Below are 63,541 nucleotides of genomic sequence, written 5' to 3' on the forward strand. Positions count from 1 at the left end.
TGCGGTTAGCAGAGGCAGAGGGGAGACTTGGCTTGTTCGCCTTGTCAGCTGCTGCTTTTAATCGAACTATCCTCTGAATAGTATCCAGATTGTGTCTGTGCTTGTTCATCCAACGCTTTCATGTGTTGACGGCTTTCAGCGCTGGAGGAAAATCTCCTTGATACTCTCAATACTTTTTCAACCTATGCTGAAAATGTGGGGCACAGATGGTCAGTGTTGGCTTCGAACCCACACTTCGAATATAAAAAGGCTCTTTGAGCATTTGAATGCTACGATCATCCAGAAGTTTGATTGAAATTCAAGTGGAACTGAGCATGATGTCTAAGTATACAGTAAATTAATTTAAACAGCCAGGGGACTAAATCTAAGTGTTGTTTCTTTCTTTTCATCATGGTTGTTTGTTTGGTGGAATCAAACGGTGGAAGCACAAGATTTAAGTGCCGGCGGCAAAGTGTACTTTAGATCTTCATGAGCATCAACAAGCAAGAAAATTGCCATTGCATGCAGTGATTTATTAGATTCATTAATTTATGTTGATTTGCTTAATCACTTTCAGAGCGTGTCAGGCCCAGATCTCATCGATGTTTACAGCCCTGGCACTCAGTGGGGCGAGGTGTTATGATCCTGATATCAGTTAATTAAACTGAACATGTAATGGAGTTAAATTGACTACCAGAAAAAAACACTCCAATCAACGTTTTATCAGCAGCAAATTGGAAAGCATCTTGAATTGATCCAAGGGAGCTTTTGACTGTTTTTAGTGTCAGTGGGTGTGAGCAAAGACATGAGGTTGAAACAAAGAATCCCATTCATACTGATGGAATTCATTCCTCGTTTGAATCCTGATGCATTTAATCCTTCTCTCCTCTCATCAGTTTTCTTTTTCAAGCCATATGAATCAGTGTAGCAGCTGGAACAAGATGCTCTTCTAACACTTCATGCTGGGTACAAAGAATCAAGGGTATTTTTAACTAGGAGCTGTGTGTCAGTTGCCAGGCACTGAGGGGCTTGTGTGAAGTCTTGTACCTGGAGGGGGTCAGGGTTGGATGATCTGTTTGGCAAAAAAACAGTGGAGGAACAGTCAAAAAGGAATATTGTTTTTTTTTTTTTTCCAGCAACGTTGTGGAACTCACACTTAGAAATGTATCACAGACATGCCTCCAGAGCCTTTTGTTTGCTGTTGCCACGAGGAGTTTGGACCTCTCGACAACAACTCAACAGGAGCTCTGAAATGATGAATAATTAATGGTTCCTGGTATGTTTTGCTTTATCGGTCTAAAAGCTTGGCGGAATTCATGCGAAACAATCACATCATAAATTCATCTTCTGAATATTTGGCTAATTCATATGAGTTGATTAGTATTATTTTCTCAGGAAACCCAAAAAATCTGTTATCATTTTCCTCTGGAGGATTGCTTCTTTTTTTTTCTTTTTTTTCCTCACACAGTTAAAAAAAAAAAAAAGTATCAACCTTCACTCACAGTGGATTCTGCTCTCAGTCAGAGCCAGTACACTATGTTTTCAGCTTTATCCGCCCACCTCTGCTGGCTACTCACAGCTTGATCACGGTGCTTTAATCTCATTAACGGTTATCATTGGCTGCAAATCACATAGACTTCAAGACAGATAATGTGGTTTAACACACGTTGAATGGTAGCAACTTCTCTCATCTCTGACTATTGTAACTGCTGTCTTAGCTAAGCAGTAAGTCCAAATCTTTGTTGCCTCTTTACTGGTTCGTAAACTGTGAAATTTGGTGTGTGCCACGACTTTAATACCAATATGTTGTATGTGGATCTTTAAGTGTCCACACATGCGAGCAGCATTTGGAAGGTCCAGATTTGGGTATTTAATCAAATAAGAACTTTTATATCGAATAAAAAGCATTTTATATCACTGAGGTTCATAGATGTTTAGTTTGAATTTGGTCTAAAAATGAAGTTTTGTAGCCTTCCAGGCAGAATCTATGTTCACCAGTTTTAGCCAAGATTATTGTGCAATATGAATATGCCTTCCTCATGTCAGACTCAAACCCAGGCTCCTTGTAACCCACTGAGCTACAAAGCCACAGAAAAACAGGAGGCTATGCAACATTTTCCGTTCCAGCTGAGTTCTTATTTCTAAATGAAGCCCAATCATTACATTTATTTTATACAATGATGTATAAAAACTGCTCTGTTTACGATGTCTGGAGGCATTATCTTGTCAACACAGTGTAAAGTTCCATTTTGTAACTGGCATGACAAATTAAATACGGTGAAATGATGTCTTTCTGTTTCTGTCTGCAAGACACCAATATAATTTCTCTTTAAACTCCCAGCTGAAAAAAGATATTTGAGGCTGAAAAGTGGGTGAAAAGAATGGTCAGCTATGTGGTTGAGATGCCGTGCCACACCAAATGATTACTGTTTCTTTACATTTTGTATTCAGCTGTTTCCTTATTTAAAATTCACATTACATTACAACTAGGATCTGCTTATAAGCTGATACTCCCCACCATCTAGTGCAGAAATGAAGAAACGGTGAAAGATCCAAAAAGAAGTTGCCCTTATTCAGGCTCTTATGATTACCATGACCTGGATGACATCAACATCTCCGACTTGTTCCAGTACTGTTGATGAGAAAACATCGTTTATTAGCATCTGCTGCAAACTTAGAGCTACACAGCTAAATTATTTCCCTCTCAGATCAATAGAGTACTCTGGTTCCAAGTGACATGGTTGCCAAATACTTTCTACTTTCCTCGTACCATGGCTCTTTCAGCCGCTCATATCCTCTGTACTCTGTCACTGTACTTAAACCAGCAGGCATTTTATCCAAAGCCTGTCTCAATCGCAATAAGACCTCAGAAAATTGTGTCAAATGTTAAAAAAGGGCAGAATATGTTATCTTTAAGTACTAATAAGACCTAAACTGCTTTGGCTAAAAGTGGTGTAATGAGGACTAAATGGCGGTTATGACTTTATGATTCCCTTTTCCTTGAGCTCCACCAGCAGGTTTACAAGTTAAAGTTGGTAATACGTTCAGTTTTTTCAAAATTAGCTACAACGAACTAAAATAGTGATAATGGCAAACATTATACCTGCACGCATTATATGTTACCATGCCTGGTTATATCTTGTTATTTGGTACTTGTTAAGATATAAAATATCCACACTACTCATGTGTAAATCTCAAAGAGGCCTATCTTTTGCACATTATGAAGACATCAGCTGTCAAAGCTGTTTAAAAACAGCCTGACCCTAGGTGATGCTCTTTGTGTGTGGCTCTGTGAATGAGAGAACTGTCTGTTGCCTGAGAGGCTCTTCAGTCATTTTCTAAAACATATTTGTGAGTGATGCTACAAAGAGCATGAACCAAAGTACACACTCCTAGAAGTGCTAAAGCGCCACATCGTGACCCCTGAGAGGCTGTTGATCACGTTTCGTAACAATCTCATCTTTTTAGTCCTGGATGGTGGAACGGCTCAAGTAGTTGCTCTGTCATTCACTAACAACCACTTGAACCTCGCAACCAAGGAGACCCAGGTACTCCCCAAATCCCAATTAATGAGAGAATAGCTTGAAGAGAGTGTTCTTGACTCTGGCTGTGACAGCTTAATTGTAATTTTGGTGAGGCCCCTCTGGCAACAATCTTCTCTACTTGACAGCTCTGTGCTCCTGATTTAACTGAAAGCCCTCTTTTGCATATTCATCTAGTTGCAACAAAACAGTGTAGTGGGAGAACATATTTCCACTTAGGAGATACGTGCAGGCCTTTCAGTTGTGTATTTGGAGGCAAGGAGCCAGTTTGTACCTACTCTGTACTCTCACAGTGGGTGATTAGAACAAATGTTGATCATAAACACATCCATACAGATGACTGTGGGAAATATGTTACTACATTTAAAAGGTCAGAAAACATTTGTGCACATGCACCTCAGCCCTGAAAGTTTCCACATGAGTTCTATGAATGAGTGGCTACAAATGAGAGCACAAAACATTCACTATGACTGTCTGGTGTAGATTATCCAGGCAGCTAGCTTGTATAAGTCCATGTGTGAATTCAGCAGATTAGCATTTTTCTCTCCCTACACTCCATGTATTGTACACATCCCTAAATTCTTATGGAAATTCTCTCAGAATTTGCTACAGAACTACTGAACATTCAAAGGAAAAGGGACACTTTATACTTACTTACTTACTTACTTTATACTTTATACTGTGCAAAACAGAGGCCTTAATTTTATTTTGTCGACAGAGGCGTCATGGACTACTTTCGGCTCGGTGGAAAACCTGGGCTGGAAACTTGTTTCAGGACCAGAGAAATCAGTAATCAAGCTCTTATTTGGAGGAAATGGACCCTATGTACGTCAAATGAAAGATGTTGATTGGCACCTTTGACAGCTGTAAATTACACTTCTGTGATGGCAGCGTTGATGAAGAAAGGTTTTATTGCCCTCATTTGGAGATCTTTTCCTGAGATGTCCATGCAAAACTACATTCTTCACACATTACAAAGGCAGGGCTGAGGAAGAGGCGGGTTGACAATGAAGACAAATGACGACAACCGGTCTGCTCCACACCCTAAAATGTGTCTGTACGAAGAATCTTTTAACACTGTGAGAAGAAATGGAAACATTACAAAGATATAAAAGCTTTACTTATTGTTTGGTATGGGTTGCAGACCTGAAATAAGAACAAAATGGATGTTTATTAACAAACTAAATCAAATGGAGGAGAAAAACATGAAATATCTTGGAAATAACTTAAGACAGCACTTTAGGTGCTTTGGAACTTTATTCTTTTGAAGGATTTGAACTTTATTCTTCTTCTATTTTAATTCTGCAGTGACCCTCAGCAGTCAAAATGGACAGTTTTTACATTTCATTGTAGCTCAAAAACTAAAGAATAGGATTCTTGATTAAGATTGATGCAGGATTAAAGATTAAAATCCAAAGAAAGTTGAAAATCATGTCAATTAGAATATTGTACAGCTTGGATTTGATAGGGTTCTTAACATCTTCACATACACCAGGCTGCTATATTCAAACCATAAATAATCTAGTTTGCATGAAATATGTTGAAAATTAATAATTTATTATATTTTAGACCATAAAATGGAGTAGCATCACGTCGACTTACGGGTTAAGAATTGTAAAAATTCATTAATATTTTTTATGTATGATAAGGACTGAAACTGGTTAAAAAAATTATTTAAGAAATTGAAATAACATTTTTATAGCTAATATTTTTTTACAGGAGCACATTTTTGTGCAAAGGGACATTACCAAAACAATGTTGAAGGTGCATGAAAGGGTTAAAAGTTCTATAATATAACATAATATTTTGAATTTATTAAAACTTGTTGTTGAACTTTGTCCGGATGATTAAAAGTGTCTTTCAGCATTGAAAAACTGCCCTCTCATCACAACATTTGTGATGGTATTACTATAATAAAACAACAAATACAGCTTTAAACTTTGCTATAAATCTAAATTCAAAACAAAATTAACACACTGCTGTTTATGCAAAGTATGAAATTGTGTCATTAATAAAATCCCTTCAAAGCTGTGTATGTTTTTTTGGAGACATTAATGAATAACGCCCGTTACTCATTAATATCTTGTTCAACACATATATTGTTCATATTAGATCATAACCACAGAATATGCAGTGTTTGAGTTATGGTGACATTATGAACAAAGAGCAAAAGGAAATGCAAAGTAGTGTTTATATTTGGTCAGTCAAAACTTGTCTAATGAGTTTGTTAAAAACTTTCAACACTTGATGATATAAACAGAAAAAAAAAACTTTTTCTGCCAATAATTCTGTAGTAGTTTCTTAGTAGTTAAGGATAAAGGGGATCAGTCATGTGATTTGCTGATACATGATCCACTCAAGAAGGACTTCTTCTATCTACCACTGGTTATTCTAACTCTGTCTTATCTTATAAGTTGATTTATCAGTGGAAAGTTTAGAAAATTCATCAACTACAAGCTGAAGAGCGTGATGACTATTAATCATCAGCTCATACAAACACTGATCATCATTCTCACTACATGTGGTATCGTTGAGTCAGATCACTATCTACAATTCCTCTAATGTGAGTAAGAAAAAGAAGGGAAACAACAAAGTTAAATAAAACAAGTTTTAACTTTGAATTAAAAAGTTTTAAGGGAGATCTGCAGACTTTTGCTGGGAAACTTGTTCCACGGGGGAGAATCTTGTTGCAGAAGGCTGTGCCTCCAGCTGTTTGAAGTGAATGAGTAATTACACTTCCTGCTTAAATAGGATTTAAGTATGTTTACATGGAGTATATAAATCAGTGACTGTATTAAGGTGGTATATTTCTTTGTGAGAATATCTTCAAGGAATTCATGCCCTCATTGTGAGCCTGTTGTAATGTAAATATAGCTTTTAGTTTACCTAAACGCAGTGTACGATGGGACACTGCTGCTGGGTGTTTAATGTGCATTATGAGCGATAAAGAGTACATTTTGCACAGTGGCAGCCTCCTTTTTTCTTTTGAGTTATACAAAGCTGATTCCACAAAAAGTTGGGACACTGTGTTAAATGTAAGGTTTCATTTTCAAATATGCAAAATCCCATGAACCAATATTGTATTCACAAATGATAGAAAGCGAATCAAATGTTGAAAGTGAGACGTTTTACTGTTTTATGACAAATAATAACTCATCTTGAGTTTGTTGGGACCAACGTGTCAACAAAGTTAGGACAGGTCCATGTTCCCCACTGTGTAGCATCTCCTCTTCTTTTAACAACTGTCCATAAACACCTGGAAGCTGAGGAAACCAGCTGTTGGGCCTTTGGAAGAGGAATGTTTTCCCATTCTTGTCTGATAGAGGATTCTAGCTGTCCAGGGTCCTCTGTGTTGAACTTTGGGTTTCATGAGGCACCTCTGTCCCTCTACTCTTTTAGTCAGGAAGATGTAGTGTCCATGATTTCCAATACGATACGTTTTCCCACTTTGTCCCAGTCCATTTTAAATGAGCTTTGGCCCTGAGAAGACGGCAGTGTTTCTGGATCATGTTCACATATGGCTTCTACTTTACATGACAGTGCTTTAACCATCTGTGGGTGTGTTCACAGGCAATGATTTGTGGAAGTGTTCCTGAACCCATGCAGTGATTTCCAGGATGGAATCAGTTCTGTTTCTTAATGCTGTGTATGAAGATTAAGGGCACCCAAAACTGATTTTCAGCCTTGTCGCTTGCACACAAATCTTTAGATTCTCTGAATCTTTTGATAGTATTAAAAAGTATCAGTCTTCACAGTTTTACATTGAGGAACATTTTTTTTCCACAATTTATAGACAGTTTTGGCAGATTGATGAACCTCTACCCATCTTTACTTCTGAGGGACTCTGCCTCCCTAAGGTGCTCTTTTTTTTTGTCATGTAATCGACCTCTTGACAATTAGCCTAATTAGCTGTTTTCTTTGAGTTTCCAGCCTTTTGTTACCCCTGTCCAAACTTTTTTGAGACTTGTTGCTGCCATCAAATTAAAGACAAGCTCTTTAACATCATTCTTGACATCGTAAAACGTCTTAATTTTGATCTGTTTTCTGAGTTCTGCTGTGAATAAGATATTGTTTTATAATTAGCAAGTCATTGCCTTCTGTTATTTACATTTTACACAGCGTAAAAAAAACAGGTTGAATATCTGTGCACAGCTTAGCTAAGGAAAGATTTAGCTCTTGGCCACAGTTCAGTAATGTTTCTTAAATACTTGTTTTTTTTATTGTGCTGAATAAATCTCTATTCACCATCACTGTGTCAGGTTATACCCATGAAATACAAAAATACAAGTATCCCTGACCTCAGATCAACATAGACGAACCATTACCATCCGAGGCAGCAAGGTGCATTAACAGCATGTTCTTTCTTTAATGGAGAGCTCTGTATCTCATCCAGTTCCTCTCATTAACATAATATTAGCATTGAAAAGACTTGAAGTAAGTGCATTTTTCTGCATCAATAATGCAAGCTAAAGACATGTCGAGCAGCTCGTCCTCCCCGAGGTAAATGTTTCTAAAAGCCTTTCTTGGGAGAGTGCAGTGAAGTGGACAACAAAGCAGAATAAAAGGTTATTTTGTTGAAACAGGCAGAACGGTGACAAATTATGAACAACTCATTACGCTGACGTGGCACAAAGCAGCGAAACACAGTCAAACATGGGTGATGGATCTCCCGGGGAATGTTGGAAGGTGCTAATAACTCTGCCGATGACAAAATGAATCACATTAAATTTCCCCAAAGAACAAAACCTCATTAATACTTCAGTCTTTTTCAAGTCATGGGATATTTTTTCATGATTTTTCTGCTCTGTGAGATTCAGTATCTAACAAGTTTATGAAAACATTTTAATAGAAAATGGCTATTTGTACTTGAATAATGAATCATAAACAGCTAATTGCAGCTTAGATTATATTTATCGGCCAAATTTGTTAGAGATTTCATGCTTAAATAGGACAAGCTTTTTACACAGGACATAATTGTTTGTGTTCAAACATAACATCTATCATGTGGTGACATGTCAGCTGATTTTGATATCTTCAGACTGCAGGCAAATCAGATTTTTTTGTGGGCTGTTTTCTCCATGATGTCCTCCAAAGCTCTCTGCTGCTGTATTAGCAGCACTGGTGTGTTCCTGTGTAACGTTGGAAGAGACACAGAAGACATTTTGAGTAACCAGAGTGTCCAGTCTGAGACACATTGCTAAAAATTGCATAATTTTTCACATAACCTTCAAATGTGTTTGAAATCTGCATGTTTTAAAATCCACTGAGACACAATAACAACGGTGGATATGCTAAGAGAAAAAAATTAATTTGTGTCAACAATCTGAAGAATTAAAACACAAAAAATCTGTTTTATTGTTGAGTAGTTCTGACTAGAGGCTAACTTAAAACATGTTAACTTGTAAATTCAACTTAAACTGTGCTAAATCGAGTTTCTCAGAGTTCTTGTACTAAGTGTTGATCCAAAAGAAATTCCAGTATAGCAATAGTTGTATTCAAGGACAAGCTTTGACATTTGTATCAATGTGTGGAGCTTGAACCACAGCAGACTATTAGCTGAGCTTAGCATGAAGACTGGAAAAGGGGAAAAACTTCTTCTTTCAAAAGAGCTAAAGAAGTTCTTATAAAGCTCAAAAAGTTTTATATGGTTCAAAAACAGTTGAAACATGCTGTCTTGTTGTCTGGGCCACACACTCTATAATTGATACTCTAGAGAGGCTAAACCTGCATTTACGGATAATGATTGTTTTGTTATTTGTGTGTAAAAAAAAAATACAGGTTCAACATCAGTTTTAGATGTTGACAGTAACTGGTGACGGCTGGTTGGAAATGCAGAAGAAGGGAAGGTGAAAGCAGATGAAATAAGTCTGGTTGTAAGTGTTTCCTCAGTTTCAGATAGAGGATAGTGACTGTTGAGGTCAGATTATGTACAACTGAGCCACGGATACAGCAGCACAGTAATATGTGCGGTTTTGTTTTGACACCAAAATCTCAAGCAGACACATTTACAGTGATGAGGGAAGGAAGACGCCCTGCCAAAAAACAGTTAAAATGATACCATGAAAAAGTGGTAACACAAGTCCCCATTCGTCGCAGAGCTTAATGCGCTGCCTCTCAGTTTCCTCCTGTCTGGCTGTGGAGTGAGACGCTGTAACCCTCCTCTGGTCTCTTGGATGTAGTTATCAGCTGTTTAGATGGAGTGGTGTTGAAGAGGAGCTCTGTGTGGGCCAGCACATGCTTCCCTGGTGGCATCATCAAATCCCTGTGGCTGGGCTCCCCACTCTGCTTGATATCCCTTGTCAGCAACTGCTTTGGGTTCAGTTCTGGCCACTGGTATCCTAATCAGTCACTATTATGGGCTAAACAGTTACACCGGCCCTGAGGACAGCTGCCGGGCATGTTTGGATGTGTTTGGATACACGCCTGGATTGCAATGGCCTGCCAGCATGGGGGCAGCATAGTTTGTTAGACCTTTGATAAACAGACACACGTGTACAAACACACACATTAAATATCTTGTTCTTGGAGATATTAGGAAACCCAGAATTAATTCAAAATGGTTTATTTTTTTGGCTGTGGGACTTAAACCTTTCTTGTAGCTCCACGCTCGTGTGTTTTTGGGTTTGTTTGTTTAACTGCGCGACCACATTGACTTTAATATACTCAACATAAGTTAAATAGCTACCAACCAACAACATCTCAGAAATGATGATATTTCTTACTCAACATCCAGCAGATGTTTAGTAATGAACATCCACCCAAAATGAAGGGCTAACTGTAACCAACTGTTGTTTAAAATGAACTAATTCAGAGCCAAAGCAACTGAAAACATAAATAGCTACTGGGAGTTATTGAACTTAAATCTCACAATGGAAAGGATGGCATCAAACAAGGCCAGTTGAGTCATCTAACAGTCACAATAACTACAAATAAGCACAAGATGCGTCATGCCGACGGCGTACCTATGCTGTAGCCTGATGTGCACCTCCAAAAAAATCCTAACTATCCACAAGGGCTGTGATTGGTCCGCTCAGAAGGTAGCTGTTTTTTCCGGTCTTAATGGCTGTATACGGCGAAGAAGCGTGTTAAATCGGCCCGTTGACATTCGAAAGTATCGAAAGTGTGTTTGTTCATCCAGGTCCCTCAGTGGGTGAACCAGTGTTGTAAATTCACCCGTTCCCAGCCTCGACCGGTTTAGTGGTCGTACAGACACCCTCCACAAACGTCTTCTCTGTCGCCTGCACTTCAACATTTGCAATATAAGCATTTGTTCTTCAATATTGATGAGCTCCAACTGCAAATACAGCTGCTCCACCTCGGTTGCCATTGTTTACTGTTATTAACTGTGAACGGAAGAAAAAGCAAGGATTCGGCTATAACCCCTGAAACCACAGCCACACCCCCCTAGTGGCATTGGTGAATTGCAGAGCAACGCGTTCCCTCGACCCAGAACTTCGAATGTTCAATGACGGCGTCACGTCCTACACTGTCGACATGACGGAGAAGCATAAACTAGGCTTAACACAGAACCATAACATCACTAATCCTCTCTGTCATGTCATTGGACACATTTGTGTATTTTAATGAGCTTTCAAACACATACAGAGATGGTAATCATATAAGACACACCCTGGTCTTCTGATGGTGCACCAAAGAGTCCAATAAAAGGACAGCGATCAATAGTTAGACCTGAAATTGCTGACTATAGTTCAAATATTGAGGACCAGAATGCAGAAGAGAGGTGAGGGATAATCATTTGTTTGTAATTTGTTTTCCCAAATATCACTACATCCTGTAAACTGGACCTTTTCAGTCTCTGGGGTTAACTTGTTTATCAATTAGTTATCACCAAACAAATGCCTAATGTTAGAAACCTTTCTATCATAATGCTGCTGGATAAGGTAAACAGACCAACAACCAATCAGAGCAACAACACTCGAGTCATGTGACTCTGCAGTCTAATTGTATCAGTTCCACCTCATATTAGGTAAAAAGGTTGGATTTGGCAGATTAGTCCCAGCCAAATTAAGATCTGTTTAAAACCGGAAGAATGACCAGATGTATTCTGCCGGAACAGAGGTTTTCAAAGTGGGAGGCAGGCCTCTCCAGGGGACTTCACATGGTTTTAGGTGAGGTTCTGAGAATGGAAGTGAAGAAATATAATAGTTATTGAACTGCGTAGAGATTAGGTGAAGAGACGTTTCATAGAACCAGTTTCCCCAAAAAGACACAAGAAAACAGTCCAAACAAACCAGAAAGTCACACAAAACAATCACCAACAGACTAAATGGCCACAAAGACATGCAGCAGTAAGTCTGTAAAATATAAAATAACAAAGATACTTAAGGTGACTACGTATAAAGTGACATAAAACAGCCAAAAACAACTGGCAAAATGACCACCAAGAGGTGTAAAACAACTGCTAAGACACTAAATGACAGACACAAATGCCAGCAAAGAGATAAAAGAAGACCACAAAGACCACAAAGGAAACAAATAAAACCCACTAACAGACTCAGAATGACTGTTTTTCATGACTTACAAAGTTAGTTTTTTGTGCGTTCTAGATTTAAGTCAGTTATATTTAGCTTTGGCTTACTTGAGTGTCTCTGAGCTCTATTAAAATAATTATGAACATCCTATAAGCATCCAGGGATTGAGCCAAGTTAAAGGGATGTCTTATACCCTGCTTAGTCTGAAGAGACACCCACAGTCTTTGACTAGTCAGAAGTAGAGCAAATTAAAGCCAATATTAGCTCACTTTTAGCTCAATGTTTGGTCTCTACAAATAACATGAGCTGAAACTCCTCACGGCTGGTAACTTAACATGATAACAATTTTTACCACATTGCTCAACCATAGTATTTGGATACGTGAGCTTTTTCCTCTAAATGTGAGACAGGAAGTGATAGGCAGAGTGCCTGCCTCAGTGATAAGTGGTCTACTGCAGAGCTGTGAGTGTGGAGAAACCAGATAGCAGGATGGCAGCACTCAGCACGATGGAGGTGAGGGACAAAGGGAGGGAGGGCATAACACCGACGACAGCATTACTTTTAAGTGGACTGCTTGAAGATTTTAACACGAGATGGTGTTTGGCTGTGTGCGGTGTGTTAATGACACATGAAGCAGAAGTGGTGCAGAGGAAATTTAACCAGACCAGTGAATGAAGGTGAAACTCCATCACTGAGTCCCAGGCTGCTTTTTGTGCTCTGAGCTTGTTTCAGATGCACTGAAGTGTCTGAGAAGGCGTGAACGAGATCTGGTACTGAGGCAGAGTTTTTCACTTACAAAGTTTCAGCTCATGCGGCATCTTTAAAACCACTTTGCTTTAATGTGTCTTCAGAAACATCCTGTCTTGCTTCGTCAATATACATCATATTATGTCAGCCTTATCTAGACATCAAAGACTTCAAAGTTTTTGTCTGTCATTAAAGCTTTTGGGACAGGTTCAATTTTTTTTTCTGTTTTTTTTTTTTTTTTCTAGATGTTTGACCGTTCAGAGCCACTGTACACCCAAACGTCATTATCCAAAGTGGCATCTGACAAACTGATTTCTCTGTAAAAGAACCTCATGAAAAAAAACAGTAATTTTCTTTTTTCTACTTCTTGCCTCATACTGCAAATTTACGCACCGGACTCAGTTTGCAGGCTTTTTGTTTAATGACGGATTAAAAAAACAGGCCTTAATTCCAGACCTCAGAATCAACTCATACCTGCACTAATCATGAACAATTCAGAGGTCTAGCCACTTAATATTTCTCTGAATTGTGTACAAATCTTGAGCATCAGGCTCTGAACACAAATTAAATCAGAACGTTTGCTAAGGAATCTGTTATTAGAGATTAGCAAATATTTTATCAAATATAAAGGTAATATCAGACTGAAACAGCCAATCAGTTTGAATAAGAAGCTTAAAGAATGCAGAATCCACCTGGGGTAGTGTAACTTTGGTGTGATTCAGTCAGTAATACCGTATTTCCCTGTCCACAGTCCTTGAATACTGCATGATAGATTCTGAATTTATCGCAGTGGGTGGAGCAGGGTAATTAGAGCTATTGATCTGGCTAAATGATAGTCTTCGCCCAGCGCTGAAGGGCATGTGCTCAGCAAGCCCCGGTGTTATCTGATGACCCATGAAATCAATGGCCTGGCTGCAGCCTCCCAGGTGATTTACCTCATTCCATTCATCTCAGAGCTGAGTGGCTTCATGTGAACGAAAACAGCGTGCAGGCACTGTGCACAATCTATTGCGTGCTCCCTGTAAGCATGCATAAATTTGGCACTGTTCCCTCTGAGGTATACGTGAGTGCAAACATCTCATCTTGCCTACAGTCCTAAGGCACCGCCTGTAGGAGCTTGTTCCCTTGGAAACCACATTTTGCTCTGGTCCATAATGAACTCAGTACTTTAGTTGCCTGCCGAGCAACTGATGGGGAAAAAAAAGATCATTACACAGAGGAGACATTTGAAATGTCACTAAGATGTCAGGCTGCTTTCACTGACTGTACATCCCCCTTTTTCTCTGTCCTAATTGGAGGTTTACTCTGTAACAACAACCACCGGCTCTGTGCAACCTGACGTCTGCTAATGAGGAGTTTGCTGTGTTACAGCCAAACCTTTGTTTGATCTATCATCTTATGGTGAGATTTTCTGAGAATGTAACCACCAAGTGAATCAGAGACTCTGCAAGGACATTTATTATGGACAATTATCTATTGCAGAAATTTAATTAGATAATGAGAAAATATCTATATTCACATGAAACTAAGCTTCTCAGACTTGAACTAACACACCCAGTTAATGTGTTTGGAGGTTGAATCACTCGGTTCATCTCTAAGTTTATATTAATTAGAGCAGTGATTCTTTGCTTAGTCGGGCCGACTGTGTTCTTTCAGGTTGCAGACGTTGGTTAGGGCCAAAACAGCTAACATGGTTCCTCATACTAGCTGTATTACCAGAATACACATGGTGCGTGTTTTTTTTAATCTAGTTTGTGTTTACCTGTGTCACAGAGGTGAGTCCAGATGTTTGCTTTTTAAACAGTTTGTAATTGTAGCTGGTGAGATCCGTCTTCCTCCGCTACATCACAGTAATGTAATGTTTAACGTGCTCTGCTGTTGCTGGAAAATCTCCATTTATTATTGATTTTCTAGGAATATGTGTAGGCTTCAAATTCTCTTTTATGTTTGGTCATAATTAATGCATCTCTAAATAAATACACCCAATAAAGGTGCTGTTATTCACATGTTTTTGTTTCTTTTTGGCAGACGGATAAAATGCGTCAGAAATTGTGACTTAAAAAGCAGATTGTCATTTCCATAAAACCCAGAGTTTAGAACTCATCTCACAAAGTCTATTTTAGTTTTAAGTGCTAGACTGCTCCTTAGAGGAGAAGAAATGCTGAATGCTGAGACAAGATTTTATTTCAAATTAAATTCTCACCATCATTGAAGACAGTTTTCTAATCATGATTGAGAACAGGCGCTAACTAGCTAACTTAAGCTCTGACACACTGGTAGAAATAATCTTAGGTTGCTTTCACACCAGAGCTGTTTGGTCTGCTTTAAACAGGCCAGAGTTAATTTCCTGGGATAGTCTGCTTTGTTTGGGCCGGTGTGAAAGCTCATCAGAAATCGGGTGCGGACCAAACAAGCTAACTCTGGTCCACCTGAAAACGTGGGTCTCGGTTTGTATGCAGTTTAAAATGCAAAAGGACTATCCGTGAATGAATCTTTAGGTCTAAAGAAGCTTGTTGGATAGCTCGCTGCTGGTCTATCCTGGAGTGAAAGCTGCCTTAGAGTTTAAATCTCTCTGGGTGCCAATTTATTCATTTTCTCTCTAATATTGTACAAAACAAAAGTAATACACCAAAAAAAAGATGACAACATTGTTCCATAATATTTTATCAGTTCAGTCAAACACGACCACACGTGTTCAAACATAACATCCTCACCATGATTCCTCATCTGTTGGTAAAAGCGGAGAAGGCCCTATTACAGGATGACAGCATAAGGTCACTTTGTTGACCTGCTTTTTCAGCAGCAGCCACTTGGATGGTAATCACAAAAAATAACACCAGCCCACTAAAGAGCCTTACTCTGGGCCGGCCTGTAGACCCGGTCAAAATGAGCGCTGACTAAATGAGCTTATTAGACCCACAGCACCAGAGGCAGAGCCATTCTAAATTCATCAAGCAGGGAGGAGAAGACTCAGTCGTGTTTTAGACATCAACAAATGAGTCGCAGCAAACACTCCAAGCTCTTCATACTACACTACTACAGCTAACCAGTGTTTACGAAACCCCACAGTAAACTGCTCGAGTTGTGGTTTGATGCTATCAAATCCGTCTGGTGTTTTAGCTATTATTAAACACAGTATTATTGAAGTACTTTTTAGGCAATTATTACTGAACTGTGTGACATCAGATATATAAAGACATATAAAGTACTGTACTGTACTGTATGCTCTGAGTGTGAATGACTCCAAGCTCCTTTAAAGACCAGAACAGAAGTAAAATTGGTCCATTTATACTTTGATGAGCCTCCTTTGTCTTCACTCTCAACAATTTGTCTTGATATGCAACTGTGTTTTCAAAAGCTTACTCGTCACAGCTTTTTGGACGGCAAATGATCATTTAGGACTTTAAAGCAAGAAATATTCCCCCGGATTAGTTTAAAAATCAGTTCTGTGTTATCTTATTTTGTTGGTAAGTGAAATTCACCAAAGGGAATATACTGCACCTTAGAAGCTAACAAAAAGACGGCCCTCACCTTTTTTGATCAGACACTGCTCATGTCTCTGTTTGTCTATTTTGATAAACCCCTTTCATCTTGTTTGCATTGATTACAGGCTGACGAATCACAGTGATAAACTTAAGGGCTCTATTCATGTCTGCTGCCCCCGCAAAACACACTGGGTCCATTGTGGTGAGGAATGTCTCCTTTCAGGGCTTGAACTCGCCTGTGAAAGCATGTCAATAATCCTGAGTCAGTGGGTGCTTCATAGTGTTGCCGTGACCATCCCACCGAGCACAGCACAGTGGAAATAGGCCCCACTTTTGTGCTCCTCGAAGGCAAAGTGACTGGGATGGTTGAAAGAGGGGGCAGCTGAAAGGTTGAAGTAATTAATATCATAGATGCCAGAATATTAACAGCTCTACAATAATGAGGTCACCCCCAAAAATCTCCAAAACGGCTTTATTGCTTTGCACAGCTCCTGCTCGTTTTCACACTTCAGCTCTCCGGAAGGGGAGCGAACATGATTAGTCTCTTCAGGAAGTATCAGGATCCTTGTTCTGTATACAGCAGGAGCAGAAACGAGCATCGATTTACTGTAGAAACTGTGGCTTTGATTATTTGTTTGAGCAGAGGATGTGATATCATAATCAGAATAAATGAGATTTGAGCTTTTAGTGGCCACTAAAGCAATTAAAAACAAACTTCACTTATATTTATTTTAGGTTTGGTTTGGGTTTGCGGGTGCTGAAGAAATCCAGTGGCAAAGCTCATGTGGAGATGAGAGTGGAAGGAGCCAATCATTGCACTGTAAAGAATTAAAACCACCTCTGCAAATAGCCTCAGTATTTGAGCAGAACCTCAGAGTGGGAGTTTCACAGTGTCTGGGTTTCCAGTGCAAATAAACAGTGCAGAGGTCTACAAGCCTCCCCCCCATTCTCTCAGCGGTGAAGCCCCCCTTCTTTGTTGCTGCTTAATCTAGGCGACTCTCTATTGAGTGGGATGAAAAGCGAATCTTTGTGCGAGTGTTTGTGGGTGACGCATCCACAGCCCTCTATATGTCAGATGAAGCCGGACGATAGTGTCTGTTTGTGTGCGGTTCTTGAATCCGAGTCCTGGGCCTGTGGAGACCACCGCTGTGTTTGCCAGTTCCCAGATAACCCACATCCTTACACTGGGCCTACACATACCAACCCCAGGAAGCCCAGCGGAAAGCAAACTGACAAACATCTACACGGCTGACCAACAGTTCTGCTTAAATCAACAGTATGTGCCCACTTGAGTACAGATATGATGAATGGAGCATGATGTTAATAGGCTAGGAGTTGATTTTGAACAACTCTTCTAGGAGTATTTTCTTCAGATTTGTATGTTAATAACATGTCGGAGTCTTTACTGTGAAGGTAATGATGCCGCAGCCTGCACCTGCAGTATTATCTATTCTTTTTCAGCTAGAGCTTCAGGTCATCCAGCTCTGCTTGGATTCTTCTTGGGTCTTTTTCAAGTGTTATCCATATCCATACCAGGGTGAGGAAGTCCATTAGACCCTTTAAGAACTTTATTACACTACAAAAACATGTTTGAGTGATTGCATTACATGATAAATGTTTCTCGTCTGCATTAAATTTGTAATAAAGTATAAAGTAATAAAGTTTGTAAATACTGAAACCTGGATTCTTCTAATCCGAAGCCTCGCTGTTGTAATAGTTGGAGCCAGGTGGTCCCTCTTGTCTTTAATCTGGAGGATTTCCTAAAATGAACGTTAGGTTTTGATCCATCTGACCACAGAACAGTTTTCTACTTTGAATCCATTTCAAACAAGCTTTGGCCCAGAGGAGACGGCAGTGTTTCTGGATCATGTTCATAAATGGCTTCTTCTCTGCATCATAGAACTTTGAGCTGCATCTGTGGATGTTACGGTGAACTGTGTTCACATACTATGATTTCTGGAAGTGTTCCTGAGTCCATGCAGGATTGGATGACTGTTTTTGAAGCCGTGCTGCCTTAGGGCCTGAAGATCATGTAGATGTCTCCAGATTCTCTGAATCTATTCTATTTCTATATTATGTGCTGTACAAAGACTGTAAAAGTTCCATGTTTGAAAGGTAGATTGTTTCTAAACATGAGACAAACTTCCTCAAACCATCTCACTGGTTTCTCTGGTCTCATTTTCATGTAGAGGAGTTTGAAATTGCGCCTTGGTATGTGATAAAATGTTCACCTGTTCATTACACATAATCACACCTGGATATTTATTCATCTCAAGCTCACAGTAATCTACAGCAGAGTACAGGACTGTAGACACCTCGCAGAATAGCTACAGGCCGCTAAGTCTTTGGAATGTGCGAGGAAACCGGTGGAAAAAGACCCAACAAGCATGCAGAAGGAGTGAGGTGAAGAGAACCTGTGGGCTACTGGTATATCAACCACAGAGGAAATAACTAAAATGACTGATAATTAGATTTTCCCCATAACTCAGTTATGGACTTGACATTTTATTAAAACATATGAAGGATATTAAAGATTGGACTAAGTCACCATATCATAGTTCAGATTATGTAATTAATTTTGTGAAACCCCGTTGATGAGATTTTGTCCCAGCACAGCCTCATTTTTAAATCCAAAGGTGTTGTTCTTCTGGATCATACCAGATAATGAAGTTATCTGCTACAGCATTCCAGCTACACCTAAAGATTCAGTCATCAATAAAAAATACTACGTCTTGAAAGAGAAGCCAAGAAAACAAAAGCAGTTAGCAAAGTTGCCCTTTTTTTTTAGGTGGTTGATTGATGCACAACATCAACTCAACCCGAGTGAAAATATTCCTCCTTAAAATCTCTCTGAATCTGTTAAGTGGTTTAATGAAAACAGGCGGAAGTGACGCCTCACTGCAGAGTGAAGCGTTGAATTTCAAAATGCAGTGAGACTATTATGTTTCTTCACGTGAACTGAGTTTAGATAAAGTCAATTTTAGATGAAAATAACTCTAATTTTCTTAAAAGTGACAGCAATGAGGATGTCCTTGACACATGAACACGTTTATTAAAGAGTATTAAAGAGTATTAAAGAGTGGTGACAACAGTCAGCCACCGACTCGATCTGAAAGGCACTGAAGAGTCATGTTGACCTGTGGTACGTTGTCACTGATGGCTCCATGTCTTGGGTTGCATTAATCTGACTGGTGTGAGGTCAACAGATGCTTCACTCAGTCACCAGTGAAGTATTTATTTAAAGTTTTCCATCTATGGAGGACTTGGGCGGTGCTTTTAAGTCTGAAATTTGCTTACACAAAAACTTGTTTCATATGACAGCATGAGGCGTCGATGCGAACCAGTAACTCTTACAAGCGACTGACGCCTACCAAAGCTTCCTTCGGAGGCGTGGGTGTTTTCCACACCTCCTTTAACGTCGGAGTGTCACGATTACAACTACTGGAACAATTCATCATTAGAAGTTTTGTGTGAAACCTCTCTTTAAAGTCTCCCAGCGAGTGTGGCACTCAGTGACATGTCCTCAGTACATGAGTTATTATCCCAACTGATGTCGCCACATCTGCGGGAGGGATGCATTTGTTGCTAAGCAACAGCTAAAGCGCACAGCGTGCTAACTGCGGTTCAAATTTGATGCTGACTTTCAGGCTTAAAATATAAAAAATGTTACAAAGTTGAGTTTTGGTCTGAGAAGTAGAAGCACTTCAATCTGTTTTCTTTTCTAATAACTACACTTCTTGATCACTGCAAAGTAATACTGAGAAATAATTCCCATTTAGTTACTTCTGATTTATTGATTTTACACATTTCACTGTAGAATATAAACTATAATTTGTACTATAATGTTTAAAACCATCTAAATGTGGGAGTGCATGTATTTGAACTTAAAAAAAGCAATATCAAAATGACTCTTTATTCAAAACAAAAAAACAGTGCCTTAATAAACCAGTAAAACCAGAAATGTCCATAAAAATCTGGGTTGCCTGGAAAAACAAAACAAAGACAGACAAAGAGATAAAAACATGCATAAATCTAAACGTGAAGAGCCTAAATGGACATGCAGAAAAACAAATTCATTTTTAGAGAAAAATGAAGGCAGAAACAGGAGTGAGACGTTTGAGTGAGGTAAAAGCCTTGTTTTGCAGTAAATGTTTTCATAGAAGGGTTGAAGAGTGGGGGATCAAACTGATATTTAGCCCCTACTGACTTTTTTTTTCCTGCTTTTGTTTTATGCAGGGCTCTTTTTACCACATGGTAGTGACAGATTGTTTGAGCTGAAAGGAAAAGCCATTCGAAGCTAATTAAGCAGCCATTCCAGGCACTGTTCGCAGGCAGGAGGGAGAGTAGCACAGGCATTTGTCAGCGCCGTACCCAACGTGGGTTTAATTGACAACCAGGACTCCTGACAGACAGCTCTTCCAGCGCACAGCCAATCGTAAGCCGCGCAGGAAGACAGCTACGACACCATTGGATAGGAAGCGCTGCGATGGGAGGGGAGAGTACCCACGTGGGGCGGTCATAGTGAGAAACACGTGATAGGCTGAGGCGTAGACGTGTTCAAACCTACTTGGTGCTGTTGGTAGAAAAGCTTGTATATGCTTGAGGTCTCGTTAGAAATAGGTCGATCAATTCAAGTCACTCAAAAGATGCTCTGCTGTAGATTAAGCCGTGTTCGCATCCTCTGCGTGTTTCCAGTTTTGAATTAATGTTAGTGCGTTGTGTTTTTCTTGGTTTAGTAATGAGAACTACATTTATCTTCGCACCTCTGTTTCCGATTTAATGCAGACAGTGTTGTCTTCTTGTTTCAAGTTTAAACTCGTTGAGTCACTGTAGCTTCACATATAATTATTAACACTATCTAATGTTTTTAACAAAATAAATAGAAACGCTGCTCTTGAAAGTGCGGTTATTTTCGTGTTTACAACTCAAGTGTGCATCAAAATGTCCACCGTTTGAAGTGATAAAAGACATTGGTGTATACTCCACTGTTATGTAAAACGCTGAAAGCGGGCTGCGACGCACGGACATAAAAAAATATTACCTTTGTTTTGAACAAGTTGTTGAACGCACAGAAATGTCACTTAACATCCAAAATGGCGAACATATGATGTCACGTATTGCAGGCCAATCAGAACGCCATCTTTCCTGGAAACCCCACGTGGGGGAATCGTGCCGTGATTGGTCCTTTGTGCCAAACTCCTCTGGAGAATCGGATTGGTTAGAGCGGGGCCCTCTCTCGACAGTCGGGTCCTCGTGTCAGCGCACAGTCTGTGTGTGGTACAGCGCGCGGCTGAGCAACTAGGTGCCCAACTGCAGCCTGGCGGTGCATTTCTCAACGGTCGACATTTTTAACAAAAATACCCGGTTTAGTTGTCAGATTATAATATCGGGAATGCAGGAACAATTGTGGATCGCTGCTGGATCTAATATAGGCTGTGTTTGAAGTTGTCTGCGGTCAACAACCCGCTCTAGTCGAGGGGTTTCCAGCGTCCAACCGGACAGAGCGACGCTCTCCGCCGCGGAATCACCGGGCTGAAAGGACTCTCAAGGGGCCAAAGAAGAAGAAGGAGAAGTGTACTAAAAAAAGGGACGAAGACAGACATTTTCCACTCGCTTCAGTCCGCGTTGACGGCTACAAGTGAAGGATATTAAACCGTGAGTGGATACTATTTCTTACCTGTGCAGAGGAGGGGAGGAATCAGTCGAGACAAAGGTAAAAGGGCTACATGAAGAGAGCCGCTAACAAGGCGGGTGGTGGTGGTGGTGCGGCTTTATGGGAGCCGACTTTGAAATCAGCAGCAGCTTCTTGTTTTCTGATCCTCCCGGACCACCAAAACACGGTTGCGTGTGTTCTTGTGTCTTTATGGAAGCCAGCTCGTTAATTTATGAGAAAAACAAGTCATCGTGCCGCTGCTGCTGTGCTCAGAAGTAAAAACTTTAGGATTTATTTCGCACATGAGATCCAGCACAATTTAATTGTTCTCCTCATTGTAATGCACATCAAAGCGTCAGATAGAGAGTTTAATATAACTTGGGAATTATGTGAATTTCTTAGAGGGGAAAAACGCAGAGATTGAAAGCGATTTTTTCATTTTACGTAACAGACGGCAGGTCTGATCGTTTAAGTTAATAAAGCCCTGTATCGTGTCGGTTTGTGTGGTGTAGATCTGATCCAGTTCCTCGGCGGTGCTCCGTTTTATTCCTGTTTAGGTGCAAGAAAAGCTGAGGGGGAGAAACATCCAGCGGTAGAGCTCTGAGAGTACGCCTCGCAGCCGAGAAAAAGGCTTTGTCCGCCGCCATCCTGCGAAGGCAGGGGAGGGGGTGGCGGTGATTTACCGCACCTTCACTGGGATTACAAACGGAAAGGGGCGAAAAAACATCGATTCCCTTGAGTAAAAGATTCAACATGTATCCACAAGGCCGGCATCCGGTAAGTAGCTGTCTTTGTCACTGTTTGTTAATTGATGCAAATTCACCACCCTTCAAAAAAATAGCTTAATTAGCTCAGAATGGAGCTGCTGATCCACACCTTCCTGTTTATGGTCTGCATCGGTACTGCTGAGGGCTTTCACTCTCACGGTGTGTATTAGCAAAAACTAAAAACAGGTTTTGTGTGTAACATAACGCAGATCATCAAGTGCTTCCTGTTTCTGAATGCAATTAGTTGTAGTTACATATTTACAACACCTCTCATTATCCACTGCATATCACCTAACGCTACTTTATGGGTGGATTTGGATTCGGTCCGCCTTTGTTACTGCTTGCGTTGATGGGTGAAAGCAGCCTTCTTCTCTGCGGCTCAGGGGACATGAGAGGACAAACCACGATGAGATAGGGGGAAAAGCAGGGGGGAGATATGATGATGTTATTCACACCTGTGGTATTTCCATGTTGCACTTTTCAGGCACCACACCAGCCGGGGCAGCCCGGCTTCAAGTTCACAGTGGCAGAGTCCTGCGATAGGATCAAAGATGAATTTCAGTTCCTGCAGGCCCAGTATCACAGGTAACAACTGGTCTGCTGTAAACTGCACGGGCTTCCTGGCACTGATAATAAGAGGAAGCTGCTTCTGTTTTGTCCTGTTACAACTTCTCATAGCAGGTTGACACTTTTAGTCACAAAATCTGATATGTTGTGTCACCTTTTTAAAATTATCATTGGTTATGTGTTGTGCAGTCAAAGTGTTGGCTTCTCAGTGTGTCTGACAGTCATGAACTTTCATTACAGATTGTTATTTTTTCTCTTTTCTCTCTTCTCCTCAAGTCTTAAAGTGGAGTATGACAAACTGGCCAATGAAAAGACAGAGATGCAGCGCCACTATGTCATGGTAAGTGCAGTAACTGCAAAGCAGATTTAGCGCCGTCTCCTCCCTTTAGCCTCAGGTGAGCAATCACAGGTGGTGTAATCGGGCGTTTTTCAACGACTCGACTCAGGTCTGTATTCATTGGAGAAGAAGGTTCAGGGTGGGGGCAGTTGAAACTTTAGCAGGGGTCAAATGTCTAGCTATTGATTGTGGGGTGTGACGACGACCCCCCAACACCCAACACCCCCCAACATGACCCACTGGGAGTTAATCACTGCTCTGTCGGCTTTGTGCATGAATCAGAGGGTTTCCTGTTTCTTCTTTGACTCACAAAGTGAACCGTGGGGGTCTCGCATCTACCCCTCTCTCGGGCGGGGGGTGGGGGGCTCTGACAATGACTTGCTAGGGCCAAATATTTAATAATCACATATTGTAAGAGCTATGCAACAGTTATCGTAACAGACTTATCCAGCTCAACACGTTTTATCTTCTGTGTATGACAGACAGAGCTGGCTCTTATTTTAGAGTATGGTTCATTGTGTTATTGTTTTTCATTCAGAAAGCCTAAAAATTTGCTCCTTATGGCAGCTCACATGTGAAGCTTTGTTTTTTATGGTTTTAAACTACTTTTTTTTTGTTTGTTTGTGTCGATCAACAAAGAAGTTGGTATTTAAAGTTGTCTCAGGGATTTTCTGACATGTCATAGACAGAAACGTACTTATAAATTACCTTCTATTCTATTAAAGATCAGCAAGTAATATGAAATGATTGCATAACTGTACAGCTCACTGAAAATTAGACCACATTCTGGCAGTTTCCTTTGTTCCACATCGTATTTAAACCACATTTAAGAACTAAGGTTGGTACCTGACTTCTATTAAAGTGCTGTAACAGGTTAAAAGAGACATTGATTCAGTTCTAAAATTAATTGGTACTACGTTCAGTTTCGAGTTCCCTGAAGACAAATAAATCTGTCTAAATACATCCTAACTTAAAGAATCTAAAAAATATTATTTTCCTTCCTAGGAAACTGGCTTTAGTTTTGATCTGTTGGTGGACCCAGTTTTTGCAATCATTAACAGATAATCGTGTGTGTTCTTGGTTTTTGAGGTCAGAGATGTTGTTTGTGCCAACCAGAAGTAAACAAGTCTGTCTCTCTGCGGCAGCAAAAGAACAAGAAGTTGTCAACTTTTTTTTTTAGTGGTTCAACCACTTTCTGCAGCATGCTTTCAGATTCTATTTGATTTTTTTTATTGTTTCATATCAGTAAACTGCTGTTTTTCTCACCAAACAATGTGCTTCAATAAAGAAAAACAGAATCTCACAGAATATCATGAGAGATAAATAACAGCTTTGATGTTTTGTTTTTTTTTAAATCTTTTGTCTCCTCTACTTACAGTACTATGAGATGTCCTACGGGCTCAACATAGAGATGCACAAACAGGTATGTAGCCATATCAGTGACGGTCTGTGTACAGTCAAAATATTTGTGTTTTTACACCCCCAAGTGTTTGCGGAGCATGAAAACACGCATACCCGACCTTCGCTTCCACCCATATCCCTTAAAGCCTTTAGAAGACACACACATACTGGCTTCCTGTAGTGAAAATGCTGACAGGCTAAACAACGCTGAGGGCACGCTGCCTGATGGGGATGGTTTGATAAGATTAACATGAAGTATTTGGCAGACAGTCTGAGAGGAGGATGTGTTTTAGAGTAGTTTGTCCTTCTGAGTGTGTGTTTGTGCAAATGCATGCCCGTGCTGTTCTGTCTGCATCCTGTGTGCCAGGCAGGCTAAAAGCTCGTTAGTTCAGCTGCCACCCTGCACTGGCACTGACGACATGTGATGTAGCAGTGGAGTCGACTTCCACAAACGAACGGGGTGAAAATACAAACAGCTTCTTCTGCACTCCAAAAAATAAAGAGCCTTTTCAGTGATGGGAGGTGGGTGGCAGATGCTTTAGAATCTTCTTAACCTTAGAAATAGTGGCTTACATTTCCCAGCAACCTTCTTGGTTAGTTTAGTCTGTTTTTATGCAAATTGTTGGAGGCAGGTTGGTCAAAACAAACAAACAAATGCACCCTGCTAAAGAGATCGGATATTCCTTCAACTGAAAGCAAGCGATGCTGCATGTCCAACATGTTGGAGATGTGCGTTTTGCTTTGATGTTGACTCGTTTTGTTTTCGTTGTCTTTAAACATGAGTTGATGGAAATGAGGAAATATAGAAAGAATATTTTGATCAAACATCTCCATCTTTAAGCATCAGACAAACTTCAGATTAATTATAAAAACAGCTTGTAGCTGCATCACAGGGTTTGTAGATCCATTTAAAAATATAATCACATATTTCTCATATATACTCATATCACATGACGACATGAGTATTTAGCATCTCATCTCAAGAGTCTGCACACAGGATCAACAGATGGATATCATCTGGTTGGTAGATAACCTTTAGGTTGGTTAGGATTACACTTCTGCTGATCCACTCCAGTCCTGAATCAAAAGTGATTCCCCTCTAAAGGTCAAAGAGCACCTTTAAACTCTACAGATGAACTGTTTTTCTGTGTGTGTCAACCCACATCAGCATGTTTTATTCTGTTTTCTCCATTTTGTACTTCAGACCTGCCTTCTGTTTCCTTCAGTCAGCTTTTGTTCCTCATTTCTCCCTCTCCACCTCCTCTTTGTGCCCTCCTGTCTTTTTATTGCCTCCCCTTCCTGCCTCTGCCCCACCACCCCAGCGATGTGATGTGAATGATGGCCCTTGTGTCATTAGTTGTGCGATATGATGTATGAGAGTGGGAGGCGGAGAGCGGTAGGGTGGAGGCTTCATGGCCCTCAGATCCAGAAGGTTAATGGCATCAGTGGGAGGGTCGGCCGGTTAGAGCAGCAGCACTCTGTGCAATCCATCAGGTGCAGACGATTGGTGTGTGCGTGCTAACTAGGTGTATTTTCTGTTTATTAAGGAGCCAAACCTGCCCGCCCCCTCCCTCCACGTTGTTGAGCGTCTTCTGTCAGGCACTTATCAACAATAAGGAGGTTGAAGCAGTATAAGGTGGGGGTGGATGCTGATGGCGGTGGACAAAACAAGTAGTGAGAAAAGGTAGATGGAGTCTGGAGAGGAGAGGTTTCGGGGTAAACGGGTTAATCAACTTGTCCCGTGCATCTCTTTTGTTTGTCAATAAGCGCAGTGGAGAGCTCTCTGAATAATGCATGACTCCTGCCACCCTCCAGTCTCTCCTCCGCCTGGCGAACAAGTGTTTGTGATGACATCAGAGAGAGGTAAACAGACGGCCCTTAGCTGTCCTTGTTATCGGTATGAAAGGAGGGATGCAGGCGGATGGGTGAGCAGGTTACTTTGCTTGTGTTTGCTTGACGATTTACTGCAGGGTGAAACGGACGTTTTAAATTCACTGGACTAAGAAAGGAAGGAATTAGACGTGAACATACGCACATGTGCACATACAGGTGTCCATTACACCCTTTTCTTGTCACACAAACAGTGTAAGTCAAGTTGCATCTGAGCGGTTGCTATGAAAGGGATCAGCTCGGCTGCTGGGAGGTAATTTGTTTTGACAGTGTCTCTTATGGTGGCGAAGAGCGCAGGGTTGGAGGTAATCACCCTCGCTTGCTGTCAATAAGTGATTTTAATTAGTGCAGCTCATTAGGCTGCCTCAGCATTGTGCCCTGCTGACTGTGGTGTAGGTGTGGTGGGGCTTGCTTTGTTTCCACCAGCTCTGTATTTCACCCGGTTGGTTTATCTTTTGTGTGCCTGCCTACATTTTGATTTCAGCTTTCTATTTAAGTAAATCACAAGCACCACAAGGAGAACATTATAGATCGATCCAAAGATTTAACTGTGAAGGGATCCGATGCTGTTTTCTGATATATTTCCACCCCAGGTAGCCATTTTGTGAATGTGCAGTGTGTATATAGTTCCTGACTTGTTGAATGAGAAAACGGAGAAAGTGGTTTATCAAGGAGAGCTACGTCTATTTCCTGGAGGAAGAGGGTGCAAAGAGGAGCTAAGGGAAGGAGAAACAGAGCTTGTGCAAATGAATAATTTAAACAGGATTCCTGGAATTGTTTGCCAAAGGGATGATGGTCGATCTGTGTCAAAGCCTAAACAAACCGACTAGAAGAACCCACGCATACACACGGATTCTCTCTGGGGAGGCTGATGAGGTTACTGCAGGCTGTGAGACATGCTTCATTTTGATAGCCAGGCCACAGGAGTCTGTGATTGGTGCGTTGTTACACAGTTATTGTTTGGGTGTTTTGTGTCTTTAACCAGCTGTTGGTGAGACTTAACTTGTTTGTACACATGGGCTGCTGCATAACTCAAAATGAGGAGTATGGAAAATATCTATGTGTTGACTCGAGGCCCAACAAAATCAGATGTAATGTGTTGGAAAATAGCCCATTTCCATATGTTTCCCTGCTGAGAAGGATGCTGCCTCCTTTTTGTGCAGAATATCCCTCATGCATTTGTAATGAACAAGATACCTCTAAGTGCCTCTTTTTTCGTCGGCTCTGGCTGAGAAGATAATTCCCAAACAGCCATCTTTGTGCACCCCCCTCCTCCCCCATCATATGCCACTTGTTTTCCTCGCCAATTGAATCCTCGTCAGACTCTGCGCTCCACTCGGGGGCTAATGCCTGGAGCGACAAACAGCCAAATGGCTTTCAACGCACCATTGACAGAGGGATGCAGTGGAGAGAGCCTCTCCAAGCTGTGGTGCTACTAGACAAACGCTGAGTACCTGTAATTGTGGAGCTGCAGTGAAAAAGCTCCTGTTGGCTCAAAGGCTTCTGTTTTCAGCAGCTTTAAGTGACAATAAACTCTTTCTGGCAGTAAAAGCACTGTGGAAAAAAGTTCCTCCAGAGTAAAGTGGGAGTCGTTCTGAGTGCTGTGAGTCACTGGATGTGTAATCAGCATTTCCTCTTCAAAATGGCTGTCAAAAATGTGCTTTTATACGTCATGTGTCTTTTTGCCCTTCCTAAACAAGTGTGAGCTCTGTCTGAACAAAGTGCGGTGACTCAGTTAGAAAAGGAAGAAGCAGCTGTAGCTGATAACGGTAGCTGTTCAGCTGAGGTGTTTGCAGTGTGTTTCAGAGGTTGACGTGAGTCACTTCTGGCTTCGTGTTCTCCTAAAACTGTAGCTTAGACATGACATTACAATAAATGACCACTCTAAGCAAAACAAAAATGGATGCAAAGGAAGCCTGTTCTATTTATTTCTGTTTATTTCCTGGCTCCAAAGTACCATTTCAACTTGGGTATTAAATTCACATAAAGTCAAGGGTTCAGGAGCATTTAACTTTAAAAAAAACAGCCCTCTTATCACCTGCTGCTGCTCCGGTTTGAGAGAAACCTTTTTTTTTTTTAGCACAACACACTGAACAATTGAGGAAAAGACAGTGAACAGTGGACATGAATTCCTTGAATGTTTCTGGCCTCAAATGGCAGCTCTGAAGTGGTGATTTGCTGTGAACAAATTTATGCTTTCTGTGAGACACAGACTGATATAGTCTCTGTAATAGTGGAGCATCAGCATGCCCCTCGCAGCCATTTCCAGGGATGTGGTGTGACACTGAAACCCTCTTACCCAACTGATGTCATTGTTTACAGCCCTCGCTAATGATGATGCTTTATGAGTCCCCAAAGAGCCCCTCTGCCCCTTCTCTAGATCAGCTTGCACCCCCCCCCCCCCCCCTCACAGCCCCTCCCCACCTCTCCACTCCCAGTTATCCCTCATTAGTTTCCCGTGCTGATCAGATCGACAGGCCGAAAATTCAATTTAATGACCTGCCTCTGTGCTGCGCCTAATATGATTTTACAGGCTGCTCTGGTCAGAGCCCCGATTTACATAACGATAAGCCGTGCCAGATAGCGTTGCCTCAGCAACAGAAGAGGGGGAGGAAAGGGGGAGGCAGAGAGGAGAGTCGCTGAGATTAGCACGAAGGGGTGTGAAAAAGCTTTTGGAGGACGAGGAAGAGGAGAAAGCACAGTGCTTCTGAGGTCACACGGGGGTTGTGAGATAATTCCTGACAGTCCAGCAAAGGTCCCCCCTCCAAAATGAGAGGAGCTACTGGCTCCTCCCGTCTCTCCTCCTCCTCCTTTTCACAGTCAAACAAGGTTAAGGGAGTAAATGAGTGGAATGCAGCGGCGTATAAAATGGCGGGAAGGACCTCTTCAACCCACACACACCTGCTGGGGCTCCACCCCTAATCTCTCAGAATCAATTAGTTCACCTCCCCCGGTTCAGTTAACCCACATTACCTTAGCGTCAAATCAGAGGGTTTCACATCACCATTCATCACCCCCCTCTTTTATTCTGCTTCACGCTTTTGTGTTCCTCTTCTTCTGCTCCTCATCTTCCTCGACTCTGCAAAAACAGCAGAATTTAGAAAAGGAAATGGGCTTTGGTAAAATGTCCTGGGACCTTCATCTGCGGTGGGCTGGCCGCTCAGAATATCCATTTATCCAAATGCAGCACAGCCAAGTGCTCAGTGTACATCGAAGCCTGCAGTATCGTCTTACTCTGCCAGCTAATATCGTGTGGTCGATACCAAAGATGCCTCTCATAGATGAGACCAGAGAGTTAACCTGTCTGCTTCAGCATGTGTCTCTCCCCCCCCTATATGGGCTGTAATTATGAAGTATGGACATCATTAGGCTCTCTCCAGCCAGATGGTATTAGCATATTTCAGCCTCCTAATAAAATAATGTCCAAGCCTAATGGAAGCAGGAGAGAAGGGGAAGAGAATTTGTTCTAAGACAGTCCTAGTTTGGTTAGAAATATCTACACTGATGGATTTTATAGGTAATTAAACTGCTCCTTTCTTCAGCAGCACACAGGGGAGACTGGTGTTCTTATATTTTCTTTCTCTTCTTCTACAGACTGAGATTGCCAAACGCCTCAATGCAATTCTGGCTCAGATCATGCCTTTCTTGTCACAAGAGGTGAGTTAAACCCCACCAACTGCATGCAAAAAATGAGAAAATTAGTAATATCTTTCACATTTGACATTGAAATAGATATAATTTTGACGACCACCATGGTCATGTTAGTGGTATGACTCGTGTTTACACTATAAGCTATTAATTAATTTTCTATACAAACGCAGCTCTTTTTTAATGATGACGTGATAATCAGAAAATGACCCAAACAAAATGTAGAAATAATCAGCAGAAGCCATTTTTTTCCTGTAAAATAAAGTAGATGAAACAGATTAAAGAAGGCTTCAGGTGTCTTTGTCAGATGTAAAACTAAAAAGTTTCATTCAGACCTTCTGAACCTGGTTTGAGCTAACTGGTTTTTAGTGCATAAGAAGCGTTTTCTGCCTCTCACTCTCAGAGATGAGAGCGTGTTCTTTTTGGATGAACCCCATCAGGAGTCTAATCTGTGTGTTTGTGTCCTGCAGCATCAACAGCAGGTGGCTCAGGCTGTTGAACGGGCCAAGCAGGTGACAATGACTGAGCTGAATGCTATCATCGGGGTACGTGGACTTCCCAATCTGCCTCTCACTGTGTGTATACCCCCTTTTTCTTCCTTCATTTGATCTGAGGACAGGGGCAAACCTGCATGCGCACAGGAGGACCAGCTCTGTAATGCGTATATTGGCCATTTAAGTGTGCTATGCTGTACTTTTAGATTTATTTTTAACTTTTTACGGTTAAACTAACATGTAGCACTTTAAGGATAACGTGTGAAAAGGAGATAAAAGCAACTATAGTGTGTTAATCTGTAATTATTTCCTCCTCCTGTCAGAGGTTTTTCAATGTTCAGTCTAAAAACAAAACTATGTGCCATGTCCTCCTCACCTGTGCAGACTTGTCCCTGTCTCCAGTGGTTTATTAAGTTTTTGAGCTCGCAATGTTTGCATGGTACTTCACAGCTGTAATTTCTCTGATTGTTGGTTAGGAGTGACCCGTCGGCAAACAGGGCGCAGCTTCTCACTGCAGCTCAGTTAAAAGACATCTGATATAAAGGGAAACTGTCCAGACTGAAATCAGATCATTGAGTTTCTCAGATTTCACTGTAGCTGCTCTTTGATTATATAAAAGGTTCCAGCCAACAGGCTCACCTCTGCCCTGATAGCGGGAGGAATTAAAGTGGTCGGGTCAGGATGAGAGTTTTAATTGCAACAGAGATAACGGCAGTGGGACCTTTGCAGGGACTGATGTACAACATTTGTACGATGTTGGAGATGAAAGATTTCAGCTACCTCCAATCTGTGCTGTCAGGGTAGAGCAAACAGGAAAATCTGTTGTTCCCACTTGGGAATGTTTACTCATTATTTCCTGGTGCTTACCACAGCTGCGTGTGTCAAGTGACATCAGTTACTAGTTTCTTTAATAACCTTTTTAACAAGTTAAACCAGGCAGAAACGATTGGTAAGCAGCCATATTTTACCTATTGGTTTGCGGCCATTTTGTCTCCTCTAAATGGACTTTTTCACAAAAAACCCATCTGATTAAAGCACTAATATCTTTTCTCCAGAATAATTTCTCACTGGGGTTTCTGGGTTTTAGTAATTAGTAATAGTCAAGAATTTTAAATGGAGGGAAAGTGCACCTCAAAAATAACAACTCAAAACACACACCAAGTCCATTCTGAACAAACAGATTTGCTTTATTTTCTGCTTTTATTTAAAAACTGTACGGCTGACTGCTTTTTAATAACCACTTTTAACCCCGACCCTTTTGAGTATCTGAATTTAGCCGAGGTTAGTCAGTGGTTTGCTTCTCTCAGCAGCAGGGGATGAAGCCCAATGAAGAGCACATATAGAAATTCAATTAAGGAAAATGAGGCAGGAGTACAACCCCCGGTTTTAAAGGTAATTACTGGCTATTTCCCTCTTCTCTTTTCTTTTTAAAACCAGCTGAGAAACTGTCCATAACAACAGTCAGTGGGGTTACTTGATGAGATTAACTCGATTATAGCTATTGTTGGGTTATGCTCCTTATCTGAGAAAGGGTAATTATCCTTGAATATATGTTGGTGAATGAATCAAATCACTGGCACAAAGCATGTCATACCCCGGTGTGATAGGTGGCGCTGTACCCATTTTAACTATCGCTAATAGAGCCACTTCAGGTTGACCTCTTCACCACCAACAACAACAAACTTGGGTATTCGAGAAAGATGGTGAACGAAGAGCAATATGAAGCTGTGTCCCTCTACATTTAGTTTGTGACGAGCTGGTTATGGCACAAATGCGATGCACAACGGCGCATTTTCCATCGCAATGACTGAGCTACGTGTGGTCGATACCAAAGTTTTCACCGTTTATTTCTTTCTGACGGCGGCGACAACAACAGTAATATCGTCTCCTTCAACTTCCGGGTGACGATCGTGGGAAAAAATCTCGAGCATGCGCAGAACGCTCGATCCGATCCAACACATGCTTCTGTCATCTACATGCACGTTTAGCGTACGTTTGGATCGAGTTATCTCAGGGTCTTAATCCGATGGCGAGTAATCCGATACGATTTTTTTATTTTTATTTATTTATTTATTTTTTTATTGTCAGATTAAGGTGTCTACACAAACTTAATAACTCACTTATTGTATTGTAGCCATTAATCTGGCACTCATGTGACCCCACTCAGTAACCCTGCTTTAGAGTCTGCATGGACAGACTGAATATGTGGCAGGTAGTCAGTCTCCACAGCGTAAGGCAGTGCTGTGTTTAGTTAGTAGAGCCTTTGAGATACTCCCAAAGCATCAGGCAGCTTTCTAAGATGAGAAATTATTTCAGACGTAAAACATTTAATGTGAAAGGTACAGATGGATGGAAGAGTGGTATGAAGTTTATTAAATAGAAAATAAAACATGATGAAATGACTTGTGAATAATTGAAAACCTAAATAAACTTTAAAACTGGGACACTTTATTGTTATATGAACGATATACATTGATGTTGATGCCAGTTTGGTTCACGTAATAAAGTGACAGCTGTCTGATCGTCCACATCAGGACACACAAACATCTGTTGATGCATCTGTGGTGAGAAACTGTCCACAGTGAACCAGTGGTTAACTCTTTAAGACTCTGCTTCATATTAAAGAACAGGAGGCGGGACTGAGAAGCAGAGACGGAGACAAACTGTTCTCTGCTGTTTACATCATTTCAGGCGACATATGATTGAGTCTGATTTGACAAGTGTCAGAGGTGCTGTCTCATTTCCATGCCTCTACCTTCATTTCCATGATTCAACACAATACAAGATTGTAGCTGGATAATGGTTAACGAGTCAGCTGCAGATGGCGCGCTGCTTATCATGTATCGTGTTAATGCTAATCTGTGGAACACAGCACCAACCTCTACACCGCCTGTTTTCTCTGTCACTTTTTCATTTGCTTACCATGATAATAGTTTGTTCCATGATAGGTTTTAGACGCAGTTTCAGAATGATTGACAGATTTATCACAGATTTATAGTGAATAACTTGTCACAATGGATTGTCTTTATAGACAAAAAAATGTACTGATCAATTACCAATAAAAATGATCAAACGGGTGTAGCTCTGGTGGTGTTGTGTGTGTGTGTGTTATCATTGCTGGCTGAATGTCTCCTCTCCTCTGACCCAGCAGCAGCAGCAGCCGCCTCATGTCGTCTATCCAGCCTTCATGGTTAGTGCTTATAGTCAATGTGTTTTTGATTGCCTGGTTTGCTGTTTTAACATCTGTTTTTGTGGAGGGAGATGATGCTGATCCTGAATACAAAGCATTACTCGGGTTTGTTTGGATATTTTGGGCGTCCTGTTCTCAGATGCCACACATCTGACACAACCTTTGCCTGGATACTAACCTGAAAAATGTTCCCTTTGTCTCGATTGGATCGGTTTTGTTTCTAATGTGGGTTGTTGTCTAATCTTTGTCTGGACGACTGAAGAAAATGCAGCGTGATGAGCGACGGAGCTGTTGTGAGTCACAGTGGGTAACATGGCGATTACCGTCTGCCAGCTGGTTTGTGCTGGTGCTGTTGATGCTTGTTCCACCTGACAGTGCTGTTCTGCAGGGAGCCAGCTCGCCTAGTTAACTTTAATTGCCTGTTTCCTGTGGAAGTTGCCTGAGCTGCTGTGGCATTTACACATAATGAAAAAAGATAAGTGTGAGAGAAAGCTTGCTCTTTATCCATGAATATTGAATTGAAAGCAATTTATTTTCTGAAGCCCCCCCGCCTCCTCTCCACCCCTCACGACTTCCCTCCCTCGTCTCTCCTCTCCTCAGCCACAGCTCGCTAATGAGGCTTCTTGATAATGATCCCTGCACGCTTTTCCTCATTAGGCACACTCAATAGGGATGTCCCTGCTTCCATGCCTCTCCCACTCGCTTTCATTCGCTCGTTATTCTTGTGATTCTTCCTCTCCCTCCTCAGATTTTGCTCACTTTTCCCCTTTTCACAATGAACAAGCTGCACCGCGTGTCAGAACCATATCGATTAACAACACCACCCCTCAGCTGCTAATATCCATCGGGCGATTTCAGGTCTGTCTCGACCTAATGAGCTGACTGAATAATGGCCAGCTGCTAAATAAACCTTTAAATGTGGTTAGCCACTAGATATACCCTCGTCCAGTTTCTCCATTTTATGTATGGATGAGGTTATCGAAGTTCTTTCTAGCAAGTGGAATAGTAATCATGTTATTTTTCTTTTGGAGAGAGAGATGGATGTGCAAAGTGTTATTTAACCTTGTTTTAAAGCACTTGCTTCCCTCTTGCCTGAGTGGCTATTTAACTCCTGTCTATCTGCTCTCGGCTCCGGTTGCCTCTCAGACATTCACAGCCTCCTGGGAGGTGTGTGTGTTTTCCACTGTGTGTGCTCAGATGTATTTTGCTGGAGGAGGGCACGCTTTCTTTGGTTTCCCAGAGTGTTGAAAGGTTTTGAGGTCGTTGTTCCTCCTCTTTCATTCACTGTCACTTTAGTGTTGAAGCTTTTAAACTGAGAAAAGTAACAAACAGCAGTTTCAGCTTCTCAAATGTGATAATTAACCTTTGAAAATGTTTTAATGTTGTATTTAAATTATTTCATCCGATGGTATTAATTTAAATAACTTGCTTTGTGACTTAATTAACAAATCACACTGAATGTTTCATTTGTGAAAATGTGTAAAGCGAATTTTATCTAAGTACTATCAACCATCTGAATGAGAGTGTGAGAGGTAACTGTATCGTACCAGATGATCTTTTCAGCGTACCGCCATAAACGATGTCATTATCGTCTCCTCAGACAGTGACTGAGCTGGAGCCGCATGCCGGCAGCGACCGTCACTCTGCTTTGATGCAGAAACGGTTTGGCTTCAATCGAAATGTTGCCAAAGCCAGTTCTAATGCTGGAGTAGCGTGCAGTCATTCATGCAGTCATTTCCCAGCCGACCCACTTGTCCTCTTGTCTTCTCTTGTCTCTCTGCGTTTGCTTACAGCAGCAGCAGCTTCAGGCTCAGCATCTCTCTCATGCTGCCCACGGGCCTCCGGTCCAGATGCCCCCTCACCCCTCGGGCCTGCCGCCGCCCGGGATCCCCCCTGTGACAGGCGCTGGCTCCGGCCTGCTGGCTCTGGGTGCTCTCGGCAGTCAGGCGCATCTGCCCGTAAAGGATGAGAAGAACCACCACGACCTGGAGCACCGAGGTGAGGAGCGGAGCCTCTTAAATGTACCTGAACAGGTTATTCCAGAAGAATAAATCTTGTCCCAGAAACACATCCGTGTTTGTTTTTGGACTTAATCAAACCAAGTTGAAGAACAAAGTTTTTCTTTGTGTTCTTTGTTACTTTCATAATAATTTGTGTTTTGCTTTCCCCCCTCCTGGCCCCTCATCTTTTCACTCGCCTCTGGCCATTCCTCTGAAAGAACGCGAGTCCAGCACGGTACGTTGACTCTACAACTCTCCATTTCCTTTGTGTCTCTGGTTCTCTGTGATTGGTGATCAGGTGTACTTTACATAGACTTAAGCCAGCTGTTAAATATAAATTCATGCTCTCTGTGTAAGAACACACACATTTTTGTCCTCTGGGCTGTATAAGTTGACTGAAATCAAATGACTTCTGAGCAAATAAGCCAGTGCCATCTAATCCAGGTGGAAAATGACTCCAATCACTGGACAGGGATTAGTAGGCTGCTACCTCCTTTACTTTAAACACAATTAAAAGTGACTTTGAGTCTCCTTCTCTTCCTCCATAATCACTTCAGAGGATTTAATGTTTCACGTGTCCAACTCCTTTTCAACCTTTCTTTTCGTGTGTTCCTTTATTTACCACTCTTCCTTCTCGTCTCAGTCATTTACCCTTTCCCATCACTGTTTCTCTCCTCTGTTCCCATCTCTCTACCTTCTCATGTTTCCTTGTTTATTGGACTGGCTTAAAGCTCTCAGTTAGCTGGAGTGTAACGCTCCGTTGGATTTGCTCGGCCAGATTAAGTTTCCATTGACCGACCATCCTGAATGGAGCTACTCATGTCAGAAGGGAACCTAACCTCCCCCCTCCCCTTCTCATTTGGTGACGGCTGCTTGTACCACCTTACCTGATCTCCACGCCACCCTGCTCTGTTCTTTTCAGTCTTCCTTGTCTCAGGTCATCTGATAGCACAGTCAGAGGGAAGTGCCGGGTTACTGAACTAAGCAATCCTTAAAGGGTCTAAGCCTCACAGGCTGTTATACTGTAGCAGATTTTTCTCTCTCAGTCACTGAGAGAGCACCAAGTCAGACTAAAACTCCTGGTGGCTTTCTTTTCCACAACGGTAGCTGAACAAATCTCCATACTTTGACGTGAAGAGGAGGCAGAAAGCTGCTGAATTAACTAAGTCTGAAAAGTCTGAAAAACTCTTTGTGTGGTGGCCAAGGAAGAAGCTCTTTAAAAAGGTGTTCTATTAACTGCTTGACCACAGTTTAATAGTCTCACCTCTGCTTGGCTCTTGAGGTCTTTTTTGTGCTATCCTTTCTCTGGGCTGACCTTTCTGTGCCACTCAGCTTTCTCCTCAGACATCATCTTCCATTCTCTTTCACCGAGGCAGAGATTTGTCTCGCTGCCTGATAACGGGAGCTGGCCTCTGGGTTATTTTGCCTCCACACCCACCTACCATCTCTTTCTTGGCCTTTCAGTGTGATTGGCAGTGCCACCCCACCAGCCACCAGACTACAAAAACCCTGTTTGCAGCTTCAGAGAAAGTGCCAGCCTGTCTGGGCATTCCCACTAGTGGGGGAAACTCACTGCCACACTGCTACGCTCTCATTGCTTGCCAACTTCCTTTCCTGTTTTGCTTCCTTTTCTTTCTCACCTCCCAATTTTCTCACTCTGCCTCTTTCATGGTTCCTTTCTCTTCTGGCAACACCCGCTTTGCCTCTTCACATTGCTGTCTTGTCTCTGTTCCCTCAATAGCCTCTTTATTTCCTTCATTTAAAAAAAATCTGAATGATTTTCATGAACTTTGCTGTCAGTCTTCTCTCTCTGAATAGTTTTGACCTGTCCCACAGTAGCAGCTATTAACGTGGTTTTACAGTCTCTCCGCGAGCGGCTCGGGTCAGTTTTGACCTTACAGAGTCAACAACATTGCACGTCAGGTAGTGTCTGGATATATTTCATATTTTCTCGCAGTCTACTCCACAAACCACCTTACCAGTTAGGGTTTTTGTCTTCTAGTGGGTTTGTGGTTTTGCTTAGCTGCCTCATCTGTTTCCTCCTCGCTCCACTGGTTTGGCTGCAGCAACAGGGCTGAGCTGTCCAAAAAGCCTCAGCTACATCATCCCAAATCAGTCCAGGAGCATGTTTCGCTCACAGTTCTGAATCAGCAAATCCTCCAGAGTGATGTCTGGATGTAAATGCATCATTGTATTATTTCATTATAGATTATTGTTGGTCTTCTGGTCTCTTGAAAGTTTACAGTTAATCTCAAAACATTACCTGAACGACAGGCTTATTTTAAGTGAAAGATGGAGCAACATGAGCTCATTTCCTCACTTTAAATTGAACAAAGCTACAACACAGCTCAGTTAATTGGAGTGGAAGCATGCATCAGTTCAGTTTTTTATATCATATACTATCATTAAATAATGCAGTTTAAGGGTGGTGAGACTGCTCAAAGAGAACTGAAGTCTGATGTTGTCTCTGTGTTGTTTATGGTAGAATAACTCGGTGTCACCGTCAGACAGCTTGCGGGCGGCGAGTGAGAAGCACCGCAGCTCTTCAGACTATGGCCTCGACTCCAAGAAACGCAAAGTGGACGACAAAGACAGCAGATATGTGAGTGTTGGTGAATTTGTTGGTTTCCAGTGTTTGCATTGAGTTTATCGATGATTTCAACTTTCATTTTGCTGACAAGCTTAAAGAAGTTCATCCTCAGAGGCAGAAGTTGTGTATAAAAAAGCCAACCAATTCAAATAGAGTTTAGAGCCTGTTATCGTCATTAAGGCTTTAAATTTAAATTAAGGTTAAATTTAAGCTGAAACGGTAACTGTGTTCATCTTCCTGTTCATCAGAGCGAAGGCTATGTTTTTTTTGGTGCTTTTATCCAAAAGCGACAATCTAGGAACACCTTTGGAGGCAGTGAGAGGTTCAACATCTCACTGAAGGTTACTTGGACGTGTAGACTGGTGAAGTTGTGGATCTCTGACTGAAGGACAACCTCTCTACTGACTGGGTAGAGCGGTCCTCCTTCAGGAGGCTGGAACTGTAAGGCTGATAACATAGTTCCTGTTTCACGTAAGCCACCATCTCCGTTCCTACTCACACACACCTGCTGGTGTCGTGAGGTTGTTACCAGAGGATTCCACAAGGGGGCGCACCTGGTATATATACTTGATGGTATATAAAGCCCCTAAACCAAGCACAGCGTGGGAAGTTGACGATATAAAACATCAACAGGGCTCATTTATGCTCTATGTTAAATACGCGTCCTCTGTGTTCATTTCGTGTGAAAGTTTTCAGAGACCATGCGAATGCGTACCCAAAAACAACAAACTGTGCAATACCACTGTTAATCATGGGGGCAGTGATGTGCACTAAAGGTGGCACGTGACCAGCGAAAAGAACAGAAATGATGGAACTCCGTCTAATGGCTGCACAGACCCCTGACGTCTCCAGCGCTGCCTCTTTGTATTTCGCTGTCTGTGCATGACTTTAACATGTTTGTTAACGTCTGAAACTGATGTCAACTCTGACTGCACTGCCCTCTAGTGGATGAATTGCCCAACATCCATGCCGAAGTAAAACACGCATTGGAGGATGTGGGTAGTAAAGCCTGATGTTTGAAACGGAACCTATTTACGTACATTAAGAGCATAAATGATCCTCTACACGTGCTCCAATGTACTGCAGCTTGCGCGTGTGTAGCGTTAATTTCTGAGGACGCACCAGACAAGTGCAGGATGTGCGAGGCAGCCACGATGAAAAGGCATACGTGTTGCTAACAAACTGTATTTTAAGCTTAAACTGAATGTGCACAAATGCTTACAGGAATTCATCTAACGAAGCTTACCATCATGTTCTGTTTAATATTGCACAAGACGCAGAAATAATTAAGAAATAATTGTGAGGTTTCAGCCTCTGTTACATGCAGCAAATAAACAGTTTTGGTCCAAAATCTTATGTAGTTTATGCAACTTTACCACAGTTAATGGCCACCCTTTAAGCAAAGTCTATTTCTCTTTTAATTTCAGGATAGCGACGGAGACAAAAGTGACGACTTGGTGGTGGATGTTTCCAATGAGGTAAGATGAGGTTTGGAGCTGCTCAGCCACATTCTTCAGCGTAACGGCTGCACAGACGCCAAACACGGCTCTCTTTGTCTGCAGAAGCCTCGACACCTTTCTCCGTGTTGTCAAAAAGTCTGTCATAATATTGGTTGTGTGCTTTGAGTGTGTGTTTACTCGCTGTATTTCTTTTGCCATTCATGCAGAACGTAAGATAAAGAGAAAGGGGTGTGACAGGTGAAAGAAAAGTGGATGCATGTGTGTGAAGGAGAGTATGAGCATACATGAGTATATTTATCTGTGTTTGCACATGAGGCCCCGGCTTGTTTGACCTACATGTGCACGCCGCTGGCTTTCCTCGGGTCTGTTTGCTCAGTCTTGCTCTCTGTCTGTCTCGTTTAACTCTGCAGGATCCAGCCACGCCTCGAGTCAGCCCCGCTCACTCTCCTCCTGAAAATGGCCTGGATAAGTCACGAGTGTTGAAGAAGGATGCTGCCCCCAACAGCCCTGCCTCTGTCGCCTCCTCGGGCAGCACGCCATCCTCCAAGGCAAAGGACCACGCCCATGTGAGTGTGGGATGAAGCCTGGACTGACAAAATAAAGGGCATTTGTCAAGTGAAGTGGATGTCTGTGTGAAAGACTAATACGCAGGCTTAGCAGTTGGCTGGTGTGCAGAGCTTGAGGGGGCAGAGGGTGGATGCACTCTGAGGAAATCAAACCCTATGGCTCAGTCCTCTCAATCTCCTTTATGGCTTAACCAATAAATGGTCATTTCTCCATCGCCCTGAGGCTGTAAATAACCCAGAGACATGGCAGCAGGAGATCTGCTGTCTCTGTCTTTTTGTGCTTCATCTCATCGTCTCCCCTTCATCCTCCATTTTCTCCTAAAGCACACACCAGCTACGCGTCAGTGTTGGTTTTACATAAACCCTTTCACTCTGGATTAGGGTACATTTATAATCACCTTCCTCCACCTGTAATGACGCTCAGCTTGTCTTCGTCCTTCATTATTATGTTTTAGCAAGCTCAAGCCTCACTTTTCTAACTTACTTGAAATGAAGAGGGTGAATTATTTAGTCCAGCTACTCCTGACAAGCTTGACGGCCCTAACTCCAACACACAAACTCACGCAGCCGTGATGAAGTGTCTGTGTTAGATGGGATTAACTCGTGCCATCCACTCACTCTGGATTTCCTGCCATTGGGTGTATTTTTGACTTTGGAAGTGGTTTCACTTGTGTGTCTGTATTTAAGAGATTTACAACTTTCAGTGAGAGGATACCAAACACCCTGAGGCTAAAGAGTATCTCTATTATAGAATGACAAGTCGTCCACACCGAGCCTCAAGTCCAACACACCTACACCAAGAAATGAGGCACCGACACCAGGAACTAGCACCACTCCGGGACTACGACCTTTAACCATGGGAAAACCACCCGGCATGGAGGCACTAGGTAATATTCTCCATCTATTAGCTTTGTTAGTCATTTCAAGGAAAAAAAAATACACGTTCTGTTGTTCTTTTTTTTTTTTTTTTTTTTTAATTAAACCAGTTCTGCGTTAAAGAAGTAGAGATTGGCATTTTATCAGACTAAACTGTTTTACTGCAGTGGCTGTCGGAGCTTTCTGATCAGGGAACACCATCTTATATATATATTATGCTGAATTGTTTATCAAACTAAATAAAACTTGTGCATCTCCAGCTGCCCCGGCCCTGCGCACACCACTGTCCATTGCTGGTTCTTATGCCACCCCATTTGCCATGATGGGTCATCATGAGATGAACGGATCCCTGACCAGCCCAGGCGTGTATCCAGGTCTCATCTCACCCCAGATGAGCGCCGCAGCTGCCGCCGCCTATGGACGCTCACCAATTGTAAGTACCCCAAATTTTACTCCTTCCTCCTTTTCCCAACAGTAATAAGAGTCTCCTCCAGCACTAATATACATCATAGACAACTCATTGAGAAAAGTTTCTGCCTGTTGTGTGTTCATAATAAAAAAAGTAGAAAGACTCTCTGGCTTTGATTAGCTTTAGTTTTAGCCATGTGTCAAGCTTTTCTGTACCTCTATATTAGCTCAGGCAAACGGGTCTGTTATCTCTTCCTCATGCAGGCGGGGTTTGACCCTCATCCTCACATGAGAGCTTCAGGCCTGTCAGCGAGCCTCACTTCCATTTCTGGAGGAAAACCGTGCGTTTTTGCATTTGACCGTTTTACTTTTACTGGATATTTTCTGCTCCTTAGCTCAAACTGAGCGTTTGTCTCCTCTGTCCTCCTCAGAGCTTATTCTTTTCACGTGAGCGCCGATGGTCAGATGCAGCCGGTACCCTTTCCTCCAGATGCACTGATTGGCCCGGGCATCCCGCGCCACGCTCGCCAGATCAACACATTGAGCCACGGGGAAGTTGTGTGCGCCGTCACCATCAGTAACCCCACACGTCACGTCTACACCGGCGGCAAGGGCTGCGTGAAAATCTGGGACATCAGCCAACCAGGAAGCAAGAGCCCAGTGTCCCAGCTCGACTGCCTGGTAACCAGTTAAACTTACCCATTTGTTACTGGTTTTACCTCCAACTGTCGCGGAGAAAAAAAATTTCCTCATCAGGTCTCTGAAAAGTCTCCATTAAGAGTTTTCTTTAGCCGCAGCAGCTTTCCACAAACCCCAACAAAGATGTGAATAATTCAGTGAAGTGTCTCACTGCTGAGCTCAAACAATCGTTGGTGGGCATAAAGGCCTGCTGAGTAATGATGTTCTGATTGGCCGATCCTGTCTGCCATTACCCAGCTCATTACTTCCTTCAAACTGCCTCTCGTTTCTCATTCTGATACTGCGGCGTCATGCCATTCAGTTCATACGGCCTCCCACACCCTGAAGGTGTGTTCAGAGTGCAGTTTGGTTTTATAAAGCTATCAGAGCTGACCAACAGCTCCAGTCCCACTCTGTGTCTCCCATTAAGGCTGACATCCACGTCTTCATTTGTCAAAGAAACTTCAAATAAAACTGCTGACCTCTGTAGAATTAAATTCATTAACCCCATAAAATGACATCCATTCATCAAGATGGTGATAATGCTCTGCTTTTGTTTCTGCTTCAGAACAGAGACAATTACATCCGCTCCTGCAAGCTGTTGCCTGATGGCCGCACCCTAATAGTGGGAGGCGAGGCCAGCACGCTGACCATCTGGGACCTGGCTTCACAGACACCCCGCATAAAGGCCGAGCTCACTTCCTCTGCTCCAGCCTGCTACGCACTGGCCATCAGCCCCGACGCCAAGGTCTGCTTCTCCTGCTGCTCCGATGGAAACATCGCCGTCTGGGACCTCCATAACCAGACCCTTGTCAGGTCCGTACTTGACAAACACCGTTACAGATGAGTGTCTTTACCTTCTGTTCCAGCCTTGATGGGTGTGTGTGTTGTTGTTTTTTTAATATTTCAGGCAGTTCCAGGGCCACACAGATGGAGCCAGCTGTATTGACATCTCTCACGACGGGACCAAACTGTGGACCGGCGGGCTCGACAACACGGTCCGCTCCTGGGATCTGAGAGAGGGCCGACAACTTCAGCAACACGACTTTACCTCACAGGTAGAGAAGGAAGAACGTGAAAAAATCACTCCAGATGAATGCATTCAGAGTGTCTTTTAGCTGTAAAAGAGGCCTCCTCTGAAGTTGTTGTTGTTGTACCCTGTCGCAGATCTTCTCATTGGGCTACTGTCCCACTGGAGAATGGCTGGCTGTGGGCATGGAGAGCAGCAACGTGGAGGTGCTCCACCACACCAAGCCTGACAAGTACCAGCTGCACCTGCATGAAAGCTGTGTGCTTTCACTCAAGTTCGCCTACTGTGGTAAGTAACAGACTTATTTATAAGCAAACACTGAGTCCTGTGGGGAGGGAAAAGTGTTTTTTTTATCAACAGTGGAAAGAAGATTTAAACAGGAAATGAAACTAGGTAAATAAGATTCTCTCAGTCACACTTAAACGTAACCTTGTTTACCCAAAGATCAACAGAATTAGAATGGTTAGACATAATTAATTTAGATGAATTAAAGTAGACCTTTCTAAACATATAAACCACTCATTTCCAATGTTTTTGTAGCCTTTAATTATCAGGCATGTTCTTCTCCTAAAATCTGCATTTGTTTAATGATTATAATTGGTGTTTTACATTTATAAAAGGGCTTCAGTATTCTTTAACCGAGGTACAAATCAAGTTAACGTGGGCTCTGAGGTTCCATACAGTTTATATTGGTAGTAAACATTCAAACTCCTCATATGTGTAGCTATTTAGTTAAAATAAGTATTCTAAGTACTGATTTATGTTGTTACAGTGAAGCCTGTACAAATCTGTCCATTGTTGTGCCTGTTGGAAAGAAAAGCTGCTGTTGTCTCTAATCAAAACATCTGCCAGCTGAAGAATTGTGAGTCTCCTACATTATGTGTGTGATTATTATCTGCAGGTAAATGGTTTGTGAGCACAGGGAAGGACAACCTGCTGAACGCATGGAGGACTCCTTATGGGGCCAGCATATTCCAGGTAACCAGGCTGGAGATCCGTCGCAGTGTCAACATTTTTAATGTTTGAACAAATGGGGTCATAATGAGGTGATCTATCAAACATGTGAAAGAATTATGTCCATTTATCAATGATGGCACATTTATATTTACCTCATATCCCTTCATTGCATATATTAATTTAGGGTTTAGTTGAATTCAGTTAAAAAATATCTTGTCCATTCAATCCTTAGTCCTGAGTGCACGAGGTGACGGCGGAAAGGAAAACCTTGTGGTTTATTGGTCGTGATTAGACTGGTGTCAGCGACCAAAGCGCTAGTTGTTTCTATGGCAACTGAAATCAGAGCACTGCGTATGACCACATGAAGGCTTAAACTGTGAGTTTTAATGATTGTTTACTTCCACAGTCGAAGGAGTCGTCCTCCGTCCTGAGCTGCGACATCTCCGCAGATGACAAATACATTGTGACAGGATCCGGCGACAAGAAGGCCACCGTCTATGAGGTCATCTACTAGCAAGAAGAGGCTCCCTGCTAAGTGTCAGCACTTCTGACTGGATTTTTATTCTTCTTCCACCAAATGTGGACTACTATGGCTGGAGGCAAACTACAGATTTTTCAAATGTTACTTGTGGAAATCGGCAGCGCTGTTGTTCTGAGGATGTACTGGAAAACGTTGGGTTTTTTTTTTTAAGGATGGCTCTTTTTGTGAATTCTGAGATTCTTTCAGAATGTTTGGATGTAAACCGGAGCTTCATTTCTGAGAAACTCATTCCCCAGACATCTTGTGCAAAGTGTACATATTGGATTAAATAAACATTTTATATATAAGAATATATATATTTTCATGTCCTGGGTGTACTTGTGAGTATTGTTTTTGGCCCACCCACTCTCTCATGTCCATGATATCCGAGTCCAGAACATAAACTAGAACTTTTTGATAATCTTTAAAGCACATACTGCAGGCTGGTCTTTACAAGAATCAGAGGAGCACGAGTTTCATCACGTAGGACTTCCTGGAGATTTAAAAATGGCTTTTTGCTCTTACTGGACCATGAAAACGGGGTTGGATCTGTAACACGGAGCCTTTCGACTCGACTGGATTGGACCACTCTGGGATCAAATTGGACAAAAATATTCAGGAAGATGGATGTAAATTTACTTCTGTATAAAACAAAAAAAAAACAAAAGCAAGTGTACAAAGTGTTCTGGTCTGTCTGTGCTTTCTTCTCCCTGTTTGTTCTACCTTGTTTGACTTTGGGAGATGGGGGATGTTGACGTTTAGCCCAACCTTTGGACCTTAGTTGACAGCAGAAGCATTGCGACAGGCACAAACTGAACGACTGAGTGCTTCTGCTCATTTGACGTAATAACGATGTTGATTTTTAGTCGGACTAAACTCAAACAGTCAAGTCGATGCCAGTGCCTCTGACTTTTGTATCTTAATATTCCCGGAATATGTTTATTCGGCTGTGACGAGGAGGCGGGCAGACTGCACACAGTCTGTCTTCACAGAAATATTCAGTGCCTGTAAAGTGCCCATGAGGACGGAGGGAAGCACGTTCACATGTAAACGACAGAAATACTCGAGATTAGAGACAATAAGCCTGGTTTGTACACTGTGCTCCTGATCCTGTCTGCTTTTACCACGAGAAGATAAAAGGGGCCAAAAGCAGCTCTGAATCACACCAAAGTATGTAGCAAATGCTGTCGGCACTGAAAACAAACGTACAGTTGTTCATGAATCAATAAAACTGTTTTTCTAGAATTTCTAGAGTTTCAGCTGCTGTTATTAAAAGGAACAGTTCAACGTTTTGCATCATTTTTGGTCTCTGTCCTGAAAATGGAGACCGTTTAAAGTTGTAATTTTACATATTCAAACTGACTACAGGCTTTTTTTTTTTTGGTAGGGACCAGTGACTTTTCAGTCTTTATTTAATATATTTTAAAAAATTATTTCCCAAAACGTTGAATTATTCCCTTTTTTCTTCTTCTTCTATGCACCAACAAATTACTTCTATGACTTATCTATGCTATTATCGTGTTACTGTGGAAGCTGCATTTAAGTGGTTGTGTGGGCAAATTACTCCGAGAGAATAACTTCACAGTTAAACAAATGGCAGTAATATTAAGTTACACTAGAGAAGTTTGTGAACCATAAAACGATGTGCTTCCTACTCTGAAGTACATTGACCTTTGTTAGATACTGCACAACGTGTTGCTTGTGGTGGCGTCTTTGTGGCCACACAATAAACTCGTGTGCATAGCTGTATAAGAGGATTTGTTTTTATCAACAAAATGCTAATGTCTTCTATTCACGCGCTGTGTTTACCGTTAATCAGAGTGCTCCGGTTTACATCCTGTTAATGTGGCAGCAGCTAGCACGCGCACTTGTTAGCAGTTGCGCTAAGAACGGAGAAAGTGACGAGGTAAAACAGCAACTGTATTTCCAGCCTTAGAAAGTAAACTCGTGTTTGAGGCTTGTCTGTGACGTTGACAACGCGGTGATTGTTGGTCGTGTAGCTGTTCAAAGCGTGCTCAGCAGATAAGATGAGGCTATGCCTGCATCCTGCGAGCCAAACTTTCACGAATGGTCGCCGTCACCAGAGACACCGACACTGAGCGTAGCTCTGAAGGAACCGCCTCCACAAAACATTTCCACTGTTGTGTTTTCATGAGCTGTTTTTAGAAAATGACTTTAAACTTAATCCCACTTCCACCAGAGACACCAAGTGGCAGCAAAGTTTTGTCTGTCACTCCACTCGGCTGATTTTAAAGAAGAGAGGAGTGACGGAGCGAGGAGGTTAAACTGAAGCGGAGGGTGTGGACCAAACATTAATGGCTTTGTTTCCAGACGGGATGGTTTGTGGTTTCAGGCCTGCTGACAGGAGTCGTGGTGGGAGGGATGAGACGCAGTTTCAGATCAGTGTGGCCAGCCAAACCACACACACAGTGAGTGACGACTATGTTGCTTCACTTGGATCGCACAAATGCATTCGGTCACACTCATATTTTACACTCTCCCACACACACACGCACGCACGCACACACACATCTCAGAAAAAGACGCTACTTTGGGATTTCGTGGCTTTTTTTGTGGCTTTGGCATTACAAAACACAACTTGTGGGTAAAAAGTCTTAGATAAAAACACCCAGTACACGCTAATAAAGCTGCAACTTTTTCTTGGATGCGTTTCATGATTTTTACTATTAATGTCTGTGAATCCTGTCGCACTGACTCACCACCTGAACGGTTGCCATGTCTTTCCCTCCCCTCCCACTCTCTTTCTGCTCCCAACACAGGAGGTGAGTACATTCATTTTCACTTTTGTGGGGGTGCTGGCTGTAAGGCTGTGATTTCTGACTGTGCCTGTGGGATGCAATATGGGGTTATTTCAGCTGAATGTGTGGGCTGAAGGCGTCGTACATATGGCTGAGCCATGACTGCATACATGGACATATTTTGTTCAGATCCCCTCACATCATTGAGGAGCTCAAGATGACCTTCTGTAAAGCTGTCTGCTGGAAATATTAGTTTAGCTTCATATGTTTTGGAGGGAAAAGCTGCTGTGTTGACAACTTGGACACCAGAACACAGGTTTTTCTTTCCACATATTGTTCAGTCTCACTAACTCATCGGTCCTTTCATACAGGAGGACAAGTCGCAAAGGACCCAGGGCCCCTGTTCATGGGATGCCTGTTTAACCTTTTGAGGAATACTGGATCATCATATCCAAACATCAAAAGTCTGCTGTTTGCACGTGGCAGAAATAGGAGTTTGTGAGGCTGGACAAAAGGTGAATTTTTAATCGTGATGAGCAGCAGGCAAGCAGAGACTTTGCCTTGGTAAACGCTTCTAACCACTCAGAAAACTGCCTGGTTTTTGTTCTCTTGACAGCCAAGAGCTTTTCCTGTGAAGGAGTGATGCAGGTCGCTCAGCTGCTCTCCTCAGCCTGCGGTTTAACTCTCCTTCAGCTGACAGCCACCTGATTTCACTTCTCTTTTATAGCACCTTGACATGAAACGGGGAACAAAATGACAAGCCTTTTCTTCACTTCTCTCACCACCTCTCCCTCACGCCATCTCTCAGCAGTTACACCCTCCACAGCTTTCTCTTGTGATGGAAGCTCCTCTGAACATATCGACGGGGCTGAAGCGAGAGGCCTGAAGGAAAACTGTATGAAGACAACGCATGAAAAACAAGAGGCTCTCTCCTCCTCTCCTTCAGTCTCTGGATAACCAAGTGCTCACGGAGAGCAGAGGGAGATTAAAGGAGGATGTGTAGAGGCAGAGCACGCCGGTGCTTCAGCTCCCAGAGGTCATTTGGGTCCCTTTGAAAGCATTCAGGCCTCAGCCCATCTGACCCGTCCTTAAGATGAGACGCTTTCATCAGTCTCTGCAGGACACAAGAGCCCACTCAGGATCAGTGACTCAAATTGGAAGAAGGCCTTGTGTGTTGAGTTTTTAATATTGTTATGTATAATTCAATGCTTTTACTATTTCAAAAGCTTCTCCCTTGATCTTTGATCACACGGAACAGCGAGAGTGATGCTTAAACTGGAGCTTTTTTTCTTTTTTTTTTTTGTAAAGGGACTGGACAGATATTTGAAAGCTTCTGAGATGAAAAACAAATGCAGGCTGTCCTTCAGCAAGCTGACTGACTATGCCGTGCGAGAGCACCAACGTATAAACGGACAATAGGCTGCTCATGTCTGTGCTTCGGTTAGGCCCAGAAATATTTGATTATACTGATTTGGGTACTGCGTGCCACCACGTTAAATATGAAGTGAAACAGCTGAAATGTAGACTTTCAGGTTTAATTCAAGGGGTTGAACAAAAACATCTTATGAATCATTCAGAGATTGCAACCATTTTTCAACAAAATCTCATTTCAGAGGCTCAAAAGTAATTGGACAAATTAACATTACCATAAATAAAATGTAAATTTTTAATACTTTGAGAATCTTGCCTGAGGCCATGGACATCACCCAACACTGAGTTTCCTCCTTTACGATGCCTTTACTGCTGCCGTCTTCGGTTGTTGCTTGTTTGTGGGTCTTTCTGCGTTGGGTCTGGACACCATTATCATGTTTTCGGTCATTGTCCGTTTTGCTGCATTTGGCAGAAAGTGCATCTCTGTACACTTCAGAATTCATCCGACTGCTTCTGTCACACCATCAATAAACACTAGTGACCCAGTGCCATTGGAAGCCATCACACAGCCTTACCGAAGATGTGTGCTTTCTTCTTCCATCATTGTGGTACATTTTGATCTTAGTTTCATGTGTCCAAAGAATGTTGTTCCAGAACTGGGATGGCTTCTTTAAACGTTTTGAGGCAAAGTCTAATGTGGCCTTTCTATTTTTAAGCTAATTAATGGTTTTCACCTTGCGGTGAACCTTCTGTATTTGCTCTTATCAAGAACTAATGGCTCTTCTCCACTAGAACCTACTCAGTTCTACTGGACTTTTCTTGGTTTAGGTTGTTTTCCATTACAATTGCGTACCACCTCAATGTGAGTGGGGCTGTTATCGCAGGGCGGCCCAAAAGTCACGTGATGTCATTTGTATGTGACTTAAAACATGACACAACAGTGAACACCGAGGCGATGGCATACCTGCTGCTTGTTCTATGGCTTTGGGTGTAGCCATTTAACCCGCTGATGATCACAGGAACAATGAAATTGCACGGACTGGACAATTCATTTTCAATCCACACTTGAGTTCACTACATTAGGATGCTTTAATACCAGTTTGTACCAGTTCAGGATGCTTTAATATAAGAGTCCACAGAGTGGAAAAAAATTGTGACCAAGTGAAATTTTTGGTCTGGGTTTTAAAATGGTAGAAATTTTCTCTAACAGTAGATTTAAAGCAACTTAGAGCTACTTATCAAACAGATCTAACTGGTCTAACTGTAAGGTTGTCGGGTTGTTAAACATGGAGGGGTTCTTGTCAAGGAGTCGCTTTCATGACTCATTCAGTGAAATCGCAGCAACTGGTTTGACATAAGTGTTTACTGTGTCTACATGGTTGAACCTCTCTGATAGCTCTGAGACTCCAGTTCAAACTTATATATTTCCATGTTTTTTTCAGAAAAGATCACTTTCTGTTCAAAAAGAGATCCTGGTCTCAGTTAATAGTATTCACTGCAACAGCAAGGAGTTCAGTTTAACATAAATACTAAAAACAAAAGGAACAGCTGCACTTAATCCTAAACCTAATTGAAGATAACAAAAACTACCTACTCTAAAAATCTTATTTGTGACTTTTTAAACTGTCACCTGCCACTTGCATCGTTTCCATTTTCCTTTAATTTGGAGGACGCTTGAAGCACATGAAGAACTAACGGACTTTGGAAGATCAGTCGACTCCTCCTTCATTCACAGGAAGTGGAAAAAAACAAAGAGGAAGAACTGTTCTTTGTTTTGTTTCCAGTCTGATACCCAGAGGACGATCCTAAACACTTTCAATGGAGGATTCCAAAGATAAACCTTATAATTTAGTTTTATAAGGACACCTTCTGTAATGTCTGTACGCATGAACAGGATGAAAGTAAAACATAAACATTTTACTTGTTCTGACACTGATGTCAATGCTGAATTGTAACAATACGAGTGTAACGCTTCATTTTTTATGCACTTCTTTGGTGGATCCTGTAAGACATCATATTCTGTTTTTTTTATTCACTGTAGCATCAACTATAGGACGTAAAAAAAACTATTTCTGGCTCCCAAAGTTCAATCCACTTAAAACTGGAAGATATTATTCCACTCATACCTTACAGTTAGACCAGTTAGATCTGTTTGATAAGTAGCTCTAAGTTGCTTTAAATCTACTGTTAGAGAAAATTTCTACCATTTTAAAACCCAGACCAAAAATTTCACTTGGTCACAATTTTTTTCCACTCAGTGGACTCTTATATTAAAGCATCCTGAACTGGTACAAACTGGTATTAAAGCATCCTAATGTATTGAACTCAAGTGTGGATTGAAAATGAAACTTCATCTTTGGGAGGCCCCAGCAACATTCCTGTATGGGAATGTTTGTTCAAAGACACAGATGGGGGGTTTCCATACCATAGAATAGACATACAATAGACAGACAATAGACAATAGACAATAGACAGACATCACATTATTTACCACAACCTTTGTGTTCTCCCACCAGACCTGTCCCATAACTTATCTGAAAAACATTAACGCCAAATGCCAACTAGCGAAGCTTTCCCTGAATGAACAAAGGAACCCCCTCAATTGAGAGTTGGGGGAGAAATCAGACCAAATGTTTCTTCCTCCTTATCTGGACATGTAAATCTAAGGTAACACCTATCTGCTTTGATCTAGCAAGACGAGAAACAGACCTCTCACACCTACACCAACTATTTTCTTCAGGTTCACTTTCAGTCTGATTTTTTAAACTGTGTTAAATGGGTTTTATACCTTATACCTTTTATACAGTGATACCAGAAGCTGCAGTTTGACACCTTTTTCACGATCATACTTGGTATAATAAGGAAGAAATCATTATTTTGGAAAATGAGTAACTTCGCCACATTGCCAGCTAGTGTTCTGTAGCACCATCATCTGCCGCTTATCCGGGGGTCGGGTCGCGGGGGCAGCAGCTTGAGCAGCTTGAGCAGAGAAACCCAGACGTCCCTGTCCCCGGCCACTTCCTCCAGCTCTTCCAGGGGGACCCCGAGGCGTTCCCAGGCCAGCCGAGAGACATTGTCTCTCCAACGTGTCCTGGGTCTTCCCCGGGGTCTCCTCCCAGTGGGACGTGCCCGGAACACCTCCCCAGGGAGGCGTCCAGGTGCCAGATAACCAGATGCCCGAGCCACCTCATCTGACTCCTCTCAATGCGGAGGAGCAGCGGTTCTACTCCGAGCCCCTCTCGGATGACTGAGCTTCTCACCCTATCTCTAAGGGAGAGCCCAGACACCCTGCGGAGGAAACCCATTTCGGCCGCTTGTATTCGCGATCTCGTTCTTTCGGTCACTACCATAGGTGAGGATGGGAACGTAGATTGACCAGTAAATAGAGAGCTTCGCCTTCTGGCTCAGTTCCTTCTTCACAACGACGGGTCGGTGCAGAGCCCGCAACACTGCAGACGCCGCACCGATCCGCCCGTCAATCTCCCGCTCCATTCGTCCCTCACTCGTGAACAAGACCCCGAGATACTTGAACTCCTCCACTTGGGGAAGGATCTCATTCCCGACCCGGAGAGAGCGTTCCACCCTTTTCCGGCTGAGAACCGGAGTAGCTAAACCTTAATTAATTCAGTAACCAGACATTTATACGAAGTAATTAAACTGTTAACTGATGTTTCTTTTTGTACTCCATTGTTAACACAGCAAGATAACATTGTTTGGTCCTTTATTCATATGTTGTAACTTTACTGAATTACCTTACCATCAGATATCCATTTGAATTTTAGAGGTATTCAAGATCCACACACGTTATTCATGTTATTTGAGTCCAAGTATGTTGTTTATTTTTTCTTCTTATTTCATGTTTTCACCTTTATATCTTAACAAGGTGTGGTGTTTTCAGAATCCTCTGAACAAATGTGGGTTAAGACAAAATAATGGAGAGAGTTTTCTTTGTTTTATCAAACTCTTAACACTAGAATTAAAACTTCTAGTTTACACGCACAGGCAAACACCATAACAGTTTCAGGCATATTATTGTCTGAAAGATGAGTGTAAACCTGCATCATGCCCCGCGAATCAAACTTGGAAACCCGCCAGGAGTAAAGAAAGAAGAGAAGAGGAAATAAAACAGAAGTATGATAATGAGTAACAATGGAAAATAACAAGAAAGAGAACAATAAGAGAGCTAAATGAAGTAATAGAAAGATATATTGTTTTTTTCCATTTGTCTGTGGTTATCTCGTCCCCATGTCTGTTTTTCGTTGCACGTTTTAACCTCTACTGCTGCATAAATGATCACACAGTAATAGTTTTTCCTGCAAAGAAAGCCTTTTCATGAACTTTGCATTAATATTTTTGTGAATTGAAGTTCACCTCACCAGAGTTGGTTATTTGACCAAACAAACAACCAACTCCAAAACATTGAACATTGAACATAAATTGTATTATTTTTTATATTTTTGATGTCTCTCTATCAACCCTCCGTCTCCTTAGCAACAAGAAGCCCCCGGTGGAGAAGAGAGACTTATCACAACTTGCCAGGCAACTTGAAAGTCCACAGAAACTCATCCAGAAGCAGCTGACTACCGAGAGAGACCCACTAGGATACTGCCGGCCATCGACCTAGTGTGTTCAGAGCAGACTGACTGGGATAAGTGCCAACCAAAGTAAGGTCTATCATCCCGCAGATGGTACCTCGCAGATGGTACGGTGGTGTCGAGATAATTCACTGTTAAAAATGATAAACAACTCCAAAGTTGCTAGCCTTTAACCGTCAGTGACTAAAATTAAGACCCAATTTGGTATGAAAACATCTTAAACTGGTACAAAAAGTGGACGAATATTGACGTTGTGCTGTTGTGGTAAGCTAATTCGGTTTTACAATTGTGGTGACCATGGAGCAGAACGTATTTGTGGGATATAAACGACACAAGGAAGCACATAGTTAAAAGGATTTTTTTTTATCATCCGAGTTATTCGAGGAATCACGTCAGCCCTCATGACATACTGTGAATTATATCATGGTTAATCAAAAAGTCTTATTCTTGTTAGGGAATGTAATATTACCTCACGTTGTCTCTTGACATTTTGGTGGATTCTGGAAGTGTCTTTTGTAAGCCTCTAAAGCACAACAACAAATTCATAAGTAGGCTTCCCCTACCCCCTAAAAATGTGTGTTAAGTTAATTGGTGACAGTGGTTTTACATTCAACAACTGTAGGAGGTACCAGAGAGTAAATTCTCTTTAAGAAAAATAAAGATGAAGATAAAGTTTATACTGTATGTATGTGTAAAACTTTTAGTCCAAAATGCTTTCCTGGATGAGTGAAAAACTGCATTAGCCAAATTACAACTAAATCTGTGACTTGAGCATCGATTTACAGAGTTTTAAATGTGTTTGTATTAAATAGTGACCAACACACAAATCAGGTCTTCATTTCATGATATCTGTAAAAGAGAAACACTTCACACAGCAATCGCTTTGACTGCTGAGGGGAACACGGGGGTTAACAAGCTCGGCAAAGCAAATAATTGGTACAAATAAGTCATTAGCACAGTGGAAGGACTCAGATAAAATGTGAAGGAGCACTAATTGAACATGATTATAAACTTCCTTCCTTCCTCCTCCATCAACTGGGGCTGTAATGAAGAGGGTCTCTGAGATAATTAGAATCACAGGGCAAAAGTGCCATTAAGGAAAAATTCAAGGAGAGACTGCTCAGTGCAATAAAATACAGCACGAACACTTTACCAAAAATAACTGATAATTTACACATGATCATGACCAATATGTTTAACTTATTGTTATTATTAATAAAATTACTGTGTAATAAGAAAGGACTGCAGAGAAATTCACAGATAATTAATATGCAGATTAGCAACTTCATCTTGTTTTTAGCGGCAAAACATAACAGTCATAAGATTAACACTATAAATCCGCCCACTTTACAACAATCAAATATTATCTTACATTTTCAATCAAATATTGATTATTTTGTCTGTTGATTATTTGGACTAGAAATGGTAAATTAAAACAAACCACCAAATTCTGATCACTGATAAAGGAAAATCTCAAAAGTTTGGTGAACTGACAGCTGGAGGGGTGTCAGTCCACCTCCTTACCATGGCTGAGGTGCCCTTGAGTAAGGCACCGTACCCCCATGCTCCCTTGGTGCTGTGAATGGCTGCCCACCGCTCCAGTGTATATGGCATCTGTCTCCATGAGTGTGTGACCCAGTGCATGAGCATGTGTGTGTTCAACAGGTGCCAACCTGGATGGGTCAAATGCAGAGGAGTAATTTTGTGTATTTCGTGAGACAATGACTACATGACAATAAAAGCAATATTAATATTAATCTTGAGCATATTAAACCCTCAACCAGAGGGCAATGGAAAATATATGACACAGCCAAACAGTTTTTATAATTAAAAGCAAACAATTTAAATAACTTTGGATAATAAACGTATAACAACTAACTAATGGCTTCTTTTATCGTCTGATTACCTGCGTAATGGGAGGAAGAGCAACTTCTTACAAATGACGGCGGGCTGGAAAGTTAGTCTGAAATAACGTTCCTGCCGACCTTTTTGAGTTTTGAGCCAGTGTCATAGGGCTTAAAGATGGTAATCACCGTTAAAATGACACCAACTAGGTGTCATTTGTGTTTGTTTTCTTGATGACAACCTTACAGCTCAAGCAGCAGCAGGACTATGTTACTGTGTCGATGTTACTCCAGTTATGGATTCCGCTGACATTGTTCACATGAATGCCTCAGTCAGCTCTCTACAGATGCTGGATGCTATCTACCATGAAGCCCTGGGATTCATAGCTGGCTGTAATCCTCTCATCCACCACTGCACTTCACTCCTCTGGTCAGCTGGTCGTCATTATTCACACGTAGACTTATGCAGTGGTCGAATTTCATCTATAAATCAATCCTTGGCTTGCTGGCCTCATAAATTTCATCTTACATGTCCAGGCCTTTATCACCTTCAGCATTCCCTCAGTACGTACAGAGCTTGGTAAAAAGGCAATTTCTTACTCTGCACCTTCAACCTTGAACTCTTTACATCATCCAAAGCTGTCCCATTTGAATCCACTGTGATATTTTAAACAATCTTTAGAGGCACTTGAAAAGTCTCTTGTTCCCGTTTTTAGCTTTTTAATCAGTTTCTTATGACACTTGGATTTTACTGTGGTGATCTTACAGTAGTGAGCCTTTGCACTATTTCTGTCTGTAATTAATTGTTGTCTTTCTGTATAGTGTTTGTCTGAAACAGGTTACTCTTGAGAAAGAGACCTCGTGTCTCAATGGGATTACCTGTATAAATAAAAGTTAATAATAACAATAATTGTAAATATGTATAATATCTGATGGACAGCCCTTCTGCCCCAATGCGTACACCCCGATCCTTTATAAAGGATGGTAATTAGTGTGTGTGCCAAGTAGAAAAGTATAAAGTGATGATTGTTATCATAGATGTCACAAAAACTACTGCTGAACGGTGTGTCAGTCACAGAGTTACATGTCTTACCTGGAAGTTGGTAAATGCGTCTTTCTGTGAAGCTGTTACTCATCCTGTGGTTCAGTCGCTTGAAACCGATCTGAATACATCTTGAATACGTATTGTTGTATACTTGCACATGTAAAAAAATATTTAAACAGATGTTTCATGTGTACTTAAAACTTTATGTACTGCACAGTTGTGAGATAATATCCTATCATAGACATTCATGCTTTTTAAACAAGTTCCTCTCCTTAAAACCTTAAATTATTACTTTTAAGATCTGAGTTAGTAACCATTATAAGAAAGCAAAGGGAGTAGAGGAGGAAGGGAAGGTCATGAGAGGTTAGAGGAGAGGTGAAATGAGGCCGGAAGGTTGACAGGGAAGGAGAAGGGCTTTGTGCTCTATGAACAGATCGTTTGTTTGGGTGGGTCACAGTGGTTAAAAGGGCCAGAAGAAAGTAAGAAAGTGAGGTGCCAAGTTAATGTGACAGTCAAATGAGAGTGAGCCTGTTCCTGGGATTTCTATGGGTTTTATGCAAAGCTGGAGGCAAAAAGGGAAACAGGCCATTCAGTGTGGCTGCAGAGCAGGAAGATTGTAGCGCACGAGAACTCAAATCAGGCGATGTCAGAGCACATAGAGTATAGCAATAAAAACTGGATATAGTCAGTGAGAATAATTAAATAATCAGTCAACTCTATCACTGTTGACAATGCCAATATGTTTTGAAAGGAATGGATGCAGTATCATTCATTAATGGCATAAAAAAAGATCATTTTTTATCAGCCAATTAGCCACATGCTGGTTCTATGTACAAAATCGTACATGTTGCAGTGCACTAACTTGTTAAGATGGAAGTGAAAACACAAACGCAAGGGAGCGAACACTCAGGCATTCCAATGTTGTGTCTATTTCAAGAAAGATGATCCATGAGAACACAGTCAAACACAAATAAAATGTAAATAAGGTAGATAGGACTAAGTAGCTGTCATTTCTTATCTTGTGGTTGGACAAGTTTGCAAATACTGTCATGTTGTTGGGTACACAATTAGTAGACACACTGATCAGATGTCTTAATAACAACCTGGATGTCCTGTAACGGAACTCACAAATAAGAGTATAAGTAATCATGCTGCAACCAATTTATTTACAAAAAGACCTAATTTAAACCCCCCATCAAGATGATTAGGTTAGGCATAAAACAAGACGAATATCACACAAGATAATATTAAATGTGACTTTGTCGGGACCCAAATATTTGAGAAAGTCGGCCTTAAAACAGCCTAGATTGAGTTTTATGACCTCACACCAAACGACCGAGATAACCACAACTCTTGCAAGATTCCTCACAATTTTATTCTGACGTTAGGAAACTGTCAACAACTTTCTAACTGCTTGAAAAATCCTGTTGTGTACAGCCAACTTAAAGTAACACGAGAGAATTTGGAAATTTCTTTGCTCTTTGGCTCCCCCCACAGTTATAAGATGCAACACCATTGAGCCCCACATATGCGAAGCCATACAGATGAATTTGTTATGTTGAAGAGGCCACAAAGAAGCCATCAAGAGCACCCCAAAAAGCTGTCAAGTGACTGTAAAGCACAACGTTGTGGTGCAGAGCTGGAAACTGAAGTCGCAAACTGTAGTATCTCAGCCTCTGGGTGGGTGTGCAGCTTCAGGCCCATGGATGTGAATAACAGAAGTCAGTGTTTTTCAAAATGAGTAGGAGGAACATAGTTTTAAGGTTAAAAAAATTCTAGTGTCACTTTGATGCAGGCAATGTGCATCCAGTTATTCCAGTTAAACAAGGCTAATAAGATTCCCTGTAAAAGCAAGCGTGCTTGTAGTTAGCTTGTGCACAGAGCTGACTGTCATTTAAAATTTCTAATTATTTTCAGATATAAAGATTCCTGTTGTAAACATTAAGTTCTATAGTTAGCTCTGCTTGTGAGAAAAATTGCCTGAGGAAAACGGACAAACTGGCAAATCCTGGAAAAGCAGAGACACTTCTTTTCTCTTCTCCTGTTCTTTTTCTCAGCTTTAGTTTCCCTCTGTCACATACACAGTTGCAGCATACTCCCTCTTCCTCTCTCAAACTGTCTCACACACCAACCCCTGTGAGGCGAAGAGACAACCCAAGCCAGCGGGGAGGAGGAGGAGGGGCAGCATCATCGGTAATGTCAGTAGACACATGTCAAAAGTACAGCCTGTGTCCTGAAAAAGCTGTGTGTGGTGTGACAGCACCACACACAGCTTGCGCCTGCCGCTCGCCCTGCACCCCCACCAACCACCCTCGACTCCATCCAGCCGACACAAAAGCATCCTGTCGGCCCAGAGGGAGAATGAGAGCAAGAGAGGAGCCAGCAGGGAGGGTCATCAGCACTACTCCGCTAGGATAAATGCTTTTACTCCTGCGGTCTCACCTCGCTGCACAGCTATTGTCCTCAGGTGGAGAGAAAAGCGTTTTGTGTGTGTGTCACAGCAAAGCAAAGTGGGAAAGAGCAGTTGTATGTGTGTCAGAGATGGCATGCACGTGTTCTGGGCCTGGAGTAGTTTTCCACTCAGCACACAAAAATCACTTAACAAACCTCTCGACCCTGAGCCATTCTCTATGAGCTCCACAGCTATGAGTCAAATAATTGGCTCTTTAATGAGATAGCCATCCCTTGTCTAAACGCTGTATTGACGGGCCACTATCATTCACACATCCTTTCAGTAAATTACTGAAATTACTATGAGGACACCATAACATTGGGCATGCTTCTTTAATAGCCTCCGCTCCTCTGCTTCCAGACTTTCCACAGGCTTTTCAAAACCTGGGTGCAAAACTGAGCTTTCAATCAGCCAAAAATTTAGGTTAAGAAATTAACCTCATTAACATGAGTGACGTATCTCACTATGAGACACACCCCTATGTGCTGTCCCGAGAAGCTCCTTTACACTACGCCAGTCCTCACTGGCGTCAGAAGTGACGTCTGCTCCACAGAGGAAGGACTTCCTCCTACTATAAGAGCCTGACATGACCTTCTCTCTTCAGTCTTAGGCAAACACACCTCTTCTTGCTCCACGCAAGTAGGGTGGTCTGGTGAGATACCTCACTCATGTTTCAAAGAACCGGGATTCATTTCTTAACCTAAAGTTCTCTTTCAACATTCGTTTCGATACATCACTATGGGATGTAGAGACTCCTGCATTGCCAGACATACTTACCTTTTTTTTTGTACTCAGACAGTCATGGAGCCTGCACTTAATACTGTGTGGGACAGTGAAGATGCAGTCACATCCAGTCAGTAGAACCTGATGAAAGTGTGAGACATGTGTCTTCCAAGGAGATGCCCTGGAACAGAGCCCATGACGAAGCCACGCATAGAATGAGCACACAAACTGGCGGGGGGTTGAAACCCTTTACTCTTATAAGCCACGATGATGGCTTCCATAAACCAGTATGACAATCATTTCTTTGTTAGAGGCTTCCCCTTATGTGGTGTGGACCATGAGATAAACAGATGTTCAGATTTTCTAAATTCAGCTGTTCTATCAACATAAATACGTACCGCCAAAGCGTATTCAAACGTTCCTGGTCCTGTGAGGTAAAGGGTGGCGGGACGATATGGCATGACCAGGTTATAAACCATGGGCAAAAAAGCGGGGTTAGGTTTCAATAAAACATTAGACCCTCCCATTAAGAACTGCAAACATGATGGGTTTACTAACAATGTGTGGATGTTGCTCACATGCTTAGCAGAAACCAGCGCAAGCAAAAGAGCTGTTTTGAATGAAAGCATTTTAAACTCAATATGATGCAGTGGTTCGAACGGTGGGTTAGACAGTGTCGGTAAATCCCACGGGGCAGTCATGAACTGAAAGTACACTTTGACAGTGGAGAAGGCCAGGCCTTTTTCCAGCAGTTCTTGTAAGAACGTTAGAATGAGGGGCAAAGGGCCCATCCTCGCACACCATTTCCCGTCATACGCACAGCGCGTAGAGAGGGCTCTGGCGCTTTGAATGGTGTCAATAACATTCTGCGGAAGCCCAGTACTAGCCAGATTCAATCTCTCACGGGCCAGGCCCATAGAGCCATGCGCTCTGGGTGTGGGTGAAAGATCTCCCCGCATGCTTGAGACAGGAGATCCCTGCGCAGAGGCAGACGCCAAGGCTGGCTGTACAGTAGCTGAAAAATCTCTACTAGGCAGTGTTTTCCCGGCCAGCGGGGGGTGATCAAAATTAGAGTGTGGCCTGCGTCCCACATCCTGGCAAGGGTTGTCATGATCAGCTCTAATGGGGGAAAAGCGTACAAGAGAAACTGGGTCCACTTGTGCGCTAAGGCGTCCAACCCCAGGGGCGCACTCTGGCTGGTCAGGGAGTAAAACAGCAGGCACTGAGCGTTCTCCTGTGACGCGAAGAGGTCTATCTTCACTCGGCCGTATTTACTCCATATTTGGCTCACCACATCACTGTGTAGTTTCCAACTCTTGTAAGCGAGGGCTGCCCCGAGAGAGCAAGTCCGCTCCCTGATTCAATATACCCGGCACATGAGTGGCTCTCAGCGACAATAGGCGAGAGCCGCTCCATACAATCAGTCTGTGTGCCAGTGTGTGCATATGACGTGAGCACAGTCCCCTCTCTCTGTTGATATAAACAACAACTGTTGTGTTGTCTGTCCTGACCAGAACATGCTGCCCTGTTAAAAAGGGCACAAAATGTTTCAGTGCTAACCAGACAGCCAGAAGCTCCAGACAGTTTATGTGAACAAACTGCATCTGCAAGCTCATCCTGCCTTCATGCATGGCTCCCCAGCTTGTCTGAGAGGCATTGGTAGTTATAACCTTCCTTGTTTGTACGATTACCATAGCAATGCCTGTTGTCAGGAACACTGCACGTCTCCACGGGTGCAGAGCCATCATGGTGTTGGCTGTGATGCGTCGGGTTCAGTTTGAGCGATGCGACCCACCACTGAAATTGCTGCATGTACAACCGACCGAACGAAATAGCCACCAGCATTGTTGGTCAAGTTACTTGGAAATAGTAATCAGTTACTGATTACTTCTCAGAGAAAGTAATCCAGTTACTTTACTGATTTTTCAGTGTAGATAAAAAATTGATTCCCATGAAGACAGTACAGCGAACGTTAATGTTTTTGTCACTTTTTACCAAGTCAAACAAAGTAATGTCAGCACTTCCAACCATTAAACGCTGCATGGTCTTGCTCTCTCCTGCGCTCATACGAGATTGTCATGAGACACACTCACAAACAAAATCACAGTTTAGTAATGCTGTAACGCAGCCGGCTTGCGGGAAAGTAACAGTAATCTAATTACTGTTTTTGCAATTGTAATCCCTTACTTTACTCGTTACTTAAAAAAGTAATTGGATTACTTTTAACATGTTACTGCCCATCACTGGCTACTCGTGCTGATGCTATCAGCCCCGGTAGCCTGAGACAAAGCCTGAATTTTAGCAATGCTCCTCTGGGGAAAAGCGCCAGACAAGCCTGAAAGGCTCCAGTTCTCTCCGCTGAGTTTAGAGACAGGCCTATGAATGAGATGTTCTGAGTCGGCATCAGAACACTCTTTTCCCAGTTTATGGTAAAACCTAGGTTAGTTAGATGTGACACAAGCAGCCCAGTGTATGCCTGGGATTGTTGAGGTGACTGAGCTACAAGAAACCAGTTGTCTATGTATTTTGCCAACCGCATCCCGTCCTCTCTCAGAGGCGCGATGGCAGCCTCGTTGCACCTCACAAACACCCTTGGGCTCAATGACAGCCCGAACGGGAGCACCAGACATTCGTACATTTGGCCTTGGAAGACCAATCTGAGATATTTCCTGTAAGGGGTGTAGATATGGATGTGGAAATAAGCATTCTTTAGGTCTACGTAAATAAACCAATCTCCTGGACGCACAAACCGTATAGGAGACACACATTCTGAACGTGTACTGGTGTGCAAACTGGAGTCTGTAACCCTTGATTGTAGTCTTTATAAGCCATTTTAATGCCCCACATGCTTTCCACTGATGCTCTTCCTCCTCTTGATGCAGCTGTGGGTTGTGACCACTGACATGACCACTGCATGTCTTTTGAAGGGGCTGGAACATGCCCCCGTGAACTCGGACAGGAACAGAACGTTAGGCGGAAAGGTTTTCTTAGCCCAAGTACCTTTGAGCTCCGGAGCTTTCCCACGCCAATGTTCATTTGACGGCATTTGGGATTGATGTTTGGGGATGCAGTAGGCTGGTCGAGCCACAGCTTGTGCAAACGTCTGAGGGGGTGCAGTGGAGGGAGAAGGTGGCACCTTCCTCGGTAGGCACAGTTGAAGTGCTTCTCCTTCCCTCTTCTTCTCGTCGCAGCGCTTCTGCATCGTGGCCATGGCTGGACCGAATAAGCCTTTTGGGTCCACGGGCACGTCAAAAAGTCTTCTATTTCTGACTGGACAAATTCAGCCATCTGGCTCTCTCTTGAGTGACCATAAGGGCCTGGACAGCACACCTGTGGAGACGCAGACAGAGGTCCATCACCATGCACAGCTCGTCCCACAGATCTGAAGTCGGAGTGGTCGTCATCTCCTCCTGTAGTTCTGCTTGATAGGCCAGGAGCAGTGAGGAAGCATTTAAAGCTCTCAACGACATGTAGC

The 63,541-nt window shown here is 42.1% G+C and overlaps 1 protein-coding gene across 14 annotated transcripts; it reads left to right on the plus strand.

Annotated features, from left to right (window-relative positions):
- The first annotated feature begins 21,495 nt into the window (after positions 1-21,495).
- Positions 21,496-46,522, plus strand: tle3b (TLE family member 3, transcriptional corepressor b). 14 transcript variants are annotated; one of them, XM_072380951.1, is made up of 22 exons: positions 21,496-21,958; positions 22,456-22,675; positions 23,150-23,250; positions 23,509-23,572; positions 24,948-24,992; positions 30,455-30,517; positions 30,979-31,083; positions 34,151-34,192; positions 35,986-36,189; positions 36,368-36,427; positions 38,678-38,794; positions 40,210-40,260; positions 40,653-40,808; positions 41,560-41,695; positions 41,945-42,117; positions 42,357-42,433; positions 42,524-42,773; positions 43,339-43,586; positions 43,681-43,828; positions 43,938-44,088; positions 44,702-44,778; positions 45,164-46,522. In XM_072380951.1, exons 2-22 carry the CDS (start codon positions 22,652-22,654, stop codon positions 45,269-45,271), a joined length of 2,400 nt encoding a protein of 799 aa, XP_072237052.1. In that variant the 5' UTR covers positions 21,496-21,958; positions 22,456-22,651; the 3' UTR covers positions 45,272-46,522. The 14 variants fall into 14 exon arrangements, with proteins under 14 accessions (XP_072237052.1, XP_072237060.1, XP_072237051.1 ...); XM_072380959.1 differs by having other exon boundaries at positions 21,496-21,900; positions 35,986-36,190; positions 36,411-36,427; XM_072380950.1 differs by having other exon boundaries at positions 21,496-21,900.
- The last annotated feature ends 17,019 nt before the right edge of the window (positions 46,523-63,541 follow it).

Source organism: Leuresthes tenuis, unplaced genomic scaffold (assembly GCF_036924035.1).
Source record: "Leuresthes tenuis unplaced genomic scaffold, fLeuTen1.0.hap1 SCAF_2, whole genome shotgun sequence".
Classification (NCBI taxonomy): Eukaryota; Metazoa; Chordata; class Actinopteri; order Atheriniformes; family Atherinopsidae; genus Leuresthes; species Leuresthes tenuis.

Coding starts and splice junctions, on each gene's coding strand:
- tle3b (XM_072380951.1), top strand. CDS start 22,652: ATGTATCCACAAGGCCGGCATCCG. Junction 31,084..34,150: donor TTCCCAATCTGCCTCTCACT/GTGTGTATACCC, acceptor CCTCTGACCCAG/CAGCAGCAGCAGCCGCCTCA. Junction 42,774..43,338: donor TGTCCCAGCTCGACTGCCTG/GTAACCAGTTAA, acceptor TTTCTGCTTCAG/AACAGAGACAATTACATCCG.